General features: G+C 35.4%; 9 protein-coding genes, 1 non-coding gene and 1 pseudogene across 10 annotated transcripts; 6 read left to right on the top strand and 5 right to left on the bottom strand.

Moving 5' to 3' along the window:
* The first annotated feature begins 8,777 nt into the window (after nt 1–8,777).
* On the top strand, nt 8,778–10,409 carry LOC131612989 (uncharacterized). Its single transcript, XM_058884718.1, has 6 exons — nt 8,778–8,974; nt 9,064–9,178; nt 9,311–9,480; nt 9,548–9,827; nt 9,920–10,083; nt 10,174–10,409. The coding sequence occupies exons 1-6, from the start codon at nt 8,908–8,910 to the stop codon at nt 10,332–10,334; spliced, it is 957 nt and encodes a 318-aa protein (XP_058740701.1). The 5' UTR covers nt 8,778–8,907; the 3' UTR covers nt 10,335–10,409.
* Nucleotides 10,410–11,404: 995 nt separating this feature from the next.
* On the bottom strand, nt 11,405–13,860 carry LOC131610848 (phenylalanine ammonia-lyase 1-like). The gene has a single exon (XM_058882900.1). The coding sequence runs from the start codon at nt 13,745–13,747 to the stop codon at nt 11,570–11,572; it is 2,178 nt and encodes a 725-aa protein (XP_058738883.1). The 5' UTR covers nt 13,748–13,860; the 3' UTR covers nt 11,405–11,569.
* Nucleotides 13,861–26,665: 12,805 nt separating this feature from the next.
* On the top strand, nt 26,666–29,094 carry LOC131610847 (phenylalanine ammonia-lyase 1-like). Its single transcript, XM_058882899.1, has one exon. It carries the CDS (start codon nt 26,779–26,781, stop codon nt 28,954–28,956), a length of 2,178 nt encoding a protein of 725 aa, XP_058738882.1. The 5' UTR covers nt 26,666–26,778; the 3' UTR covers nt 28,957–29,094.
* A 5,160-nt stretch (nt 29,095–34,254) lies between these two features.
* On the top strand, nt 34,255–36,741 carry LOC131610846 (phenylalanine ammonia-lyase 1-like). Its single transcript, XM_058882898.1, has one exon. It carries the CDS (start codon nt 34,390–34,392, stop codon nt 36,565–36,567), a length of 2,178 nt encoding a protein of 725 aa, XP_058738881.1. The 5' UTR covers nt 34,255–34,389; the 3' UTR covers nt 36,568–36,741.
* A 3,131-nt stretch (nt 36,742–39,872) lies between these two features.
* Nucleotides 39,873–41,651, bottom strand: LOC131615161 (uncharacterized). Its single transcript, XM_058886651.1, has one exon. The coding sequence runs from the start codon at nt 41,649–41,651 to the stop codon at nt 39,873–39,875; it is 1,779 nt and encodes a 592-aa protein (XP_058742634.1).
* A 5,133-nt stretch (nt 41,652–46,784) lies between these two features.
* Nucleotides 46,785–47,264, bottom strand: LOC131615160 (uncharacterized). The gene has a single exon (XM_058886650.1). It carries the CDS (start codon nt 47,262–47,264, stop codon nt 46,785–46,787), a length of 480 nt encoding a protein of 159 aa, XP_058742633.1.
* A 2,471-nt stretch (nt 47,265–49,735) lies between these two features.
* On the top strand, nt 49,736–52,218 carry LOC131610845 (phenylalanine ammonia-lyase 1-like). The gene has a single exon (XM_058882897.1). It carries the CDS (start codon nt 49,879–49,881, stop codon nt 52,054–52,056), a length of 2,178 nt encoding a protein of 725 aa, XP_058738880.1. The 5' UTR covers nt 49,736–49,878; the 3' UTR covers nt 52,057–52,218.
* Nucleotides 52,219–53,795: 1,577 nt separating this feature from the next.
* Nucleotides 53,796–55,309, bottom strand: LOC131615159 (MATH domain and coiled-coil domain-containing protein At3g58370-like; annotated as a pseudogene).
* A 5,484-nt stretch (nt 55,310–60,793) lies between these two features.
* On the top strand, nt 60,794–60,865 carry TRNAD-GUC (transfer RNA aspartic acid (anticodon GUC)). The gene has a single exon. It is a non-coding gene; the product is annotated as a tRNA-Asp (tRNA).
* Nucleotides 60,866–60,885: 20 nt separating this feature from the next.
* On the top strand, nt 60,886–63,109 carry LOC131610844 (autophagy-related protein 18a-like). The gene is made up of 4 exons (XM_058882896.1): nt 60,886–61,811; nt 61,998–62,211; nt 62,397–62,523; nt 62,773–63,109. Exons 1-4 carry the CDS (start codon nt 60,993–60,995, stop codon nt 62,861–62,863), a joined length of 1,251 nt encoding a protein of 416 aa, XP_058738879.1. The 5' UTR covers nt 60,886–60,992; the 3' UTR covers nt 62,864–63,109.
* Nucleotides 63,110–63,157: 48 nt separating this feature from the next.
* LOC131610843 (pentatricopeptide repeat-containing protein At2g33760-like) lies at nt 63,158–65,865 on the bottom strand. Its single transcript, XM_058882895.1, has one exon. The coding sequence runs from the start codon at nt 65,739–65,741 to the stop codon at nt 64,335–64,337; it is 1,407 nt and encodes a 468-aa protein (XP_058738878.1). The 5' UTR covers nt 65,742–65,865; the 3' UTR covers nt 63,158–64,334.
* Between the last annotated feature and the right edge of the window lie 5,917 nt (nt 65,866–71,782).

The following is a 71,782-nucleotide window of genomic DNA, read 5'->3' as shown; positions in this document are numbered from 1 at the left end:
AGTTGGCTATAATGTTGCTTGAAATGAATGAATTAAATTGTGTTTAACAATCTATTTTTCTGCTATGTTTAACATAATATAAGCTGACCCAAAATTGCTATAAAGTTGCACAAAATGATACATATTGTAAGCTGAAAACAGAGTTGCATAGAAACTGAGTCATAATGTAAGTTGAACACAGTGTAGCATACAAACTCAGTCAAATTGTAAGCTGACCCAAAATTGCAATAAAGTTGCACAAACTGATGCATATTTTAAGCTGAAAACTGAGTTGCATAGAAACTGAGTTGCTATCAAACTGACCCAAAATGATACATAGTGTAAGCTGAACACAGAGTTGCATAGAACACAGAGTTGCTATCAAAGTGACCCAAAATGATACATAGTGTTGCACATAAACTGATACATAGTGGTACACATAAACTGATACATAATGTTGCACACAAGCTGACCCAAAATTACATAAAGTTTAGTCAAAATATTGCACACAGTCTTCATTTTGTCTTCTTCTTTTTGGGAGACTTTTTGTTTTTCTTTTTGGGGGTCTGTGTTGGATTCACTAGCTGTGATGACTGAGTTGCCATCACCTCCTCAGCATTTGCAGTGCTTCCCATGACCTCCTCAGCATTTGCAGTGCTTCCCATGACCTCCTCAGCATTTGCAGTGCTTCCCATGACCTCCTCAGCATTTGCAGTGCTTCCCATGACCTCCTCAGCAGATGCAGTGTTTGCAAATACCTCCTCAGCAGGTGCAGTGCTTGCACTCACCTCCTCAACAGTTGTAATATTGGCTCTATGGACATTTCTTGGTGCTTTTCTCTAGTGAGACACAAATTAATGACAAAACATAATTAGCACCAACCTATATGAACATAATTGACAGAACATACAATAATAACATGACATAATTAGTACATAATTATACTGACCTTCCTCTTTAATGCATCAGGATGTTGTTGAGTACTCTGACATTTTCTTGAGTTATGCCCAATTTTATCACATTTAGTACATCTGTAAGTAACTCCAGGCCTTCTCATCCTAGATCCATTTTCATCAAGCTCTCTAATCCTAAGTTTCCTTGGTCTGCCTGGACCTTTCTTAAATGTTGGTGGAAGCACATCCTCAACTTCAACATTAGGCCACATATCCATTCCATTTGTTGGACTTACACTGAAGGAATAACATTTAGTATATGTTTCCCTGCTATAGCAGCTATCTACAAATGTTTCTGGATCCAAGTTCTGATAACTCATAGCTGCTATAGCATGCCTGCATGGAATACCTACAAGATCCCAAAAAGAACAAGTACAGGTTTTTTTACTAAGGTCAACAATGAATTGATGACCATCAAAAGTATGGTTAACCTGCCATATCATATTTTCACACCAAGTAGGAATCCAATTACCACTAAGTGCAACTTCCTTGTCCATTCTTTTCCTTGGCATAGGCATGGTTTTATGTTTCCATTTGTCTAACTTTGTTAAACTACCAGCTATCCTATTCATGAGATAATTTCTAATCCACTCACACATAGTGATAATTGGTTTATCTCTAGCCTGCAATATGGTACTATTAAAAGACTCACTGATGTTATTCATAAGGACATCGCACTTTGGATAATAGCTGAAGGCATGCTTACACCATAGTTTGGTAGGAACACCAACTAGCCACTCCCAAGCCTTTGGATCAAGGTGCCTTAACTCAGACATCTTTTTCTCCCAAGCCTGTACATAAGTTGCTTTTGCTGCTCCCATCATTAGATCCCTTATTGCACTACCTCCACCAAATTTCTTTTTGAAGTTGGCATACAGATGCCTTAGACATATTCTATGCTCGATTGACTCAAACATCTCTTCAAACACAGCCACTAGTCCCTATAATATTGACATTAAACATTACACAATTACTAAACATAACACAGTTACTATACATAACACAGTTACTAAACATAACACTAGTCCCTAAACATAACACAGTTACTAAATGATAACCAATTTATGCTAGAGGATATGAAAAATACTAACAATAACACAGTTACCTTTTGTTGGTCAGATATAAAAACATATCTCCCTTGTTGTCCAATGTCTTCCATTAGTAGTTGCAAAAACCATCTCCAACTTTCTTTTGACTCTGTCTCCACAACACCAAATGCTAGAGGAAAGTATTGATCATTGGGATCTCTAGCTACAGCAATAAGTAGTTGGCCACCATATTTTGTCTTCAAATGACAACCATCTACACCAATAAATGGTCTGCAACCTTGCAGAAAGCCTTTCTTGCAGCCATCAAAACAAAAGTAGAAGCTCCCAAATCTTGGTGGAAGAGTTGGGATTGGCCTCTCCACATTGATCTTTGCAGTGTTTCCATCATTTTGTTTCTTAAGTTCTGCAGCATATCTATATAACATTGAATATTGCTTACATGAGTCACCTTCAATAATTTCCTCAGCTATGTTTTTTCCTCTCCATGCCCTTCCTTTAGTAATTCCAACTGAGTATTTGCTCCTTAATTCTGCCATTAGATCTGAAACTTTGACTTTGCCACTATACTGCCTCTTTTCTACCACAACCTTAGACACCCACTTAGAATTTGCTGACTTGTTATTCAAAACCCTAGCACATGTATGTGTCCCCACCCAAGTCTTTAATTGAAAAGTTTGCTTGTCACCAACTTTACTACAAAGGGCTAAAAAACCACATTTACCCCTACATTCTACCCTTACCCTATTACTTTCATTTTTCACAAACCTAATCTCTCTACCATTTAAAACAGACCATTCTCTTATGGCATCTTTGAAATCAACAAGAGAGTTAAACTCCATACCTAGTTTGAACTCATAGTCTTTGTTGAGTAAATCTCCCCTAAACTTCTCATATTTGGGCATCTTTTCATCATCACTAGCATCTGGATCAGAACTTCCAAGCTCTTCACTTTCATAATCTCCATCTTCCTCTACAACCCTTTCAGCAATTTTAGAATGAACATGTAACTTCAGTTTTTTGGGAGAACTCAGTGTTGATGTATTCTTCCTAGCTCTCAGCTTGAACCTTAATTTCTTACCACCAATTTCAACCCTATTACCTTCATCAGGTTTATCAACCTCCACGACCACAAATCCTTCTTTAGCATCATTTACTCTTTCTTCCTCACTGTCACCAAAAGTAACTCCATCAGCTTCTTCATCCTCACTCGTTTCCCCACTCAATTCCTCAATAGCAACTTCAGTGATATTTGGATTCTCAACCCTATCTGTGTTTCCTCCAGCAAATTTTTCAAGCCAAATATGTCCCTCTACATTGTTCATAATAGCATGATTTGCTATTTCTGTAACATGTACATCATCAGTAATGTGAAAAAATTTCTCATCTGTACCTTCGATTTTCCTCCACAAGCGGACTCCAGCACAATCAAAACCACAATCCATAACCAAACTCAAAGCTTCATAGTATGACCAAGTATCCGATTCTTGCCCACGAACAAAAGTTTCATCACCTCCTTGGTAAAATACGAAGCTTCCACTTTCACGTACAAATTGACCTCCATGGTGTATGCAGAAGTCGAACAATGGCATGGCGAAAACAGAAATTAGGGTTTTTTGGAGACGAGATTACGGTGTTTCAAACGAGATTACGGTAGATTGAACATGGTGGATTAAAGACGGTGGATTGAAGACGGTGGATTACGGTGGGTTTCAAAATGTTAGGTTTCAGGGGGTGAAAGAGGACTGAGTCTGATGAAAGTGAAATTGCCACATATAATATGTTAAAGAAATGAAAATGACACGTATGCATTATATTCTTTGCCACATCAGCTAAAAATCACATGTCATCCACTAAAATCAACTTAAGGTTTAAAAAGAGGGAATCTGGAAATTACAGGGATGGAATCTAAACTTTTTTTTTTACAGGGTTGTTTTCCGGATTTCCCCCAAATGGCAGGGGGCAAAATAGCGTTTAACCCTTAATTTTATGAAAAGTGAAGTGCGGTATGATGTGTCAAGCATGGTGCGCAGTGCGCACGTGGCCATTTTTTGATAGAATTGAGAATGTCTTTTACTAAGAACCAGTAACAAACCCGTGCGTTCGCACGGGTTCTGGTACGAGACGCGCATTTGTTTCAAATTTATACTTTTTAATAAAAAAATGTCTGATATCCGTAAAAAAATAATAATTGAATGTATAGAAAAATGTTTGGTACCCGTGAAAAAAATAATAATTGAATATATAGAAAAATGTCTGATACCCATGAAAAAATAATAATTGAATGTATAAAAAAATGTCTGATACCCGTAAAAAAAATAATAATTGAATGTATAGAAAAATGTCTGGTACCCGTGAAAAAAATAATAATTGAATATATAAAAAAATGTCTGATACCCGTGAAAAAATAATAATTGAATGTATAAAAAAATGTCTGGCCATTTTTTTATAGAATTGAGAATGTCTTTTACTAAGAACTATATTGGTTTGTTATGAATATTGTTGTTATTTTTTTCATTAGGAATTATAATTGTTAGTTTGATTAATAATGATGCGGATTTTTGATGGAGTTGTGTAGGGTGAAGGTTTGGAGATCTATGATGCGGTTGTGCAAAATGGACTTGAAATCAAATGTTAGTAATCTAACGCTAAGTTATTGAGTGAGTGAAGGAGTATAGTGAATTATGAATAGAATTGCCACTTTAATTGTAAGTGTGGTAGTTTATATACTATGAGTGATACTTGGGCTTGTACAGAATTTGGTTTATGGTCAGTTCAAAATAGCTTCTCCCAAGGTTTATCGTGATGTGATGTACGAAAAGCCTTTCAATTCAAGATATTGGGTCGGGTTTCCTTAGCTGAGATCTTACGTTGGGAAGTGGACAAAACTTAAGGATAGTTGCATTAAATGTTAGCCTCGTCGTTGAGACGTTTTATAGGTTTCCCTCTAGTGTCGTTATATTTTCGAGGTAAAATCAGATCGTTGATTTTCCATCTTTCAATTTTCTTTTACTCTACATCGTTGATTCAACCATCTTGCTTCATTATATAAAGGTTGTATTGGTCTTTCAAATAATTTATACTTCCTCTCCCAACTGACTACCTCAACATTAAATATTCATTAAAAACAACATCTTCTTTTATTACCATATTCTTTTTAATAAGATCCCATAACTTGAACCCCTTCAGACCTTTTTTGTAACCGTTGAAGACACACTTCTTCAACTTTCAATCAAGTTTGGGTCAATCTTTACTTGATATATGCACATAAGTCAGACACCTAAAAATCCTTAAATTTTCAAGATTAATAGGATTATCTAGTCATTCCTCCTATGCAACCTTCCTCTCCAATGAAGCATGTGATGACCTGTTGATAAGATAACACACCATGTTAATTGGCAATGTCAATAAACCTTTTGATAGTCCAATATTTAACAAGAGACATCTAGCTCTTTCAATTAAAGACTCGTTCATTCTCTCCTCCATACCATTTTTTGTGGTGTCTTGCGAGTTAAAAAACATCTTTGAATACCGTGTTTTCACAAAATCTCTTGAATGTTAAATTAGTGTACCATATCCCATTATCCGACCTTAAATACTTTATTTTTCTGCCTGTTTGATTCTCTACTTCAACCTTCTGCAACTTGAATTTGGTAAAGAGTTCAGATTTCCACTACAAGAAATACACCCAAACCCTGTGAGAAAAATCATTTGTGAAAATCACAAAATTCCTATAACAACCCATGGAAACCTCTTTCGCAGTCCCCTATACATATGCGTGCACATAATCTAAATTTCTCTTTGTTTTGTGCTTTCCGATCTTATACTGAACACAACACTATTTCCCATGTATACCACACTTGTACAATTCTAACTTGTAACTACGAACACCCTTCAATAGATTTCTTTTATGAATTTCCATCATCCCACGCTCACTGAGATGACTTAAACGCATATGCTAGAGTTTGGTTGCATCGACTCAACTGATTAAACATCGCCTACAACAATGTTTCCCAATAATTTGTAGATGTTAGCTGCAGTCCTCCTTGCTCTCATCACAATTAATGTCCCTATCTCCAACAAATTTGTAAGAGAAACCATTATCATGTATAGTACATAGAGAAATCTATTTCTTCCTAAATTTTAAAATATAGCCGAATTTGTTCAATGTTCGCACGCCAACACCATCCACTATAGTTTTAATTTGTCTTATTCCAGTGATAGTACATGTTTTACCGACACCTTTCAGTGACAGCTTTCTATTCGGACAATCCATCTTTCAATGCCCAATATGTTTGTAACTATAATTCCCAACTGTTTTTCATTTCCTAGATTTAGACATCTTCTTTCTAGAACCTCCATTACCCTTGTTCCGCCCACAATCTTGACTCCCTTTCACATACAAATCGTCCACCTTTAGTTCCTTACTCTACACTATGCCTCCTTTGAGAATGAGACAAAAGTGTTCTAGTTATCACATTAAGACTGATAGTGTATTTCCTGTAGGTAAGAGTAGTCATCAAGTGATCATAAGAACCTGGTGACAAGTAGAGCAAGATATACTTTGAATTTCTCATCTAGGTTAATTGTCATCATGTGTTAGGGAAGCGAGAAAAGTGTCAATTGCCTAAACGTTCCAAATTCAAGAGACCTTGACACCACCCATCCATCCAAAACTTTAAGATATTAGGTTGTAGCGACAACATAATTTCGTAGGTAAAGGTCGCAAAACCGTGGGTATAGGCCATAAAACCTATACCAACGGACGATTTGTTTTGGTATTTGGTTGTCCTATACCCATGAAAACTTGCGGTTGCAATAGCCTATAGCTATGGAAATTTAAGACCACTGGACAAAATCTCAGTCCTATACCATGGATATTGACACTTCAGTAAATAGGTTGACCCACGCATTTGTTCGATGGTATAGCTTTGGCAAATGTTTTTGAAAATTTTTAATTTTAATAAAAATTACTTTTTTTAAATAGTAATAAAATTTGCCAATATTTTTTGTATACATCCTTCATTATAATTATAAAAGAAAAGGTCAACTACATTAAAAAACTAATATGACATCCAATGTTTACAAACATCTCAAACAATACAAGTACATTAAAATTCCAAAATAATATGACATCCAATGTTTACTTCTAATCATCCTAAAATTACAAATCTAAAAAATAACAACCACCAAAATATGGCATCCATACAGAGCAATAACCTCCAACAACTTACAACTAAATTCAACTAAATCCAACTAGATAATAACAACCACAAACACCAATCAAAGATAAAATCAGCTTCTAATCTTTATCTCTTCGATCTTCGTTAGCGTACGAATTGGAGAATCTGTTTGGTCGGGGGAACAAGAAGTATCTGTAACATTTACAAAATAAAAGAAAAGAAAACAAATTATGAAATCAATGTAAATCTCTTTACGTTTGGGTGATACTCCATTGGTTTTTTTTTTCTAAAACCAAACAATGGATAGAGACGGTTAAACTTGTGTTTTCTTGATTCAATTTAGTATCTCAATATACTATACATGTATCAATGCATGAATTTTGGAAGATTAATATTTATTTCAACAAATAGTTATAATCTTTTGAAAGTTGCTGCAACATTATCATTAATTCACTCATAAAAACTTGGATATAAAACTTTTACTCAAATTAATAATAACAATTTTATATGGGCAGAACTACATGAAATTGGGTGAGAATCCATTAATTATTGATATCACAGTAATCATAAATAGATATTTGAAAAATTACACAGAACCAAAGGCAACACAGAGAATCAATAGACTTAAAATTGAAAAAGAATTAAATCATTTTATTTCTTTTTCTGTTTTCCTATATAAATATATTTTCCATACAAATTGAAAAAGAATAAAATAGAATGGAATAATTTCATTTCTTTTCCCATTTTTCTAAATAATTATATTTTCCATAGAAATTACTAATGACCTACAAAGCAAACAATCCTTAACTATTTCTCTTCCCCTCATACTTGCACCAAGGCTTAAAAATATTCCCATGAAATCCTATACCCACGGAACCCATAAGTTATCATCCTTGCTTTTGCCGAGCATCTTCAGTGTTTTTCTTCGGTTCATGCCGAATTTGAAGCGGCGATTCGTGCTATGGAAATCGCTATTGATAGAGGTCGGTCTAAGCTTTTGGTGGAAACTGACTCTAGTTTGGTTGTCAAAGTTTTCTCTAACCATAACTAATTAGTTCCCTTCATTTATAAAATTCGTTGGTGTTTTTGCGTCCTCCACTCTAATTCTACGTATCTAACTTTCACCCATATTTTTAGAGAAGGTAATTCATGTGCCAATTTTTTGGCGAATTTCGCGCTCGGCATTAGTTCTTACTGTGATTCGATTCCGTTAGATTTTGTAAATAATTTTGTAAAGAATATGCTAGGTATACCTTTCTTTAGGTTCTCTTGATCCTTGGGACTAACTTGTTTCCCTTTTTGTACGGGTTTCTTTTGATATTTATATAACCTTTATTTTAAAAAAAATTATTCTTTTGATATAATTCCTATACCTACAGTAATGAATTTGTGTAGGTATATACCACCTATACCCACGGTTTTATTAGCCAAAGTTTGAGGAAAATATTTAAGATGCATGGAAGAAAAGTATACTTGATTGTGCAACATTCAAATTATTTCTTATAATCGTTTCTGCCGCAACAAGAAAAGGATTGTGTGTCATATGAAATGATCATTTGATTGAAACTATAAAAATTAACTAAGGTGTATATAATGTGCAAATACAACCAAATAAATCACAAACAATCCCTTCCTTTAACAACATATAAAAGTGAATAAATATACAGAAGCAGTGAAGGTTAGAATCTTTAAGAAAACACCAAAATCCAAAAGAATAAAAACCTTCATCCTTAGTTCTTCCCTAAAATGCCTACTACGTCAATCACAGAGAAGAAAATTGTTGATCAGGTGTGGTCTACCACTCCCATGAAAGGTGATTCATGTAACTAACAATTTACATTTGTTTGTTTTGGATTATTTTAATTAACTGATTTATTCATAATCTATATATCTTTTTTACAGGAAGAAAAGCTCCACCAAGTCATTACACTTTCAAAATGCAGTCCTTCTCATTGCTTTCAAAAGCATCCATAGAAAAATGTGTCTCAGAAGAGTTTGAAGCAGGGGGTTATAAATGGTATGCAAATTATTTTTTGCTTTAAGTATATCCCTCCTTTTTAACTCTTGTCGTATAAATCTTAATACACTCATCTCATGCATGGACATTTTATATTGAAAATGTGTTTGGTGTCTGAACATCGTGCGCCAGGAGTCTATCTATTTACCCAACTGGGAATCCAAAAGGAAATGGACAAGGTCACATTTCTATTTATTTGACACTTGTGGATCAAACTTCATTACCTAATGATTGGGAAATCAACGCGATTATAAACTTTTCTGTGTACAATTTTAATGACGACGAGTACCTTACAACACAAGGTAATACAATCAAACTTATCAAAAATATTGAATAAGTTTTAGTCCTCATAAAATACACTTCATGCAGATGCAACTGTTAGGCGTTTTCATGTCATGAAAACAGAATGGGGTATCTCAAAATTCATCAACCTTGAAACATTTCTTGACCCTTCAAATGGATATCTGAATGACGATGATTGTGTTTTTGGAGCTGAAGTTTTCATCGTCAAGACCATGAACAAAGGCAATTGTTTATCAATGATAAAAGAATCTTCCACAGTTTCACATAGCTGGAAATTTAGCAAATTTTCACTTGCAAATTTAGACAAGTATGAGTCTGAATCATTTGTAGGTGGAGACTATAAATGGTACGTAAATAGTAAAATGCTTCTCGTTATCTTAAACCCTAATGATCAGATACATCAACTTTTCATATAATTTATTTGTTTGTTTTTACTAGGAAGCTTCTGCTATACCCTAATGGAAATGTTGAAGGAAAGGGTTTATGTGTTTCATTATTTTTAGCTTTGGACGTTTCAACTGTTCCAGTAAACACTAAACTTGTTGTGTCTGGCACTCTTCGTGCCAAAGACCAAATCACTGGCCAACATGCTCAACGAAAATGTAAGCCTGTGAATATGTTTTCTTAACGATTGTTGCTTCTCTAATAAGTCTTAAGCTTGTTATTTTAACTTAATTTGATTTTTATTGCAGTAAATGTCAAATTCTCCAGCTCAGATTTAGTGTGGGGGTCTAGAACATTCGTGACATTGACTAAATTTAAAAATCCGAATAATGGGTTTTTGGTGGAAGATAATTGTATATTTGAAGTTGAACTTTTAGTTGTTGGATTAGTTAAACCTAGAATTGATTGATGTAATTATTATATATCAATGTCAAAGCAACTCATTTATAAAATCTCATAAATATATTTTAATGTTACTCCAAAACTCTTTCGGAAAACCAAAGTTAATACGATCTAGGCCGGGGACTTTAGTAGCTATCACACGGCAACATTAATGGATAAATGAAAAGATCGCTCAAATAGATAATTTTTTTATAAGGTTAACCCGCAATTTTTCTTTCAAACTTATTAGCAGATTCAACTTTATATATAAACCGTATCCTTAATTACCAAGCAAATAATATGACAATTGTACTTCTTTGGGCCTTTCAAACTAATTCAGAAGATTGATGAAGTTGCCTTAAAGCTGGACCTGTTAGCCACTAGTCGTATTCATCCAGTATTTCATGTCTCAAAACCAAACCCTGTTGTGGCTCAACTACTTCCAGCCTGCAGTTACCACCAAATAACATGCCTGCAGTGAAACCGCTTGTTGTCTTTTATAGATCACAACAGAAATCATGGTCCAATCTTCTAGACAGGAATCATGTATTAATCCTTTTATAAAACTAGCATAAAAGATCTACATAATAATTAGTTTTGGAATAAACAGTCAAATTGATTCAAACCATTTTCTATATGGAATCTTTTAGTGGAACAAGTTCATGTATGCACTAAAACCGGTTTACCCCAACATACTCGCAAATATACATTAAGAAGAAGAAATATTATTCAATAATTAAGATAAAAGTAATCAGACATCCAAAAGCATGACTGATTTTCCAATCCTGCAGCAGAATATCACTACTCATGAATTAGTTACATTTTGCATCCACCTAACTGTGTTTAAACTTATGGTTTTTACATCATGAGTATGCCAAGACAATACAATACTAGTAATAAAGAGATGGATACAAGACATTTTATCTGCAAAAGTCTGTAAATTTTTCATATGCATACTGCTAATCTGTTAATTTGTTACTCTCATCTTAAAAGAAACACATTCTTATTTTTATTGATTAACTATAACCACTGCCTAATTGGCCATAGACTTGTTAATGGATATATTATATAGTTGCGCAAATGGACCAAAAATCCATGTCAAACAAATGAAATTCTATTTATAAAAGTAAATTATAAGTTTCACTTTGAAATTTGAGGAAAGTGAAATGATGCTTTTCATATGTATTTGATAAAGGCATAACAAACCTATAGTTATAATTGCTACACTTGCATATACTACAAAGAAAGAATTTTCAAAATAAGTTAACAAATTGGAAGAGGAGCACCGTTCCACTCTCCCAAGCATTCAAGAAGGGGATCAATGATTCTTCCTTGGCAAATAGCTGTGAATAGTTTGTCACACTCCTCGCCTGGTGAAATGACATTTTCTCCTGTTAGCAAACCAGTTCCCAACTCTTCTCTCACAAACTTGTAAAGTGGATAAGATCTGCATTCATTGATCTTGTTGGAAAATTTAGGATTTCCACTCTCGTATGCAGCCCTTGCACTCTCAACCTCTTTTGGCAATAGGGTCTTCAACTCATCCTCAAAAGTTGCAATCTTTTGGAAGATTGATGTGTTCAAATTCTTCTCGTTTTCTCCATTAACTAATGCATGATCCACTAACACTTGCCTTAGTTTTTGCATCAATGGATAAGTAGCACTACAAGCATCATCAATATAGGCAAACACGTGCTCCCTGTCAACCACTCTCAACAAGTCCTTTTCACAAAACCTTGAAGGATGGAGTTCTCCGTTAATACCGGTTGTAAGGGTTCTTTTAGCAACTTGGCTTACAATGTTCTTGACTGAGTTTTTCAAGTTCTCCTCCAAATGTCTCAAGTCAATTGCTTGGCAAAGTGCAATCAAGAATGTGGAAGACATGAGTTGAAGGATCTCAATAGCCTCATACGTTTTCCTAGAAGAAATCAAACCCAATGAGTTGACATCTTGGTTGTGTTGCTCGGCACTCTGAACATGAGTTGTGACCGGATTTGCAAGGTACTGTAACTCGGAACAGTAAGAAGCCATGGCGATTTCAGATCCTTTGAAACCGTAATCCAAGCTGGGATTTCTACTAGCAGAGAGGTTTGAAGGCAATCCATTGTTGTAAAAATCGTTGACAAGCTCTGAGAATTGAGCAAACATGAGCTTACCGATTGATGCAAGAGCCAAACGTGTGTTGTCCATGGACACTCCAATCGGCGTTCCTTGAAAATTTCCACCATGAATAGCCTTGTTTCTTGAAACATCAATCAAGGGGTTATCATTCACAGAGTTAATTTCCCTCTCAATTGATTTGGTAGAGAACCTAATGACTTCAATGAGAGGACCGAGCCATTGCGGTGAAGTTCTAAGAGCATATCTGTCTTGTTTTGGTTTCTGCAAAGGATCCATCTCATGCAACTTCTTAGCCGCTTTGACATATTCACTTCCATCCAAAATATGTTCCATAATAGCAGCAGCTTCAATTTGACCAGGGTGGTGCTTTAACTTGTGTGTCAAGTGATCAGTAAATTCGGGTTTGCCTTGCATAACTTCGGCAAAAATAGCAGATAGAACCTCGGACAAGACTGCCAAGATGTTAGCTTCAAATAGAACAATAGAAGCTAACCCAGAACCAACAGCAGTTCCATTAACAAGTGCAAGTCCTTCTTTTGGCTGTAACTCAAAGAAATCAGCATCGATTCCAGCCAATTGAAAAGCTTGTTTGGCATTAAGAATTTCTCCAGAAGGTCCATGAGCTTTAGAATTTGGTCTTCCTGTGAGTAAACCAGCAATGTAAGAAAGAGGAACTAAATCTCCCGAAGCTGTGATAGTACCTCGAAGGGGTAAACACGGAGTGATGTTGCTGTTAATGAGCTTGGTTATGGCCTCCAAGATTTCAAATCTAATTCCAGAATAGCCTTGGAGAAGTGTGTTGATCCGCACTAACATGGCGGCTCTTGTTGCTGTGTGTGGCAGTATGTGGTTTGACTCGGTTCCACTTCCAAATATTCCGGCATTCAAAAACCTGATGAGCTCTTTCTGCAGAGCACCGCCTTGTTTGGTTCGGCGATGTGAGGTGGCGCCAAAACCTGTGGTGACACCGTAGCTGTCAGTGCCTTTATTCATACTCTCCATCACCCAGTCACTGCTGGCCTTAACGCCAGCTCTAGCAGATTCCGACAACTCAACTTTCACGCCATGGTCGTGTGAGGCAATGGCAGCCACCTGAGAAATGGTAAGCGTCTCGCCACCAAGACGAACCAGCGGCTTCCGGTACTCCTCCACCATACGTTTGACTTCATCCAAGTGACTACCTTTCATTGATTCCGCCGCGGCACCCCAATTCAAAGGATCAGCGGTATTGACTTTGATATTATTATTTTTGGCATTGGTAAGGCAGAATGAATCATAACCGTTGTTGTTTTTGGTAATGGCTGCAGCTACTGCTTCCATTTTAATACTATTATGTTGTTTTGTTGTGTTTTGGTAGAGGTAGGTAGAGAATATTGAGAGAATGGAAAGTAAAAGTAATGATTATGAAAGAAAGAATAAATGAAAGAGTTGTAGTGAGATATGAAGGAAGAGTGGTGAAGCTTTTATAAAGAGAGATTTGTTTTGGAGGCTACACTCTAATTCATTATGCACGTGTTTTTGTTAGGTAGGAAAAGAAAGAAAAGTGAGTTAGTTGAAAATTAATTATGAGCGTTGATTATCACTGAGTAGTATTGATATTGTGACGTGGCACTCTAAGATCTTGGTATTCTTTCTCACTACTTGGTTGGTAGATTAATCATGAGTTAAAATGAGGTAGTTGGTGAGAAGCAACCAGCAAGAAAGAGTGGGCGCGCGAGTCAATTACATGCATGAATTGACCAAGACTCTTCATCATCTCATTCAACTCTAAACCTCGTCAACCCTCTATAACATCATTTTTATACATTTCTACTTTATACATGTACATACTATTACTAACTATTACTAACTATATGTACATACTAGCTAATCTAACTTTTTTTTACTTTAAGTGCCACATTAGGGAAACCACTTATCCTTTTTTAAGTGTTTGATGAATAAGCTTCTTTGTTCTTCATTGTAAAATGAGATTTCTTCCTAACTCTATACAACGAGGAAGCTTTTAATGTATATAAAAAGTAAACTCTTTTTTATAAATAGGATTAGAAGGAATAATATTTTTATATATGTATTAAATTAAAAACATTAACTAACTCTAATCGACTTCATTATTGAAACTATCTTTCATTAATTTTATTGTTAGCAACTAACCATCATTTATTTATTTTAATTAATAAATTTTTATATTAAACTATTAATATAACTAACACTAATTCAATTATTTTGTAAATTAAAATGTGTTTTTTCATATAATTATCTAAACAAAAAAGATGGGGTTTTGTAAATTAAAATGTGCTTTTTCATATCAATTATCTAAATAAAAAGGATGGGGCGGGGAAGGCCAAAGAAAACGACGTCTCTGCAACTGGAATCGAGTAACGGAGGAAAATCAACCACACAGAAACAAAAAGGAGTGTCAACAGAAAGGGGGGAACAATAGGAGGATACGAAGGAAGGGAGAGATGACATCAATTCAACATTAAATTATGATGAGGGAAACCTTAAAAATGGAGAAACAGGAACACGGCTAATGGAGTGGCGATTCAAAGAACTACGTCTTTATGTGAAATTGTCAATGTAATAATCAAGACTTATGTAAAGAAGAAAAGGTGGATTTTTGAATTGATGCATAATTTTGAATAGGTTTTGAGAGAATACAAAAATAATGACGATGTTGCTTATTTTAAATCAAATTTGTCAGATCCTGTGTTGACAACTCATTTACATCTGATTGAGAGTGATGCTGCTAAAACTTATACAATCGAGATTTTTAAAGAAGTAAAAGAAGAAATTAGAAAGGTTGATGCATTAATTATGAAGGAATGATTATCAGAAGGAGAAACGATAGTTTTTACATTGACAAAATATTGTGAGGCTGGTTTAAAAAGAGAAATCGTATACGTGCTTCAAGTAAAATATTACGGTGTTTTTGTAGATTATTTGATTCTCGCGGACGTCCATGTTCTCACATTTTTTATGTCATAAAGGAAGAGCATATTGATCACATTCCTAATAGTTTGGTTTTGTCGTGTTGGACGAAGGATACCAAAATTGGGTTTTTGAACATGGATTCTAATGAGGAAGTAGATTCGAATATGATTGAGATCATTCATTTTGATGCTTATTATTCTGTTTTTTATAACTTTTTGCAAATAATCTTAAAAAAAGAATGGTGTTTATGGGGGTATAATTGATGACATAATGAATCTATAGAAAAATATTGTAATTCTGACGATCCTATTGGGACCCTAGAGTCATTTGTACATGATCCAAAGATTTGAAGAGCAAAGGTGCTCCATAGAAAGAGAAAAAAAAAGAATGAAACCAAAACAATCAGACACTGTAAATACTATAATAGTACAACTCGTGATGCAAGGAATTGTTCGGTAATACATCTCTTCCTTGTGATCTGAATCTTATTCTTAGTATATATCTTGCATTGAACATTATATTTTAGCTATTTTGGTATATTTTTTAGGACATACAAGACAAAACATCTTAACACAATGTTGAGTTCGAGCCAATATCATTAACTGTTTCTTTAAGCCAAATACAAATGGTATATTTAGGTTTATTAATTATACTGTATTTACATTTGTTTTGAAATATTAATTGATTTTCTATAAACAGAAAAATAAAAGGAAATTCCGACGTAATGTTAGCAGTAGCAAGCCAAATAAAATATTCACAGCCATCACAAAGCCAATGTCTTAATGTTACAACCATGCCACATATGGATGTTACAAGCATACATGTGAGTCCAATGTTTGGACTTTAACCTATGATCCTTGTGGAACAACTTATAATTTATCAAATGCCTATGTAGAACCCATGTATCTAATGTATGGAATTTCCGTTGGAGAAAATTCAAACTCATGCTCCGGTCTGCTACAACATATGATGAAATTTGATGGTCATTAATGTGATTTTTTTACTAGTATCCAATAATCCAACATCTCTAGTGATTTTTATAGACATTCATAATGAATGATTAAGTTTGGGTTGTAATGTGATTTTTTTATATGGCTAACAATGAACACTGTATTATTTTTCAGGTTCTAAGTTTCAAGCATACATGTAAGTCCAATGTTTGGACTTTAACCTATGATCCTTGTGGAACAACTTATAATTCATAAAATGCCTATGTAGAACCCATGTATCTAATGTATGGAATTCCCGTTGGAGAAAATTCAAACTCATGCTCCGGTCTGCTACAACATATGATGAAATTTGATGGTCATTAATGTGATTTTTTTACTAGTATCCAATAATCCAACATCTCTAGTGATTTTTATAGACATTCATAATGAATGATTAAGTTTGGGTTGTAATGTGATTTTTTTATATGGCTAACAATGAACACTGTATTATTTTTCAGGTTCTAAGAAGTTTCAAGCATACATGTAAGTCCAATGTTTGGACTTTAACCTATGATCCTTGTGGAACAACTTATAATTCATAAAATGCCTATGTAGAACCCATGTATCTAATGTATGGAATTCCCGTTGGAGAAAATTCAAACTCATGCTCCGGTCTGCTACAACATATGATGAAATTTGATGGTCATTAATGTGATTTTTTTACTAGTATCCAATAATCCAACATCTCTAGTGATTTTTATAGACATTCATAATGAATGATTAAGTTTGGGTTGTAATTTGATTTTTTTATATGGCTAACAATGAACAGTGTATTATTTTTTCAGTTTCTAAGAATGTTAAAGCACTGATAAATTGTTCATCTTCATATCAATGCATAATAATCCATTAAAGTTTTAGTTGTAGTATATAAAATAAACTCAATTGATCGCGACTTTACGTGTCTATTAGTCGGGATAACTGTAAGTGCACAGTCGTGTCGTGTAGTTTTAAAAGATATCGAATCCACAGGGACTTTAAATCGATCTACCGTTATCTAAAGTTACTATGTAAAGCTAAGGCTAATGATATTTGGGTTGTTTATAAATGGAAACTAAAAATATTAATTCTAAGAAATATAATAATAAGTGGATATCAGTATGTAGTTCATCTAACTTAGGTGGTCCGAAGTTCCATTGGCCAGATTCTAATTAAATCAAAAATCTTTACTAACTATGTTGTTTAAAAGTCCTCCTCTCAAACTCTCGCTCTATTGATTCAGACTACGATCCTAACTCATAATGTACGCTCTCGCCATCCCACCAGATTTAGAAACGCTTTTTGAAAACATCATATTTAATAAAATGCTCGCTTCATGAAGACGTTACCTACTTAAATCTCCTAGTCTCAAACTCTCGCTCTGTTGACTCGGATCATGCTAGTATTCCCTAACGTACGCTCTCGCCATCCCGCGTCGGGTTTAAAAACACTTTTTGAAAGTAAATAAATTCTAATCAGTTTTAATACGCTTTCGCCATCCTTAAAACTAATGTTCTATGTCTACTATCCAGTTAAAGATCTCAAACTCTCGCTCTGTTGCCTTAACCTTTATTAGTTCTAAAACCTCAAACTCTCGCTCTGTTGGTTTTATAACTGTATCAAATTAAATTAGACACAAAACCAGAAACGAGTAATTTTTAATAAAACATATTTAAACCAATTTATTTCGGATCCCTACGGTTAAAATACTTTACATACTGACATCTAAATAAATTAGCCAGACATACTTAAAGAAACAAACATGAAATTATAATTATTAACCATGAACATGTGCGTATTTAGATTTGTAATTATAAAACAATATTATAAGAACAAGAAACTAAAATAATTGCAAATAAATAAACCTGGAAGTAAAGCAGACGAAACAAACTTGAATAAAATTACGAACAAAACAAATCTTGAAACTTGAATGAAGCTTTGAAATAATGCCGACAAGATTGTGATCCAAGAGTACATAAATTGTAGGCCTAAAACTAATGGTGTGGTAGTTCCTCAATGTGAGAAACTACCACTTTTACAAAGTGATAATTTATGCCTAAAAATATGAGCAGCGCTTCCGCGCCTAAAACTTGGATACCTTCAAATGAATGCTCAGACTCTTTTTATAGTGAATGGCAGTGGAAGTTACTTTCAGCATCATGTGAGAAGTAGTGGAGATCATGGCGTGGGAAGTTGAGAAAATATAGGAAGACTTGGAATTGTCCACGAAAATAGTGGAGGAAATGGTTAAGTGGCGGTTCCCCCATCCTTTGGAGACGGGCGTCTCTTTTGGCATGGAGGCGGGAGCCTTTTGTGGAGAAAAAGATGGGAGCGGGCGTCTCAGGCAATGGTGACGTGGCATGGACTGGAGACGTGCGTCTCCCACTTGGTGTGGGCCTTGGAGACGGGCGTCTCCACTATTTTCGTGGGCCTTTTCATTCTTTATTTCTTTTCTTCTTCTTACCTCCCATCTCACTATTTGTACTTTTTGAATCCATTTCTTCTCAATTTCTTCTCCTTTTGTCAAATACTTCTTGCATGAACAAAATACCAAACAATAGAAATACCAGCATAATACCGTAATAAAATAAAATTATAATAAAATAATGAAACAATTTATGTTATAATCGAGCTTAATATACGATATAATTACATGTTATCATCAATCAAGTCCAATTTATCATATTTGATATTCTTATCAAATAGACTCAATTAGGCCCAACTTGTGAAAACAAATGATAGTGGGTTGTAGTATACAAAATAGATCCAATCGGGCCTAGTTGATGTAAAAAATGCAGAATAAAAACGTGAAATTCATTCCTAAGAATGTTGCCAATGCAATTTCAATCTTTTGCAAAAAAAAAAAACTTTAAACAAACACATGTAATACATTTAATTAAAGAGTATATATGACATTCCTAAGAAGAAAAACTTGAAAAAGTGTTGGGTCAAACATGCATATTTTAGCTTTGGGGCGCAAAATCTCCTGAAGCAATTTTTTATATTAATAACATTTGGATATTAATCACACAGTCCAAAAAAACAACATTGATTTTTATACAATAATTAAAATATTAAGACAGAATTGGCTGATCTTGATGAGACGACCAGAGAAGCTTGACTACGTGAATGCATGGACTCCTTGACTAGTGTAAATCGCAATGTATCTAATAGGGGTTTATCATGGTGTTGTAAAGTCAAAACCAGGTTTCAAATGGTCCTATAAAATATGGGCCCAGTAACAACAAACAAAATAAAAATATTATATATAAAGGTAGGGTTGGGTTATTCACTATCGTACCTTTCAATTTTTGTTCTGCGCATTATCTTGAAACAACCACTTATATTTCAATTTCTTCCTTATCTACCGGGTACAATTCATGGTTAGAGGTCTCACATTTTTATGTTACATTAGATAAATTTTGTGTAAGTATGTCATGTTTTGTTTTGGTGTTATAGTTCTTCTAATCTTGACTTGGATGAAATAATGTCAACAATAGTAGAATGAGGAGAGAAGTAGACGATCTTCAAATAGATATAGAAGCAGTAAATGAAGATGTTGAAATCAATCAACCTTAAGAGGTTGTAGTTGAAAATGGTATATAGAGATACAGACATTACTCAAGCAAAAAAACGGAAAAAATGTGTTGGTATGACTTTATTAAAATAATACAGGTTATAGTTGAAGAATTTAATTGGTATGCACTGACAGTGTAAAGCAGTTGTACACCGTCAGTTAATCGTGACCGTTAAATATTTATTTATATTTAAATTTTATTTTAATCATTTATAAAATAATATTTATGAATGATTGTGATGCACTGAATGTGTAAAGAATTTTACACTGACAGTGCATAGTAATTAATCTCATATTTGAAATAATTGTAGGTTTATTCCGATATATGTTTACATGTTGGATATTGTACCTTTTCCACGTACTATTTCAAGGAGATGCTTATATTTGGATCAAGATGAGATGATCAAGATGGGAAAAGGTATGAATGTGAAGTCCATAGAACCAAAATAAAATCTGATGAGATGTTTATTGGGCATGGTGTCGTGGTAGAAAAATTTGAGATTAAGATATTGATTAACTTAACTTAGAAATAAAGCAAGAGTCGTCACCGATCTTTATTGTTTCCAAAGGAATGGGAAAATAGAAAATAAAACCCAAAGAAGTTTTTTTTAAAAACTAATAAAATAAAGAGAAAAGGGAACGGGGGTTGGTTATGCAAGAGGAAGGTATTAGCACCCCTCACATCTATGGTACTCCATGGGAACCTTTTTGAAAATCTATGTTTTAAAAAAAGATTTGTGTGCAAAAGATTGATGGGATGAGAAAAGAAATTTTTGTTGGCTTTTATTTATACTTGGTAAGACATTGCATCTTGTGCCTGCATACCCCTTGAGTGCAATAAGGAAGTAAAAGAATTTATAGTTCTGCTCATAAAGAAAACATGATGGTTTGTTTTAATTAATTTTAAATGAAGAGACACTTTGTCACCTCCAAGGAGAAAACCCAACTAATCAACCATAAGCATGAGAATAGAAGGATTTTTGCATCACAATAAGAGAAGGCCTCCAACTTGAATGGAGATCAACAAGTATGCCACTAGATCTTTCAATTGAAAAAGAATCAACATCGTATCAATCAATATCATGGGGATAGGAGAATTACATTTCAACTATGATGATTACTCATGTCTTATATTTTAGGAAAAGATTTTAAAAAGAGACTTAAATAGTCTTTTGGTCCTTGTAAGTTTGCGTGTTTTTGGTTTTCGTCTCTGTATCTTTTCTTTTCTTGGATTAAATCCTTAAATATTGAATTTCTTTTTGATTAAGTCCCTAAAACTAAAATCTGCAGGAAAATCTGCAGGTTTTCTGCGAATTTTCCTTCCAATTTTTCTGCGAATTTTAACTTTAGGGATTAAAACCAAAAAGATCTTAACGTTGAGGGATCATTCCCAAGAAAAAAAGATACATGGACGAAAATCAAAAACACGTCAACTTACAGGGATCAAATGACTATTTAAGCCTTAAAAAGAAAAGCCAAATGACAAAAGATTTGATTGATGTTTGTGTTTTTGTTAGGAGAATAATCTCAAGTGGTCCCCTTAGGCAAGTGGTACTTGAACATTTCCTCCTTTAATTTTGAAATAGTTTTAATATGCTTAAGTGTCTTAGCATTTATTCAAGAAAAGATTTGACGATCACTTGGCAATGTCTTGATTTATTGCAAAAGAGTTTTAGTTTGAAAACAATAAGATTTTGAAGAGAGGGAGGAGATTTTGAAATTTAAGAAGACAGGCAAGAGATGAAGGGACTATCCTAAAGCATAAAGTAAAAGTTAAGGGATAGAAATATCTTACTAAGAAAAAGTCAAACAAATGTAACACAAAAATTCCCTTTCTTTGGATTAACCTCAAAGCATAACATCAAATGAACCAAAACACTTTAGCAGATGAATAACCAAAGCCATAATTTCAAAATAAAAATCCAATTAAGCATGTATCAAATACAACTTGAACTTGTATCTAATGAATTTGTATCATATGAAATTGTATCAGATGAACTTTCAAAGTTTCAAATCAATAGAACACTTGTACACAGACAAGAAAACCAGACAAAACAACCAACAAATAAAATCCCAAGGTCGTAGATACATTAGTATCAGATGAAAGGCTCCAAGTCAAGGTTCTAATCATAAGTCAAGTTTATAATTGTCAAAATAAGTTTATAATTTGACACATAAAAATGCGTTTTACAATTTTTTTTTCTTAGGTTTAAAGAATGATATACATGAAATTACATTCATAAATTATTATTATACAAAGAATACGATAAAATATATGTTGTCAAAATAGTGTTTATAAATGAATAATATTTTGTTTTTTGATGATATATAAATTAAAATAAATATCCTATAAATAATAAGATAAAATATACACACAATACTAGTTGATTTCTCTAAAAAATAAAAGAAATATATATTAGTTAGTAAGATTTTGTAATATAATGCAGTTTGGTTTGGTTTACAAAATACAAAACCTCAAATCAAACTGAACCGCGCGGTTCTGTTAGAAAATGGCCCAAACACACCCGAATCAAATGGGTTTTTTTGCGATTTCGATTTGGTTCGGTTCATTTTTACGGTTTTCTACTGGACCGGTTCGATTTTCAACACCTCTACAATTTATATAGTACTTTTATAGAACAAGACTCGAACACATTAATCACTACATTTTATTTTGCTCCTAACTTAACCAAGCCATCAAAACAAACACTAGTCTCCTAGAATACATGAGTTATATATACAATTTTTTTAATTTGTCGCACCAAGCTCATCCCTGAGTTGACATGTTAGTTATTTTTTAGTTTAATACAAAAACATATTAATTAAAAATAAACAAAAATAAACAATTGTGATTAGTCAATAATAATAAAATTAATGAAAAGTGAGTTAGTGTTAATAAAATTTACAAAATAATTTTTTGAAAAGAGAAATATAAATTATATTCCAAAAACCGATAAAGTACAAACGACCACTAGGGTCCAGTTTAAAGACACAAAAACAAAACCGAAAGCTATATCATAACAAGCTGAGCAATATGCTCTCTATGCTTCTTTTTCTTCCACAAACGATGTACTATGATATCTATAATTTCTTTCGTTATATTTGTTGTGTCAATTTTATCATGTATTTTAATATTCATGTACCTCCAACAATTATACACCGTCTCCGCAAGAGCTGTTTTAAGGAAACTTATCCTCCAAATCTTACTCATATCTTCTATCCACGCCAACTCTTGCATCCATACATTTGGGTTATGCTCAACCTTTAGCCACTCTAGTACCTTCTTCCAAATACCATACATACACCCACAAACAAACAAAAGATGTTGAATGGATTCAATCTCTTCACATAATACACATTAGACATTATCCACTATACCAAACTTATACAACCCATTTTTAGTGGTCAATCTATTATGACATGCTAGCCATAGAATGAACAAGGCCCTAGGTCGAGCTTCATTATTGAAAAACACTTTCCTCCATGACACCATCGGTTGCAGTTCCAACAACCCATAATAAATCCTACTGATGCAAAATCTCATTGTTTGAAACAAATCATTCCACTGCGACATCTTTTGCACCCTCATTCTCTGTTTTAAAATTCCTTTCAGAATCCAAGAGCACGATACTTTGATCGGTATTGTCATAATGTTTTCCCCTTTAGTGTAATAGGTATGGACCCATTGGATCCAGAAACTATCTTCCTTTTTACAAAGATTCCATAGGAGCTTGATTAAGCACGCCTAATTCCATATTTAGAAATTGATCACATTCAAACCAGCTTGACTTTTGGGTGAGCACACCTTACTCCACGCAACGAGGCTTTTCTTTGTGATACTACTTTTGCCCGTCCAAAGAAAAGACCTGTAGACAAACTCTAATCTTCTAATCACACCCCTAGGAAGTGACTTGCATCCAATAGTTTGTGGTTTCCAAAACGACAATACGTAATAACTGGACCCTGCCAGAATAACTCAACATATGGGTACCTGAATGGTTAATCCGGGACAGAATTTTATCCACAAGTCCCACATAATGTGAGTTGATAAGCTTTCAACTAGTCAGCGGGGTTGCCAAGTATATGAACGGCAATGTCCCTTTCAAAAAACCTGTAATACCAGCTAACTGGTATTCTTCACTCGCATTCATACCACCACAATAAATTTTCCACTTTTGAGGATTGACAAACAAACTTGTGGATTGAGAGAACTCGTTGAACTTTTCCATGACAAGCTTAACTGATATTACATCCCCCCTTGTGAATAACAGAAGATCATCCGCAAAACTCACATCAATAATCTAGATCTTTTCACACTTTCCATGGAAGTTAAAATTGGGAATCTCACTGGGAACCCTTAATTTCCTATGCAAATACTCCATAATGACAACAAATAGAAAAGGGGAAATAGGATCCCCTTGCCTAAGACCTCTTATAGCTGCCATCTCTTTGGTGTATATTCCATTGACATTAAACTGATATGTCACAATTCTTATTGCAGTCATTATCCACCCAACGCATCTTCTAGGAAAACCAACCTCTGAAAGGATAATTTGCAACGAGTTCCAATCAACTGAGTCACACGCCTTCTATATATCCATCTGAATCATGTATCTCGGCGTACCGCCCTTTTAACTGTATCCTTTAATGATCTTGTATGCAAGTAAGATATGATCATGAATTTTTTTCCCGATACAAATGCAGCCTGGCTATTACCAATAATACTGCACAAAACCTTGCTCAACCTATTTTCCAGAACTTTGGATATTATCTTGTACACCGTAGTACATCATGAGATTGGCTTATAGTCTTTCCCTGTGATTTCCTGATCATGTTTTGGTATTAACGTTGCCAAAGTTCTATTGAACTTTGTATCAAAGCCACCATTCCTGAAAAAATCGAGCATAACATTTGTAACATCCCCTTTTATAATACTCCAAGATGCCTTGAAGAATTTTGCACCAAAGCCTTCAACACCAGGTGCCTTTAAGATTCATTATGTCATCCATTATACCCCCATAAACACCATTCTTTTTTTAAGATTATTTGCAAAAAGTTATAAAAAACAGAATAATAAGCATCAAAATGAATGATCTCAATCATATTCGAATCTACTTCCTCATTAGAATCCATGTTCAAAAACCCAATTTTGGTATCCTTCGTCCAACACGACAAAACCAAACTATTAGGAATGTGATCAATATGCTCTTCCTTTATGACATAAAAAATGTGAGAACATGGACGTCCGCGAGAATCAAATAATCTACAAAAACACCGTAATATTTTACTTGAAGCACGTATACGATTTCTCTTTTTAAACCAGCCTCACAATATTTTGTCAATGTAAAAACTATCGTTTCTCCTTCTGATAATCATTCCTTCATAATTAATGCATCAACCTTTCTAATTTCTTCTTTTACTTCTTTAAAAATCTCGATTGTATAAGTTTTAGCAGCATCACTCTCAATCAGATGTAAATGAGTTGTCAACACAGGATCTGACAAATTTGATTTAAAATAAGCAACATCGTCATTATTTTTGTATTCTCTCAAAACCTATTCAAAATTATGCATCAATTCAAAAATCCACCTTTTCTTCTTTACATAAGTCTTGATTATTACATTGACAATTTCACATAAAGACGTAGTTCTTTGAATCGCCACTCCATTAGCCGTGTTCCTGTTTCTCCATTTTTAAGGTTTCCCTCATCATAATTTAATGTTGAATTGATGTCATCTCTCCCTTCCTTCGTATCCTCCTATTGTTCCCCCCTTTCTGTTGACACTCCTTTTTGTTTCTGTGTGGTTGATTTTCCTCCGTTACTCGATTCCAGTTGCAGAGACGTCGTTTTCTTTGGCCTTCCCCGCCCCATCCTTTTTATTTAGATAATTGATATGAAAAAGCACATTTTAATTTACAAAACCCCATCTTTTTTGTTTAGATAATTATATGAAAAAACACATTTTAATTTACAAAATAATTGAATTAGTGTTAGTTATATTAATAGTTTAATATAAAAATTTATTAATTAAAATAAATAAATGATGGTTAGTTGCTAACAATAAAATTAATGAAAGATAGTTTCAATAATGAAGTCGATTAGAGTTAGTTAATGTTTTTAATTTAATACATATATAAAAATATTATTCCTTCTAATCCTATTTATAAAAAAGAGTTTACTTTTTATATACATTAAAAGCTTCCTCGTTGTATAGAGTTAGGAAGAAATCTCATTTTACAATGAAGAACAAAGAAGCTTATTCATCAAACACTTAAAAAAGGATAAGTGGTTTCCCTAATGTGGCACTTAAAGTAAAAAAAAGTTAGATTAGCTAGTATGTACATATAGTTAGTAATAGTTAGTAATAGTATGTACATGTATAAAGTAGAAATGTATAAAAATGATGTTATAGAGGGTTGACGAGGTTTAGAGTTGAATGAGATGATGAAGAGTCTTGGTCAATTCATGCATGTAATTGACTCGCGCGCCCACTCTTTCTTGCTGGTTGCTTCTCACCAACTACCTCATTTTAACTCATGATTAATCTACCAACCAAGTAGTGAGAAAGAATACCAAGATCTTAGAGTGCCACGTCACAATATCAATACTACTCAGTGATAATCAACGCTCATAATTAATTTTCAACTAACTCACTTTTCTTTCTTTTCCTACCTAACAAAAACACGTGCATAATGAATTAGAGTGTAGCCTCCAAAACAAATCTCTCTTTATAAAAGCTTCACCACTCTTCCTTCATATCTCACTACAACTCTTTCATTTATTCTTTCTTTCATAATCATTACTTTTACTTTCCATTCTCTCAATATTCTCTACCTACCTCTACCAAAACACAACAAAACAACATAATAGTATTAAAATGGAAGCAGTAGCTGCAGCCATTACCAAAAACAACAACGGTTATGATTCATTCTGCCTTACCAATGCCAAAAATAATAATATCAAAGTCAATACCGCTGATCCTTTGAATTGGGGTGCCGCGGCGGAATCAATGAAAGGTAGTCACTTGGATGAAGTCAAACGTATGGTGGAGGAGTACCGGAAGCCGCTGGTTCGTCTTGGTGGCGAGACGCTTACCATTTCTCAGGTGGCTGCCATTGCCTCACACGACCATGGCGTGAAAGTTGAGTTGTCGGAATCTGCTAGAGCTGGCGTTAAGGCCAGCAGTGACTGGGTGATGGAGAGTATGAATAAAGGCACTGACAGCTACGGTGTCACCACAGGTTTTGGCGCCACCTCACATCGCCGAACCAAACAAGGCGGTGCTCTGCAGAAAGAGCTCATCAGGTTTTTGAATGCCGGAATATTTGGAAGTGGAACCGAGTCAAACCACATACTGCCACACACAGCAACAAGAGCCGCCATGTTAGTGCGGATCAACACACTTCTCCAAGGCTATTCTGGAATTAGATTTGAAATCTTGGAGGCCATAACCAAGCTCATTAACAGCAACATCACTCCGTGTTTACCCCTTCGAGGTACTATCACAGCTTCGGGAGATTTAGTTCCTCTTTCTTACATTGCTGGTTTACTCACAGGAAGACCAAATTCTAAAGCTCATGGACCTTCTGGAGAAATTCTTAATGCCAAACAAGCTTTTCAATTGGCTGGAATCGATGCTGATTTCTTTGAGTTACAGCCAAAAGAAGGACTTGCACTTGTTAATGGAACTGCTGTTGGTTCTGGGTTAGCTTCTATTGTTCTATTTGAAGCTAACATCTTGGCAGTCTTGTCCGAGGTTCTATCTGCTATTTTTGCCGAAGTTATGCAAGGCAAACCCGAATTTACTGATCACTTGACACACAAGTTAAAGCACCACCCTGGTCAAATTGAAGCTGCTGCTATTATGGAACATATTTTGGATGGAAGTGAATATGTCAAAGCGGCTAAGAAGTTGCATGAGATGGATCCTTTGCAGAAACCAAAACAAGACAGATATGCTCTTAGAACTTCACCGCAATGGCTCGGTCCTCTCATTGAAGTCATTAGGTTCTCTACCAAATCAATTGAGAGGGAAATTAACTCTGTGAATGATAACCCCTTGATTGATGTTTCAAGAAACAAGGCTATTCATGGTGGAAATTTTCAAGGAACGCCGATTGGAGTGTCCATGGACAACACACGTTTGGCTCTTGCATCAATCGGTAAGCTCATGTTTGCTCAATTCTCAGAGCTTGTCAACGATTTTTACAACAATGGATTGCCTTCAAACCTCTCTGCTAGTAGAAATCCCAGCTTGGATTACGGTTTCAAAGGATCTGAAATCGCCATGGCTTCTTACTGTTCCGAGTTACAGTACCTTGCAAATCCGGTCACAACTCATGTTCAGAGTGCCGAGCAACACAACCAAGACGTCAACTCCTTGGGTTTGATTTCTTCTAGGAAAACGTATGAGGCCATTGAGATCCTTCAACTCATGTCTTCCACATTCTTGATTGCGCTTTGCCAAGCAATTGACTTGAGACATTTGGAGGAGAACTTGAAAAACTCAGTCAAGAACATTGTAAGCCAAGTAGCTAAACGGACCCTTACGTTAAGTGCTAATGGAGAACTCCATCCTTCAAGGTTTTGTGAAAAGGACTTGTTGAGAGTGGTTGACAGGGAGCACGTGTTTGCCTATATTGATGATGCTTGTAGTGCTACTTATCCATTGATGCAAAAACTAAGACAAGTGTTAGTGGATCATGCATTAGTAAATGGAGAAAACGAGAAGAATTTGAACACATCAATCTTCCAAAAGATTGCAACTTTTGAGGATGAGTTGAAGACCCTCTTGCCAAAAGAGGTTGAGAGCGCAAGGGCTGCATATGAGAGTGGAAATCCTAGAGTTCCAAACAAGATCAATGAATGCAGATCATATCCACTTTACAAGTTTGTGAGAGAAGAGTTGGGGACTGGTTTGCTAACCGGAGAAAATGTAATTTCACCAGGTGAGGAGTGTGACAAACTATTCACAGCTATTTGCCAAGGAAAAATTATTGATCCCCTTCTCAAATGCTTGGGAGAGTGGAACGGTGCTCCTCTTCCCATTTGTTAGTAACTTTATTTGTATGTTTTCAAAATTCTTTCTTTGTATATGCAAGTGTAAGAATAATTACTAGGCAAGGGTCAAAGTGAAACTTGTAATTTACTTTTATCATAGAATTTCATTTGTTTGACATTGAGTTTTGGTCCATTTGTGCGACTGTATGATATATACGTTAACTAGTCTTTGGCCAAGTAGGCGGTGGTTATAGTTAATCAATAAAAATAAGTATGGGATTGATGGTGAATAAAATGTAAACATTAAGGGAACAACATTTTTTCTATTTCTTTTAAGATGAGACTGAGAGCAACAGATTAATAGATTAACAGTATACAAGTGACAAATTTATACAGACTTTTGCAGATAAAATGGCTGGGTATACTCATGATGTAAAGTCCAAAAGTTTAAACAGTTAAGTGGATGCAAAATGTAACTTATTATAAAGTATAAACTCATGAACTTATTATAAAGTATAAACTAATTCATGAGTAGTGATATTCTGTTGCAAGATTGGAAAATGAGTCGAGCTTTTGGATGTTTGATTACCTTTTTATATTAATTATTGAATCAATTTGAATGTTCAGTTCATAACTAATTATTATGTAGATATTTCATGCTAGTTTTAGAAATGAAAATCTAAAGAAGTATGTGACTAATTATATCTTTGAATTACATTATTTTGCATGTGAGCATGTATGCCTTTTGTTGTAACAGAATATCAAGCAAATCTCAAGTCACGAAGAAGAACGTGATTTGCAATAAGAAGGTATATAACTTGCTCTCATTTTATCTAATGATTTTTTAGTTTAGTCAAAGTCACAAGTTGTCTAGACCCCCACACTAGATTATCAATTCAAAACAACAAACAAGCTTGAATTATTAGTTACATGAATCACCTTTCATGGGTGTAGTAGACAACACCTGATCAACAATTTTCTTCTGTGATTGAAGTAGTAGGCATTTTATGCTGTTAACAAGGAAGGAATTGTTTGTGATTTATTTGATTGAATTTGCACATTATATATACCTTAATTAATCTTTATAGTTTTGATCAAATGATCATTTCATATGCACACAATGCTTTGCTTGTTGCGGCAGAAACGAGATGAAGAAATTATTTGAATGTTGCAGCAGAATGAAAAATTCTTTTCTTCAATGCATTTTAAATATCTTCCTTGAACTTTGGCCATAGTGGGATTGCTTTCCCTCTCGTGTTTTGTTTGATTTATTAATTAAGTTTTATTTACACAGAACTGAATTATATAGATTATTAAAAAAAGACATCTAGGATTGCATCACTTTTGGCATTGACATGATTAGCTTTAGTATGGAAATGTGTAGTGAATCTATAGTGAATTTTTTTTTCCGAATAACCAAGTATCCTTAAGCCATATATAAAACAAAATTCAAAGTCTTAAAAGTCAAACAGTTTTTTTCACTCTCTTTTTGAGGAGGATAGTGTTGGTCTTGCCACCCTTTTTCTTCTCTCTGAGATTGATTGGGCTGTGGCATGGTTTTAATTTCCTTCTTTAAAAATTCTGGTTTATACTTAGGGACGATATTGGCATTATGTTTGAGCAATTCCACCGGTTTGCTTCTCATCCCCATGGATTTTTCTCCTTTTTTGTCACTTTAATCTAGGGGTGTCCGCGGTGCGGTTTGAGCAGTTTTGACGAAAAAAATCATCCAAACCGCAAGAGAAAAAATCGTGCGGTTTGGTTTGGTTCGGTTGGCTTTTAAAAAAAATCTAAACCAAACCAAACCAAACTAATGCGGTTTGGTTCGGTTCGGTTGGTTCGGTTTTTTACAAATATTTTATTGAACCATACATATACATATAGATGACAACATAACTTTATATTTAGGCATTCATACACTATCAAATAACAACAAAACTCGTCATATTTTGACAACAATTTCTATTTAATATGTAAAAATTAAATTAGACAAAAGTGGAATAATAAACATAAAATAATAGTATAAAACAATATAAAAATTATTAGAATGAAACAAAAAAATAGAAGAGATGAGAGATTAATGAAGGTGAAAAAGAAAAAACAAAAGAGTTGAGAGATTAGAGAAGAAAATGTGCGATAAAAACGAAACTAAAATAGAGAACATTTGCATAAAAATGAGAATGTGAAAAAGAAAGAATATAAGAGAGTTGAGATTATAGAAAAAGAGGGAAGAATCAGAAGATGTATGAGGCAAAGAAGGCGCGATAATGCTATTAGAGATTTGAGAAGATCATGACTAAAATCATATGTGTAAGGATGAGAAAATTGCTCCTAATCATAAGGCTAAGATGTAATAGATTTAAGTTTGGGTTGGATGTGAGTTAAGTAAAAGTTAGGTTGTAACATAATGCGGTTTGATTCGGTTTGATTCGGTTTACAAAATACAAACCGCAAACCGAACCGAACCGTGCGGTTTTGTTAAAAGATGACCCAAACTAATCCGAACCAAATGCGGCTTTTTGAGGTTTCGGTTTGGTTTGATTTGGTTTGCGGTTTTCTATTGGGTTGGTTTGGTTTTGAACACCCCTACCTTAATCCCTAAGGTCAACTCTCCTTCTCAGATGGGGGACTTTCAACCTATCTCCTTGGTCGGGTTCTTATATAAACTCTTAGCCAAAGTCTTGCTGGGTAGGCCAGTGTGATGGATAAACTTGTTTCTCCTAATCAGCCAGTTTTTCTTAAAGGTAGACTTTTAGTGGATGGTTGTTATCGTAAATGAGTTGGTGGGCCTTGCTAAGAAGAGTAAGAAAGCGTGTCTCATTTTGAATGTGGATTTTGAGAAAGCTTATGATTCAGTGAATTGGTCCTTTTTGAATGACATGCTTTTTAGATTTGGTTTAAATTATAAGAGACAAAGTTGGGGTTATGCTTATGTCTTTTTGGATAATCTTGCAGTTTTGGTTAATGAGCACTAAGCATTGATGTCCATCCATCTGAATTCCAACCTTAAGACTATGTTTGGGAGTTTGGAGGGGAAGGGAGTGGAGGACTTTGAAAAATAGGAAGAATTGGGTGAAAAGTATAAAAAGATTTTGGGTAGAAAGGTTTTGGAGGGTTTGAGTTTATTCATAACATCAAAAACTCCATAAAATTGAGGAACTCAAAAATTGTATTGAAGGAGGGTTTTGAAGGGCTTATATACATTTTTCAAATATCTTTTAGGTTGTTATAGTATTCGGAAAACTAAAAATTTAGTAATAATTTTTTTTTAGAAATCAAAAAAATTTAGTAATAATAATGACTCTTTTATCCTTCTAAACAAAATCATTTTTTCAAAAAATGTCAAATATTTTCTTATATTTTTTTAAAATTTCGTTTTTGGAAGCCTTCTCCTCTCCTCCAAACTCTCAAACATAGCCTAAAGGTTCTATTGCTAGATAGTGGAGCTTTCAGTATCAATATGTTGTTGACATCAAAAACTTCAGCACTTTATCCTTCATTGCCATTGTGATACCACTGTTGAAAATTTTCCTATTCCATTTACATCAATTGAGTTATGATATGCAAATTTCACTTAGCTCTTGGAAATCATTCTTGTTATGCTCATCTTTAGTTGTGACCATGAGTAACAGTTGCTCCTCTTCTAACTCCTCTCTCTGAGCCATTCTTGCTTCAGCATCCGCTCTGCCATTGCCATTGGCACGATTGAACTTACACTCAGATGCAAAGTGGCAAAAGTTTCTACGATTTAAACATTGTATTTTCTTCTTACCGGCTTTCTTCTTGTTTTTCATGAAATTCTCATCTTGCCTACGAGATTCGTATTTTTTTTAGAAATATGAACTTCAGTCTTGTATGGTTCCCTCATAGTTCTATCCTCTTTCATTTTTCCATTTACATTTTCATTTTCATTTTCTTTGCATGTTCCCTTATCTAGATAACCTTCTGTTTGATTGGGCATGTAGAACTTGATCAAAATTCTCGTCAGTCTCCTTAATCCTTTATTCATGTGCCTCTAAGGAACTCTGTAGTTCCTCAATCTCTAGGGACTCAAGGTCTTTTGAATCCTCCATCGCTGCCACAATATTATCAAATTTGGAAGTTAATGTTTGAAGCAATTTCTCAACCACCAACAGATCTTTCATTGCCACTCTGTATCCCTTCATTTGGTTTGTCAAGGATCGAATCTCAGTAAAGTAATCAGAGATGGTATCACTTTCCTCCATCTGCAAAAGTTTTTATTGCCTTCGCATTGTTTGGAGTTTCACTTTCTTGATCTTCTCGGCTCCTTCATAGCTTTTCTCCAAGCTATCCCAAGCCTCCTTGGAAGCTGATGCACTAGAAATCTTCTCAAAGTTCGCTTTATCAACACATTGATGAATCATGAACAATGCCTTACAATCGTTCTTCTTGGATTCTCTGAAGGTAGATTTCTAGGCTTCGAGCGCATCGTCTTCGACAATTTGATAACCATTATGCATAACTTCATAGACCTCATAGTAACCAAAGATCACCTTCATTTGGATACGCCACATAGCATAGTTATTGTCATTAAGAATAGGTAGTGACATATCAAACTCATTGTTATTGGTCATGATTTCCAGTCAGCACTCCTTTTCTCTCACAGGTTCGGGATCAAGAACCTTGCTCTAGATACCACTGCTGAAATCAGCTCTCCACAATAGAACTAATTACTCACAATCTCACACACACATAGTGATTGAATATATATGAAAGTATAAAGAGAAAACAAAAGTAAGTAGGAAAAATATATGAGCATTTTGTATTATTAAATGAAAAATTTGTAACAACCTTATATAGCTATTATTTTGCAACTAATAATAACAAAACTTATTCTAACAACAAAGCAACGCTAAACCAACAATTACGTAAAACATCAAACTAAAGGCTCCAACATAAAAAGTGAATAAGTATTTCTAACAAGTTTAAATAAAATATGCAAGAAAATTTTTAAGTGATCATTATATATTAGATTTATGTATTAAACACTTATCAGAAATGAGACAAATATAGAAAAATCTAAAAAAGTATATAAAATAGATGCAGAGTCCTGGTCAATACATGCATGTTATTGACTTGTCAACTCTTCTTGCTCGTTGCTTCTCACCAACTACCTCATTTTAGCTCATGATTAATCTACCAACCAAATACTAACAAAGAATACAAAGATCTTAGAGTGTCAAGTAGCAAATCAAACGGTCATGATTAATTTTCAACAAACTCACTTTTTATTTTTTTCCAACTGGTTTCTCCCTACCTAACAAAAACACATGAAATAGAATAATGAAACTATGTAGCCTCCAAAACAAAATGTGTGTATATAAAAGTTCCACCACTCTTCCTTCATATCTCACTACAACTCTTTCATTTATTCTTTCTTTCATAATAATCATTTTTACTTTCCATTCTCTCAATATTCTCTACCTATCTCTACCAAAACACAACAAAACAACATAATAGTATTAAAATGGAAGCAGTAGCTGCAGCCATTACCAAAAACAACAACGGTTATGATTCATTCTGCCTTACCAATGCTAAAAATAATAATATCAAAGTCAATACGGCTGATCCTTTGAATTGGGGTGCCGCGGCGGAAGCCATGAAAGGGAGTCACTTGGATGAAGTCAAACGAATGGTGGAGGAGTACCGGAAGCCGCTGGTTCGTCTTGGTGGCGAGACGCTTACCATTTCTCAGGTGGCTGCCATTGCCTCACACGACCATGGCGTGAAAGTTGAGTTGTCGGAATCTGCTAGAGCTGGCGTTAAGGCCAGCAGTGACTGGGTGATGGAGAGTATGAATAAAGGCACTGACAGCTACGGTGTCACCACAGGTTTTGGCGCCACCTCACATCGCCGAACCAAACAAGGCGGTGCTCTGCAGAAAGAGCTCATCAGGTTTTTGAATGCCGGAATATTTGGAAGTGGAACCGAGTCAAACCACATACTGCCACACACAGCAACAAGAGCCGCCATGTTAGTGCGGATCAACACACTTCTCCAAGGCTATTCTGGAATTAGATTTGAAATCTTGGAGGCCATAACCAAGCTCATTAACAACAACATCACTCCGTGTTTACCGCTTCGAGGTACTATCACTGCTTCGGGAGATTTAGTCCCTCTTTCTTACATTGCTGGTTTACTGACGGGAAGACCCAATTCCAAAGCTCATGGACCTTCTGGAGAAATTCTTAATGCCAAACAAGCTTTTCAATTGGCTGGAATCGATGCTGATTTCTTTGAGTTACAGCCAAAAGAAGGACTTGCACTTGTTAATGGAACTGCTGTTGGTTCTGGTTTAGCTTCTATTGTTCTATTTGAAGCTAACATCTTGGCCGTCTTGTCTGAGGTTCTATCTGCTATTTTTGCCGAAGTTATGCAAGGCAAACCCGAATTTACCGATCACTTGACACACAAGTTAAAGCACCACCCTGGTCAAATTGAAGCTGCTGCTATTATGGAACATATTTTGGATGGAAGTGAATATGTCAAAGCGGCTAAGAAGTTGCATGAGATGGATCCTTTGCAGAAACCTAAACAAGATAGATATGCACTTAGAACTTCACCGCAATGGCTCGGTCCTCTCATTGAAGTCATTCGATTCTCTACCAAATCAATTGAGAGGGAAATTAACTCTGTGAATGATAACCCCTTGATTGATGTTTCAAGAAACAAGGCTATTCATGGTGGAAATTTTCAAGGAACGCCGATTGGAGTGTCCATGGATAACACACGTTTGGCTCTTGCATCAATCGGTAAGCTCATGTTTGCTCAATTCTCAGAGCTTGTCAATGATTTTTACAACAACGGTTTGCCTTCAAATCTCTCTGCTAGTAGAAATCCCAGCTTGGATTACGGTTTCAAAGGATCTGAGATTGCCATGGCTTCTTATTGTTCCGAGTTACAGTACCTTGCAAATCCGGTCACAACTCATGTTCAAAGTGCCGAGCAACACAACCAAGATGTCAACTCATTGGGTTTGATTTCTTCTAGGAAAACATACGAGGCTATTGAGATCCTTCAACTCATGTCTTCCACGTTCTTGATTGCACTTTGCCAAGCAATTGACTTGAGACATTTGGAAGAGAACTTGAAAAACTCAGTCAAGAACATTGTAAGCCAAGTAGCTAAACGGACCCTTACAACCGGTATTAACGGAGAACTCCATCCTTCAAGGTTTTGTGAAAAGGACTTGTTGAGAGTGGTTGACAGGGAGCACGTGTTTGCCTATATTGATGATGCTTGTAGTGCTACTTATCCATTGATGCAAAAACTAAGACAAGTGTTAGTGGATCATGCATTAGTAAATGGAGAAAACGAGAAGAATTTGAACACATCAATCTTCCAAAAGATTGCAACTTTTGAGGATGAGTTGAAGACCCTCTTGCCAAAAGAGGTTGAGAGTGCAAGGGCTGCATATGAGAGTGGAAATCCTAGAGTTCCAAACAAGATCAATGAATGCAGATCTTATCCACTTTACAAGTTTGTGAGAGAAGAGTTGGGAACTGGTTTGCTAACAGGAGAAAATGTCATTTCACCAGGTGAGGAGTGTGACAAACTATTCACAGCTATTTGCCAAGGAAAAATCATTGATCCCCTTCTTGAATGCTTGGGAGAGTGGAACGGTGCTCCTCTTCCCATTTGTTAGTAACTTTATTTGTATGTTTTCAAAATTCTTTCTTTGTATATGCAAATGTAGCAATAATTAATACTAGATTTATTATGCCTTTATCAAATTAATATGAAAAACATCATTTCACTTTCCTCTAATGTCAAAATGAAACTTGTAATTTACTTTTATCATAGAATTTCATTTGTTTGACATAGAGCTTTGGTCCATTTGTGTAACTGTATGATATATACATTAACTTGTCTTTGGCCTAGTAGGCAGTGGTTATTGTTAATCAATAAAAATAAGTATGTGATTGATGGTGAATAAAAAGTTTAAAATTAAGGGAACAACATTTTTTTCTATTTCTTTTAAGATGAGACTGAGTAACAGATTAATAGATTAACAGTATACAAGTGACAAATTTATACAGACTTTTGCAGATAAAATGTCTAGGTATACTCATGATGTAAAGTCCAAAAGTTTAAACAGTTAGGTGGATGCAAAATGTAACTTATTATAAAGTATAAACTCATGAACTTATTATAAAGTATAAACTAATTCATGAGTAGTACTATTCTGTTGCAAGATTGGAAAATGAGTCGAGCTTTTGGATGTTTGATTACCTTTTTATATTAATTATTGAATCAATTTGAATGTTCAGTTCATAACTAATTATTATGTAGATATTTCATGCTAGTTTTTGTGAACACTCAGTTGCATGCATAATATCCATTGATGTGTGCATGAAGAAAAGAGAGAAAAACTGAATGTAGAAGGAGAAGAATATTGTAAGTTTGTATTGATCAATAAGAGTTTACATTGATTACATTGGTAGTTATATAGCTTTCTATATCTCAGCTAACTAACTAACTAACATGCATAACAAACTGTTTTAACCAACTAACTAACTCTTAGAGAGTTAGTTATTCATCACACGTGGCATTAGTCTTCACAGTCCCCCGCAAGCTGGAATGAATGTCAAGCATTCCAAGCTTGGACTTAAGGTGATTAAAAGGACCTGGATGAAGAGATTTGGTGAAGATGTCTGCAACCTGTTCGTGAGAGGTAACCGGCATTAAATGAATCGTACCATCGAGGACACGTTCTCGCACAACATGGCAATCTATCTCAATGTGTTTCGTTCTCTCGTGAAACACAGGATTGGCAGCAATATGCATAGCAGATTTGTTATCACAATTTGCGAGTATCGGGGCATGCCCCCCAGTCTGAATCAGAGAAGCCAGTGAGGCGAAGGGCAGAAGAAGACTTGAATAAGAGACCTTGGCCAGGGTTGAGCTTGAGATACTTAAGCACATGGATGCCAGCAAGCATATGCTTATCTGTAGGATTAGCAAGGAACTGAGAGAGCTTACTTACAGCATAAGCTATCTCAGGTCTAGTATGTGTGAGATACAATAATCTGCCAATGAGACGTCTGAATGTTGAAGGTTCAGAAATGGGAGTGCCAAAAGTCTGATGGAGCTGGATGTGAGGCTGCATAGGTGTGGTGCAAGGTTTTGCACCAAGGAGGCCAGCATCATTGATGATATCAAGGGCATATTTTCTTTGACATATGAAAATTCCTTGAGCACTACGAGTAATTTCTTTGGGGTCAGTGCCTCCAAGTACTAAATCATCAACATAAACTAGGATGACAGTGAAACCAGAAGTGGATTGTTTGGTGAACAATGAGTAATATGCCTTGGACTGTAAGTAACCAGAGGCTAATAGGGTGTCAGACAATTTGGTGTTCCATTGGCGGCTAGCCTGCTTTAATCCATATAGAGATCTTTGCAGCTTGCAAACAAGACCAGGTTGAGGAAGTTCCAGACCTGGAGGAGGCTTCATGTAGACTTCTTCAAGAAGATCTCCATGGAGAAAAGCTGTGTTGACATCCAGTTGATAGAGAGGCCAATTGGATGCTGCAGCAATTGCAAGGAGAACACGAATGGTAGTCATTTTGACCACAGGACTGAAAGTATCTGTATAGTCAAGACCTTCAGTTTGTGTGAAGCCTTTGGCAACTAGCCTAGCTTTGTATCTCTCAACAGTCCCATTTGCATGAAGTTTGACTTTAAACACCCATTTGCATCCAATTGATTTCTTCTGTGGAGGCAAAGGCACAAGCAGCCATGTATTGGTTTTAATCAGAGCAGATAACTCAGCTTCAATGGCCTTTTTCCAATTGACATCAAGCATAGCAGTCTCATAGGAATGTGGTTCATGAATGGAGGATAGATTTAGAACAAAATGTTTGTGGTCAGGAGACAAAAAACAATAATTGAGTACATCAGAAAGGGGATACTTACAGGATGATGTGGACTGAGCTGAATCAAGCTTGGGGATTGTATCAGATAATAAAGCACAATGGTAATCTTTAAGATATGAGGGTGGCTGAATATGTCTGGTAGATTTTCTGACAGGATTAGGAGGTGGATTAGGGTTAGGGGCTGAAGATGTGCTGACATTAGGAGTAACATTAGGAGCGGATGAGCTGGGATTAGGGGCTGAAGATGTGCTGACATTAGGAGTAACATTAGGAGCAGATGAACTGGTGGAGGGTATATGAGGAGAGGAGAGTGACTCAGTCATGAAAAAATGATCAAACATGTCATCTGAGGATGAAATTGACTGTTGTGTAGGAATGCTAGACTGAGAATGAGGTTTGTAGGGAAAAACTGTCTCAAAGAATGTGACATCCCTAGATAAGAAGAGTTCCTTGCATTGAAGGTCAAATAAGAGATGACCCTTGACACCTGGTTTATATCCTAAGTATATGCATTTCCTAGACCTGGTATCAAGTTTCTTTCTATTAGTTTTAAGTGTAGTTGCATAGCATAAAGAGACAAATACTCTCAAATGGGACATGTCTGGAAGTGTATTATGAAGGACTTGGTAGGGTGACTTGTGTTTCAAGAAAAGGGTTGGCAATCTATTAATGATGTGAATGGAGTGACTTACAGCATGAGCCCAGAAAATGTGTGGGAGATTGGCTTGAAATAAAAGGGCTCTAGAAATGCCAAGTATGTGTTGATGTTTCCTCTCAACAATGCCATTTTGTTGAGGGGTACCAACACATGATGTTTGATGTGTGATGCCATGGGACTGATAAAAATCAGAGAGTTTGAATTCATGACCATTGTCAGATCTAATGCATTTAACTTGGCAATTAAACTGTGTCTTAACCATGGCTATGAAAGATTGGACAAGTTTTGAAGTTTCAGATTTCTGTCTCATTAGAAAGATCCAAGTGAATCTACTCTTATCATCTACAATGGTAAGAAAATACCTAAAACCCATCATGGAGGGAGTGGCTAAAGGCCCCCATATGTCCATGTGTATCAAATCAAAAACAGCCTGTGATATATTAGTGCTATGAGAGAAGGGCAATCTCTTTTGTTTGGCATAAAACACACATCACAAGGTAAATTAGAATTGATAGGTTTGATAAAAGGGAAAGTTTTATTGAGTTCCACCAGTTTAGAGAAAGAAGTATGACCAAGCCTTAGATGCCATAGGCTACAATTGGAAGAGCTATTTACAGGAATATGTACACTTGAATTAACAAAATGATTAGGTGGATTAGGGTACAAGGAAACAGATGGAGACTTGAGAAGATACAATCCACCATGCAGTTCAGCTGTGCCAATCATCATCTTGGATGATAAATCCTGTATGACACAATTAACATCAGTAAACATAAGTTGGCAATTGAGGGTTTTGGTCAACTTGGGAACAGAGATAAGATTGAAAGAAAACTCAGGCATATATAAAACATCAGTGATGTAAAAAGAATCAGTAAATTTAATGGTGCCTGAAAACTTAGTGGTAACAAGACTACCATTAGGAAGTTTGATTGTGATGGGTTTGATTTGCTTAAGACACTGAAAATAATTTTGAGTGAAGCAAACATGATCAGTTGCCCCTGTGTCAAGGACAAAGGTTTCAGGGTGAAAAGAATTTGGAATAGCACAAATGATACCTGAACTGGGATTGGTTTGGGAGGTGAGGTGATTAATGCTATGAGACTGTAAGTTTGATGCATCTTGGAGTAAAGCCAACAAAGCCTTGTGCTGCTCAGGAGTAAAAGCCAATCCAGAGTTTACCTGTGCATTAGCTTCAGAATCATCACTTGAATGAGTATCAGATTTGTCATGTGCAGTGGTGTAATTGTTGACTGCACCATCTGGTTTCCAATTGGGAGGATAGCCATGCTTTTTGAAGCATGTATCCACTGTATGATTAGTCATTCCACAGTGAGTACAAACACGATTACCTCTACCTCTGCCACCTAGGGATCTACCACCACGAAAACTACCTCTGCCTCGAGAATTACTTCTGGATTGTGGATCACGATTGGTGTTAGGAGTGGCTAACACTTTTGGTTCATCAAGGGGAATGCAAGATTGTCTTTCTTGTTGAACAAGTAAAGAGTAAACCTTGCATATGTTGGGCAGTGGATCCATCAACATAATTTGAGAACGAATGGCTGCATACTGATCATTCAAACCTTTCAGAAATCGAATAACTTGATCACTATCTCTGTAGGTGCGTATCTTGGTGATAGCACAACATGTAGGATCACAGTCACACGTAGGTATTGGACGAAAATTATCTAACTCTTGCCATAAGATTTTCAGCTTAGTGTAGTAGGAAGAAATAGATGTGTCACCTTGCTTTAAGGTGCAGATTTCTTCTTGTAGATCAGAGATACGAAATACATCACCATGATAGAATCTTTCCTTCAGTTCGATCCACATGTCAGCTGCATTTTCAATCCAAAGAATGCTTTGAGCAATTTCATGTTCTACAGAGTTCTTGATCCATGACATGATCATGGTGTTGCACCTGTCCCAAGCAATAGAATTGAAATCGAGATCCGAGGGACGAGGTAAAGCGCCATTGATGAAGTGAAGTTTGTTCTTGGAACGTAACGCCATTGTCATGGAACGAGACCAAGAGTGATAATTGTTGCTTGATAGGAGAGGAGTAACGAGAACCAACGCTGGATTTTCGTTTGGATGCATGAAGTATGGATTGAGAGTATCATTTTGATACCCTTTTTGCTGATTGCGAAGAATGGTTTCACCATGAACACTGCCTTCAGAAGTTGCAGACATGGTGAGAACGAAGCAGTGGATTCAAAGAACGAAGATGAAGAAGATATGGAGATTGAGGACTTGCAAAGCGTAGCGGAAAAAGGATCACAGGTCGATGATACCATGTGAACACTCAGTTGCATGCATAATATCCATTGATGTGTGCATGAAGAAAAGAGAGAAAAACTGAATGTAGAAGGAGAAGAATATTGCAAGTTTGTATTGATCAATCTCAAGAGTTTACATTGATTACATTGGTAGTTATATAGCTTTCTATATCTCAGCTAACTAACTAACTAACATGCATAACAAACTGTTTTAACCAACTAACTAACTCTTAGAGAGTTAGTTATTCATCACACGTGGCATTAGTCTTCACAGTTTTAGAAATGAAAATCTAAAGAAGTATGTGACTAATTATATCTTTGAATTACATTATTTTGCATGTGAGCATGTATGCCTTTTGTTGTAACAGAATATCAAGCAAATCTCAAGTCACGAAGAAGAACGTGATTTGCAATAAGAAGGTATATAACTTGCTCTCATTTTATCTAATGATTTTTTAGTTTAGTCAAAGTCACAAGTTGTCTAGACCCCCACACTAGATTATCAATTCAAAACAACAAACAAGCTCGAATTATTAGTTACATGAATCACCTTTCATGGGAGTGGTAGACAACACCTGATCAACAATTTTCTTCTCTGTGATTGACATAGTAGGCATTCTAGGGAAGGACTAAGGATGAAGGTTTTTATTCTGGATTTTGGTGTTTTCTTAAAGATTCTAATTTATGCAGTTTTATGTTATTAACAAGGAAGGAGTTGTTTGTGATTTATTTGATTGAATTTGCACATTATATATACCTTAATTAATCTTTATAGTTTTGATCAAATGATCATTTCATATGCACACAATGCTTTGCTTGTTGCGGCAGAAACGAGATGAAGAAATTATTTGAATGTTGCAGCAGAATGAAAAATTCTTTTCTTCAATGCATTTTAAATATCTTCCTTGAACTTTGGCCATAGTGGGATTGCTTCCACTCGTGTTTTGTTTGATTTATTAAGTTTTATTTACACAGAACTGAATTATATAGATTATTAAAAAAAGACATCTAGGATTGCATCATGTTCTTCAAATTCCCTGATACAAGACATCACTTTTGGCATTGACATGATTAGCTTTAATTTTTCCTTCTTTAAAAAGTTCTGGTATATACTTAGGGACGAAATTGGCATTATGTTTGAGCAATTCCAGCAGTTTGCTTCTCATCCCCATGAATTTTTCTCCTTTTTTGTCACCTTAATCCCTAAGGTCAACTCTCCTTCTCAGATGGGGGACTTTCAACCTATCTCCTGTCAAAAATTATTGGCTTAATACTTTTCTCATTATTATTTCTTGTATATATATATATATATATATATATATATATATATATATATATATATATATATATATATATATATATATATATATATATAGAGGTTACAGGGCTATACCGGTAATTACACTAACTTATTACATTTAATGAGAACAAATCAATTTCTAATTTGTTTCCCTTATTCTAGGAACAAACTAATTCTTATTCACATCCCCCCTCAAATTGATGCTGCTTGTCAATGAGCATCAATTTGCTAACAAGAAACTGATGACGTAGACACGGAACAGCCTTGGTAAGAATATCTGCAATCTGCAACTGGGTACTGACATGAGGAAGTGATATTATTCGGTCATCATAAGCGTCACGGATCGAGTGACAATCAACTTCAATATGTTTGGTGCGTTCATGAAAAACAGGATTCGCAACAATTTGGATGGCACTTGTATTGTCAGCATAAAGTGAAGTTGGCTCTATTTGAGGAAATCCAAGTTCAGCCAAAAGACCACGAAGCCAAATTATTTCAGAACAAGCAGCAGACATGGCACGATACTCAGATTCAGTAGAAGATTTATAGACTCTCGCTTGTTTCTTACTTTTCCATGAGATCAATGAAGAGCCGAGAAACATGCACCAACCTGTGACCGATCGTCGAGTATCAGGACACCCTGCCCAATCGGCATCACTATAAGCACTCAATTAAGGAGTAACTCCAGTAGGAAAGAATAAACCACGATGAGAGCTTCCCTTCAAGTAACGAATTATACGACGAACTGCTGCCAAGTGAAGGTGGCAAGGAGAGTGCATGAATTGACTTACTTGTTGAACAGCAAACGATATGTCAGGGCGAGTAATAGTCAAGTAATTAAGGCTACCCACGAGTTGATGATACAAGAAGGGATCGGGCAACAGATCACCATCATCACGATGATATTTAACATTAACCTCAAGAGGAGTATCCACTGGATTAGCCGATTGGAGACCAGCCATAGAAATTAAACTGTGGCATACTTGTGTTGATGAAGGAATATACCTTTGGATGTAGAATGAACCTCAAGACCAAAAAAATAATGCAAATTACCAAGATCTTTCATATGAAATGATGCTTGTAATTGCTGTTTAAGGCGTTGAATCGAAGCATTATCCGAACCAGTAATAATCATATCATCAACATACAAAAGAAGTAGGACAATTCCAGTAGATGTTCGATGAATAAATAGAGAAGAATCATACTGACTCTGAGTAAAGGAGAAACCAAGTAGAGTGGAGCGGAATTTTTCATACCATGCTCTAGGCGCTTGTTTCAAACCGTATAAGGAGCGTTTGAGCTTGCACACTCCTTTAGATGACGAGAATAAGCCTTGAGGAGGAGTCATATAGATATCTTTCGTCAGGTCACCATGAAGAAAGGCATTTTTCACATCCATTTGATGAAGAGACCATCCATTAGAAGTGACTATAGAGAGTACCGTACGAACCGATGTCATTTTGGCAACCGGTGCAAATGTCTCATCATAATCAATTCCATATTCCTGCTTATTTCCTAAGGCAACCAATCGAGCCTTGAAATGATTGAGAGACCCATAAGAATTCAGTTTCACAGAATACACCCATTTGCATCCGATGGGTTTGATATCAGGGGGACAAGAGACAATATCCCATGTAAAATTCTCTTGAAGGGCCTGAAGTTCCTCATTCATTGCTTTTATCCAGCGCAAGTCTTTAACAGCCTGTGCATAACAAGTAGGAATAGATATGCTAGACAGTGAGGCAGTCAGAGAAGTATGTGAGGAGTCATACCTGTCTGGTGAATATCTATCCGGTGCTTTAGATATTCGACCAGAACGCCGTGGTTCGACCGGTTCAGGATCAGGTGGCGGATCTGTGTCGGGAGGGGCAGTGGGAACCTGTTTTTTGCGTTGTCTGGCATATGTGATTCCTGGTTTGTAACGTTCTATAGATCGAGACATAACCGAAAAATTAGGAAGAATAGCAATATCATTTGTGGCAGGAGAAATAGAATGAAACATATATTGATTATCAAAAAATGTAGCATTCCGAGAAACTCAAAAACGGTGATTAGAAACATCATAATACACAAAACCTTTATGAGAGTTGCTATACCCCATAAATGCACATTGAATAGATTGTGCTCCAAGCTTATTCCGTTCAAACGGAGGTAAGTGAAGAAAACACACACACCCAAAAGTATGTAAATCACTATAATTAGGCTGAATTTTAAAAAGGCGAAAAAAAAGGAGAATCGAAATCAATAACCGTAGAAGGAAGACGATTGATCAAGAATACAGCTGTGGAAAGAGCCTCTACCCAAAATCGGGATGGCACGGAAGTTGAAGAAGTAAGGTGCGTGTTACATCAAGCAAATGACGATTCTTTCGCTCCGCCATCCTGTTTTGTTGGGGGTATTGGGACAAGACCGTTGAGACAAGATCCCTTTTTGTTGCAGGTATCCCTGAAATTCATGAGACATATACTCACCTCCCGAGTCAGATCAAAAAATTTTAACACTTGCTTGAAATTGATTTTCAACATATGTCAAAAACTTTTGAAACATAGAAAACACTTCAGACTTAGATCTGAGAAAATATATCCAAGTAAAGCGACTGTAATCATCAATAAATGTGACAAGATATTTATAGTTAGCATGAGATGCTGCAGGAGACATTCCCCACACATCACTATGAATCATCTCAAAACAAGTAGAAGCACGATGGGCACCAGACGGAAAAGGAAGTGTTTTACTTTTAGCCAGTTTGCAAACAGAACATAAAATAGAAGCAGGACGATCATGTTTATTTCCTAACAAACCAGTTTTAAATAAATGAGACAAAACAACAGAATTTGGATGGCCCAATTTTCTATGCCAATCCTCATAAGAGTTCAAAACAGTATCACACGTAAAAGATAAATGACTAGAACTAAACTGGAGCGGAAACATTCTTCCCACTTTAGGCCCCTTCACGATCACCTTCCCCGACACCTGCTCCTGCACAAGACAACCAACACGAGAAAAATTAACATTACAATTGTTATCCACCAATTGACCAACCGACAGTAAGTTAGAAGCAAGTCCGGGTGATACAAGCACGTCACGAAAGTTAGAGTTTATGTCACCAACATCAGTGATAGAAATTTTATTACCATCAGCGATTTGAATTTGTTGATTACCATTATACGAATGTAAATTTTGCAAGTATTCAGAGGAACCCGTCATGTGATTGGATGCACCAGAATCAAGAAACCATGGTTGAGGAGCATTAAAAGACTTACCCTGAATTCCCAAGGCCGAAAGAGCAGAAAGTACTATTTGTTGAATCATTTTAGGTTGTAGAACACCACTAGGAGATGCACCATTACTAAGAGAACCAAATGCAGAGTTGGTAGTGGCCTAAAATGCTTGAGCTGGACGTTGTGCAGGTCGGGGAGGACGTGTGGGACAATCAGAGATGATATGACCCTGTTGTTTGCAATAGTTGCAAAACTTCTTACTACAGCTGCGAGCAACATGTCCAAATTGTTTGCAAGAAAAACATTGGACTTGTCGCATATCACGACCCTTTCCTCTACTTTGAGCAACATATGCAATTGCCACAGGTTCGGAACTGACAACATCATGAGACATACTTCCTTGAGTAAGTAGACGTTGTTCCTCCCTTAGAAGTTCACCGACACAAGTATCTAAAGAAGGAACAAGATTCCTATTGAGCAAAGCACCTCTGACAACCTCAAATTCTGGACGGAGTTTCATGAGAAATTAATCTCGCCTACTAGTGTTGTAGACCTCTTGAACAGCCGCGAGAGAGGTTTTGGGAACATTAGCATGTATAATAGCAGAGTGTTCTGTCCAGAGATTCAAAAAACCAGAATAATATTGTTGAATAGACAAATCACCTTGTTTATAGTTGGTTATGTCAAGCTCCAACTGAAAACGTTTTGCCGAATTGTCCTGGTTGTAAATGCGCTTCAGATAATTCCATATTTCTTGAGCAGTGGAGAATGAGCACAAATTATTTATCATCTGAGGATCAATGCTGTTAAGAATCCAAGTGATGATTTGAGCATCTTGAGTTTCCCATGCATCTAAAGCAGTTTTATCTGTCGGAGCCTTAGAAACATTGTCTAAGTGACTCCACCCCTTTCCTTTAACATACATCTTGAACTGAAATTCCCATGCCGAATAATTTTTGCCGGTAAAACGAACACAAAAATTATCTCTTTCTTTTTCGGAAGCCATCTGAATTATTATGCAGCAAAGGTTCAACCCCACTAATTAATAGATTATTATAATAATTATTATTATAATTATGATTATTATAATAATAACAATTCACCGTCAGCAAGAGCAAACAATTCACAGTCAAACAGTAGAACACTTTTACAATTCACCGTCAACAACAGAACAAACCTAGATAATAGCAATTCACCGTCGGCAAGATACCTAAGAGAAGTCTACTAACAGAACACTCTACAACCCACGAACAATGCAACAGCAAGCAAACAAACCAAAATAACCAAGAAAATTTAAGATAATCCACGAAGAAGACAATCCACAACCAAACGCGATTTGGAAGGAGAAGATAATCACGATCCAAAATCTCAAACCAAGAACATACAAGACCAAAAAAATCAAAATTGCAACTGAGAAAGAAACCAAACACGACCGAGAATAACGTTTCCGGAAGGAATCGCAAAACAGACTGAAACTCTAACCTCAGAATTACGATGGCATATGTTTGATCGACGAGGCTGATACCATGTCAAAAATTCTTGGCTTAATACTTTTCTCATTATTATTTCTTGTATATATATATATATATATATATATATATATATATATATATATATATATATATATAGGTTACAGGGCTATACCGGTAATTACACTAACTAATTACATTTAATGAGAACAAATCAATTTCTAATTTGTTTCCCTTATTCTAGGAACAAACTCTTATTGTAGGAACAAACTAATTCTTATTCGCATCTCCTTGGTCGGGTTCTTATATAAACTCTTAGCCAAAGTCTTCTTGGGTAGGCCAGTGTGATGGATAAACTTGTTTCTCCTAATCAACCAATTTTTCTTAAAGGTAGGCTTTTAGTGGATGGTTATTATCGTAAATGAGTTGGTGGGCCTTGCTAAGAAGAGTAAGAAAGCGTGTCTCATTTTAAATGTGGATTTTGAGAAAGCTTATGATTCGGTGAATTGGTCCTTATTGGATTACATGCTCTCTAGATTTGGTTTTAATGATAAGTGAAAAAGTTGGGGTTATGCTTGTGTCTTTTTGGATAATCTTGCAGTTTTGGTTAATGGGCCTGTAGAGCTTGATCAGAATTCTCGTCAGGATTCCTCTCCTTAATCCTCTATTCATGGGCCTCTAAGGAACTCTGTAGTTCCTCAATCTTTAGGGACTCAAGGTCTTTTGAACCCTTTATTGCGGCCACAATATTATCAAATTTGGAAGTTAATGTTTGAAGCAATTTCTCAACCACCAACAGATCTTTCATTGCCACTCTGTATCCCTTCATTTGGTTTGTCAAGGATTGAATCTCAGTAAAGTAATGAAAGATGGTATCACTTTCCTCCATCTGCAAAAGTTTTTATTGCCTTCGCATTGTCTGGAGTTTGACTTTCTTGATCTTCTCGGCTCCTTCATAGCTTTTCTCCAAGCTATCCCAAGCCTCCTTGGAAGTTGATGCACTAGAAATCTTCTCAAAGTTCGCTTTATCAACACATTGATGAATCATGAACAATGTCTTACAATCGTTATTCTTAGATTCTCTGAAGGTAGATTTCTAGGCTTCGAGCGCAACGTCTTTGACAATTTGATAACCATTATGCATAACTTCATAGACCTCCTAGTAACCAAAGATCACCTTCATTTGGATACGCCACATATCATAGTTATTGTCGTTAAGAACAAGTAGTGACATATCAAACTCATTGTTATTGGTCATGATTTCCAGTCAGCACTCCTTTTCTCTCACAGGTTCGGGATCAAGAACCTTGCTCTAGATACCACTGCTGAAATCAGCTCTCCACAATAGAACTAATTACTCACAATCTCACACACACATAGTGATTGAATATATATGAAAGTATAAAGAGAAAACAAAAGTAAGTAGGAAAAATATATGAGCATTTTGTATTATTAAATGAAAAATTTGTAACAACCTTATATAGCTATTATTTTGCAACTAATAATAACAAAACTTATTCTAACAACAAAGCAACGCTAAACCAACAATTACGTAAAACATCAAACTAAAGGCTCCAACATAAAAAGTGAATAAGTATTTCTAACAAGTTTAAATAAAATATGCAAGAAAATTTTTAAGTGATCATTATATATTAGATTTATGTATTAAACACTTATCAGAAATGAGACAAATATAGAAAAATCTAAAAAAGTATATAAAATAGATGCAGAGTCCTGGTCAATACATGCATGTTATTGACTTGTCAACTCTTCTTGCTCGTTGCTTCTCACCAACTACCTCATTTTAGCTCATGATTAATCTACCAACCAAATACTAACAAAGAATACAAAGATCTTAGAGTGTCAAGTAGCAAATCAAACGGTCATGATTAATTTTCAACAAACTCACTTTTTATTTTTTTCCAACTGGTTTCTCCCTACCTAACAAAAACACATGAAATAGAATAATGAAACTATGTAGCCTCCAAAACAAAATGTGTGTATATAAAAGTTCCACCACTCTTCCTTCATATCTCACTACAACTCTTTCATTTATTCTTTCTTTCATAATAATCATTTTTACTTTCCATTCTCTCAATATTCTCTACCTATCTCTACCAAAACACAACAAAACAACATAATAGTATTAAAATGGAAGCAGTAGCTGCAGCCATTACCAAAAACAACAACGGTTATGATTCATTCTGCCTTACCAATGCTAAAAATAATAATATCAAAGTCAATACGGCTGATCCTTTGAATTGGGGTGCCGCGGCGGAAGCCATGAAAGGGAGTCACTTGGATGAAGTCAAACGAATGGTGGAGGAGTACCGGAAGCCGCTGGTTCGTCTTGGTGGCGAGACGCTTACCATTTCTCAGGTGGCTGCCATTGCCTCACACGACCATGGCGTGAAAGTTGAGTTGTCGGAATCTGCTAGAGCTGGCGTTAAGGCCAGCAGTGACTGGGTGATGGAGAGTATGAATAAAGGCACTGACAGCTACGGTGTCACCACAGGTTTTGGCGCCACCTCACATCGCCGAACCAAACAAGGCGGTGCTCTGCAGAAAGAGCTCATCAGGTTTTTGAATGCCGGAATATTTGGAAGTGGAACCGAGTCAAACCACATACTGCCACACACAGCAACAAGAGCCGCCATGTTAGTGCGGATCAACACACTTCTCCAAGGCTATTCTGGAATTAGATTTGAAATCTTGGAGGCCATAACCAAGCTCATTAACAACAACATCACTCCGTGTTTACCGCTTCGAGGTACTATCACTGCTTCGGGAGATTTAGTCCCTCTTTCTTACATTGCTGGTTTACTGACGGGAAGACCCAATTCCAAAGCTCATGGACCTTCTGGAGAAATTCTTAATGCCAAACAAGCTTTTCAATTGGCTGGAATCGATGCTGATTTCTTTGAGTTACAGCCAAAAGAAGGACTTGCACTTGTTAATGGAACTGCTGTTGGTTCTGGTTTAGCTTCTATTGTTCTATTTGAAGCTAACATCTTGGCAGTCTTGTCTGAAGTCCTATCAGCTATTTTTGCCGAAGTTATGCAAGGCAAACCCGAATTTACTGATCACTTGACGCACAAGTTAAAGCACCATCCTGGTCAAATTGAAGCTGCTGCTATTATGGAACATATTTTGGATGGAAGTGCATATGTCAAAGCTGCTAAGAAGTTGCATGAGATGGATCCTTTGCAGAAACCAAAACAAGATAGATATGCACTTAGAACTTCACCACAGTGGCTCGGTCCTCTCATTGAAGTCATTAGGTTCTCTACCAAATCAATTGAGAGGGAAATTAACTCTGTTAATGATAACCCTTTGATTGATGTTTCAAGAAACAAGGCTATTCATGGTGGGAATTTTCAAGGAACGCCGATTGGAGTATCCATGGACAACACACGTTTGGCTCTTGCATCCGTTGGCAAGCTCATGTTTGCTCAATTCTCAGAGCTTGTCAATGATTTTTACAACAACGGTTTGCCTTCAAATCTCTCTGCTAGTAGAAATCCCAGCTTGGATTATGGTTTCAAAGGATCTGAAATTGCCATGGCTTCTTATTGTTCCGAGCTGCAATACCTTGCAAATCCGGTTACAACTCATGTTCAAAGTGCCGAGCAACACAACCAAGACGTCAACTCCTTGGGTTTGATTTCTTCTAGGAAAACATATGAGGCTATTGAGATCCTTCAACTCATGTCTTCCACGTTCTTGATTGCACTTTGCCAAGCAATTGACTTGAGACATTTGGAGGAGAACTTGAAAAACTCAGTCAAAAACATTGTAAGCCAAGTTGCAAAACGGACCCTTACAACAGGTGTGAATGGAAAACTCCATCCTTCAAGGTTTTGTGAAAAGGACTTGTTGAGAGTGGTTGATAGGGAGCACGTGTTTGCCTATATTGATGATGCTTGTAGTGCTACATATCCATTGATGCAAAAACTAAGGCAAGTGTTAGTGGATCATGCATTAGTAAATGGAGAAAACGAGAAGAATTTGAACACCTCAATCTTCCAAAAGATTGCAACTTTTGAGGATGAGTTGAAGAACCTCTTGCCAAAGGAGGTTGAAAGTGCAAGGGCTGCATATGAGAGTGGAAATCCTAAATTTTCCAACAAGATCAATGAATGTAGATCTTATCCACTTTACAAGTTTGTGAGAGAAGAGTTGGGGACTGGTTTGCTAACAGGAGAAAATGTCATTTCACCAGGTGAGGAGTGTGACAAACTATTCACAGCTATTTGCCAAGGAAGAATCATTGATCCCCTTCTTGAATGCTTGGGAGAGTGGAACGGTGCTCCTCTTCCAATTTGTTAACTTATTTTGAAAATTCTTTCTTTGTAGTATATGCAAGTGTAGCAATTATTACTATAGGTTTGTTATCACTTATTACTATGAAAAGTGTCACTTCAGTTTCCTCCAATGTCAAAGTGAAACTTGTAATTTACTGTTATCATAGAATTTCATTTGTTTGACATATAGAGCTTTGGTCCATTTGTGCAACTATATAATATATCCATTAACTAGTATGTGTTAGATGGTGAATATAAAGTCTATAATTAAGGGAACATATGATGGACATTTTTTATATATTTTTAAGATAAGAGTTACAGATTAACAGAATAACAGAATACATGTGAAAAATTTATACAGGCTTTTGTAGCATTGTACTGTCTTGGTATACATGATGTATAAACCAAAAGTTTAAATAGTTTGGTGGATGCAAAATGTAACTTATTATGAAGTATAAACTAATTCATGAGTAGTGATATTTTGTTGCAGGATTGGAAAATAGGCCAAGCTTTTGGATGTTGATATTAATTATTGAACAATATTTCTTCTTTTTCATGTATATTTGTGTGTATGTTGGGGTAAACCGGTTTTAGCGCATACATGAACTTGTTCCACTAAAAGATTTCATATAGAAAATGATTTGAATCAATTTGAATGTTAGCTTATAACTAATTATTATGTAGATCTTTCGTGCTAGTTTTAGAGATGAAATGACTAATCATCTGAAGATCCCTTAAAATATTTAGGAGTTTGAGAAAATTATGTGCAACATATTCAAAGACAAGCATGCCTCAACAATGTCAAGTAACCCGCAATCAGAATTTCGAACAGTTTCTTGAAGCAAGAAAATGAAATCAACTTCTCCCATCATATTATCATAGATATAAAAATCAACTAAAATGACTAACATGTTGAAATACACTGCTAATAAAAGGTAGCAGCCTAGCAGGAGATGATTTGAGGACGTATTAATGCCAGTATTGCACGCATCTAGGTCAACAATAATTTGAAAGGTAGTATAATTTTGAAAAAATTGAAATTTTTGTTGCACTAAAAACAGGATCTAGTACATATTTGCAGATGGTTCATCATGGACATTAAAAGTACTATTAGCATTACCCGTTTTGAAGAAAGCATACGGAGACTGCATGCATATATTTTCTGGTTTTTGAGTTTAGCTACAAATTAGCTGTGAGTTTTCTACATATTTTGAAGGTAGGGTCTTATGGTAAGTCTGTCGTATATCACATCGGGTGAATGGCCGATGTGAAAAACTGTAGTTCACCTCAATTAAGTTATAGCATACTACCAGAATGATAACTCTGGTTTTCACCTCGTGCTTACAGTGTAGGCGAAGTGATAACCCAGCTTTTCACCTCGAACCTACAATCAAGCCGATCAGTGATAACCGTACTTTTCACCTCAATCATGCAGATTAGGCGAACTGATAACTATAATTTTCATCTCGGGTCATGAGTGTAACATAATGATTTAAGCTCATTCACTCTGTGACATCGCCTTAGGCTCTTGGGGCGTGGACATTCTGAGCTCATTTCCTCTGGCGTATGGACAGTTGAATTTTTTACTGAAGGAGACGACAACCTTATAAAAAAATTATCTTTATGAGCGATCTTTTCCATTTGTGTTGTCATGTTATAGTTAGTTACAAAACTCCTCGGCTTAGATCTTGTTAACTTTGGTTTTCCAAAAGAGTTTTGGAGTAACAGTAAAATATATTTATGAGATTTTATAAATGAGTTACTTTGAAGATATATAATAATTACATTAATCAATTCTAGGTGTAACTAATCCAACAACTAAAAGTTCAACTTCAAATATACAATTATCTTCCACCAAAAACCCATTATTCGGATTTTTTAGTTTAGTCAATGTCACAAGTTGTCTAGACCCCCACACTAACTTTGAGCTGGAGAATTTGCAATTTACTGCAATAAAAATCAGATTAAGTTAAAATAACAAGCTTAAGACTTGATTAGAGAAGCAACAATCGTTAAGAAAACATATACAGGTTTACATTTTTCTTGAGCATGTTGGCCAGTGATTTGGTCTTTGGCACGAAGAGTGCCATCCACAACAAGTTTAGTGTTTGCTGGAACAGTTGAAATGTCCAAAACTAAAAATAACGAAACACATAAACCCTTTCCTTCAACTACTCCATTAGGGTATAGCCGAAGCTTCCTAGTAAAAACAAACAAATAAATTATATGAAAAGTTGATGTATCTGATCATTAGGGTTTATGTTAACGAGAAGCATTTTACTATATACGTACCATTTATAGTCTCCACCTACAAATGATTCAGACTCATACTTGTCTAAATTTGCAAGTGAAAATTTGCTAAATTTCCAGCTATGTGAAACTGTGGAAGATTCTTTTATCATTGATAAACAATTGCCTTTGTTCATGGTCTTGACGATGAAAACTTCAGCTCCAAAATCACAATCATTGTCATTCACATATCCATTTGAAGGGTCAAGAAATGTTTCAAGGTTGATGAATTTTGAGATACCCTATTCTGTTTTCATGACATGAAAACGCCTAACAGTTGCATCTGCATGCAGTGTATTTTATGAGGACTAAAAAATACTCAACTCTGAAAATTTTAGTGTAATATGTTTGATAAGTTTAATCGTATATTACCTTGTGTTGTAAGATACTGATCATCGATATAATTGTATGCAGAAAAGTTTATAATCGCGTTGATTTCCCAATCATTAGGTAATGAAGTTTGGTCCATTAGCGTCAAATAAATAGAAATGTGACCTTGTCCATTTTCTTTTGGATTCCCAGTTGGGTAAATAGATAGACTCCTGGCGCGATATTCATAATATTCAGACAGACATATTTTCAATATAAAGTATTTGATGCGTATTTTAAGGCCGAAAATAATTAGCATACCATTTATAACCTCCTGCTTCAAACTCTTCTGAGACACATTTTTCAATGGATGCCTTTGAAAGCAATGAGAAGGACAGAATTTTGAATGTGTAATGACTTGGTGGAGCTTTTCTTCCTATAAGAAAGTATATAGTTATCAATTCAAAACAACAAACAAGCGTAAATTGTTAGTTACATGAATCACCTTTCATGGGAGTGGTAGACAACACCTGATCAACAATTTTCTTCTCGGTGATTGACATAGTAGGCCTTTTAGGGAAGAACTAAGGATAAAGGTTTTTATTCTGGATTTTGGTGTTTTCTTAAAGATTCTAACCTTCACTGCTTTTGTATATTTATTCACTTTTATATGTTGTTAAAGGAAGGGATTGTTTGTGGTTTATTTGGTTGTATTTGCACATTATATATACCTTAGTTAATCTTTATAGTTTCAATCAAATGATCATTTCATATGACACACAATCCTTTGCTTGTTGGGGCAGAAACGATTGTAAGAAATAATCTGAATGTTGCATCAGAATCAAGTATACTTTTCTTCCATGCATTTTAAATATTTTCCTCTAACTTTGGCCATAATTGGATATGCTTTCACTCTTTGTGTTTTTGTTTGATTTATTAAGCTGTATTTACTCATAAATGAATTATATTAGATTATCTTATTTAGACAATCCTTAACTATGAATGAGTATTTTTTTTAAAAGTTATGTGAGTTGAACTTCTTCAAATTAGAACAGTAGAACAATGACAATTAGAATTCTTAGTTCTGATACATATGACACATTTTCTTATGGTGTTAAATTGTATTATGAACAGTGAATAAGACATGTGTGTATATACTACTTTGGTGTGAGATTTATACTTTATTATATTGTTTTCATGAATAACATCATATTGAGTTAAAAGTTTGGCTAAAAGTGGTCTGTCATGTTAGGTAATAATACATGTTTGAGATTAATTTGATTCCAGTTTACATCTGTACAGAACTTACTTGAATGATGAGTAAACTCTAGTTTACAAGTATTTATGATTTGTAGTTAAGATTTAATACTTCTGGCCAAAAACCTTGATACTCTGTGTGAGTATTTATGATGAGTTATTATCATAATCTGTTATTTACTTGAGTTTATTGAAGTATTGTACATGAGCAATTAACATGTGCTAAGAATAAGCTTTGGTGTAAATTATGATGACACTATTTTGTGTGCAAAGTTGCATTCTATTGTTATGACTTTTTTTTTTTTTTTAGAGTTTAAGGTTTCACATACTGTTACGGTCGGTCAGACGGTGAACCGAAAGGTAAAGCAGTCTCATAAGGTCATCGAATCATTGTTACAATTGATTCTGTAAGAATCGATGTGACTCAGCCGATTTACTGGTCAGATAAGTGGACCGGTGGATTTCTTAAACCGACAGATTGATCTGTTTATGTTTATTTTTTTAACTTAATTATAATTTCGATCTCTATTTTCTTTTTTCTTAAGTTTCGGTGCCATTATTTTAAAATTTAATTTTATTAATATTTATAAGGATTAAATATATTTCTAGTTCCTATAAATATTGCACTTTTTAAGTTTAGTTCTTCTAAATATTTCCTTTAATGAACCGTCCTTTTAAAATTTTTCAACCATAGCATTAGTCATTGACGTCAAATAGAGCTAACCGCAGTACTACACGTGGAATATAATTTCATTTAACATTATGTTTTATGGGCTAATGTATACTTATTGAATTCATACATGACATATGTGTTAATAAATAAAAAGTTTTTCCCCAATAAAATTTTATTGACCTAATTTTGTTCCTAAGTCTCTCACCTCCGCCTGGTTTTCTTCTTTTTCAATTACCTCATCCTCTTCCCCCTTCATCTTTTTTTTCTTGTATTCCATGGGGATTTTAAAGTCAAGCTATACAATAAGCAATTCGTATGCATCTAAGCATCTTCTTCGATGAAGAATCGAGTTGGCCGTTTATGTGGTTGCAATGGTCGGATGGTCTCCTACCAATGCAAGAAGGGAGCCAATAAAGGGAGATTATTTTGGAGATGTTCGTTCTGGAATAGTGCTGAACCTTGTGATTTGTTTATCTGGGATAATATTAAATTAAAAATATAAATAAATAATTTTATTAAAAAATGTATGATTGTCATAAGGATATTTTTTTAACTTTATAAAATATAAAAAAATTAGAATATTTAAAAATAAAATAATTATTAAAATTTTAAAGATATGAATACTAATTTTATTTTTTATCAAATTAAATATATATTCTTAAAAGGATAATTTTGTCATATATATATATATATATATATATATATATATATATATATATATATATATATATATATATATATATATATATATATATATATATATATATATATATATATATATATATATAATTTGGTATCATGTGTGAACCAAACACATGATAGAATAAGTCTTATCTTGTATGTATCATATCTTATTCTTATCCTGCTTGATATCCTATCATGTTTCTATAATATCCTGCGCACTAAATATGCCCTTAAGATTATAATTTTATCAAATACACCATAAATCTCTTTAATGTTTAATTTGGTAAAAAAGAATAGAGTTATATATTCTAGAATTACAACATTTCTCTCTCATGCAAATCTCATTAAACTTATTTATTATTAATCATATATTTAAATAATATAATAAATTCAAAAAACTTTAAAATTATTTAAATAATATAATAATACTATAAATTAACAAGATTTTTGAAAAAAATTCATGTTAACAAATGAAAATAAAATCATATTTTTGCATTATTAAAAGTCATATAGTCCAACCAGTGACCCACTAGTTTGATTAGTAACTCAATGACCCAATAATTTGACTAAATTGATGGCTGGACCAGATTTTAAAACATTGGTTTCATGTGATGTGATAATGATGGAGGTGTTAAAGATATATGCGAATTTTCTGTATTATTATATTTTTAAAAATTTTAATTAAGGGATGTATAGATGAAGAAGCTTTTCATCTAATTGGTGGAAGGATATTCTAGATTTAGACAAACTTGCACCTGTGAATCTTTTCACCCATGGTTGTCGTATGCGCGTGGGTAAAGGTTTCGAAATGTCTTTTTGACACGCTTGGTGGACGGAGGAGGGAATTCTAAAAGATTTATTTCCTATTCTTTTCTCTTTTTCTGTTTTACAGGATGTCTCTGTGGCTGCCATGGGAGGGTGGAATTCTAACGTTTGGAACTGGTCTGATTTCGGGATTCCTCTTAGCATTCACACGGTTCAGAATTTGGAGCCTTCGTTTTCCAGGCTGAACGATCTTCTGCAACAGTACTGTCCTACTAAAGCAGTTTCAGTCGCTGTTCCAGGACCAGTATTGGGCACTTCGCACCTGTTTGTTTATAATGGAAGTAATGGCATTGGTATGCAGTCGGCAACAGTTGCAGTTTCCACATCTGTTATCGCTAATACTGTGTCGTATTCTTTTTCTCCTTGTGGCGTTGATAGGCCTTTTTGGATTCATGATAGTGAAAGCATTTTTTCGGTTTCCAGCTGCCATAAAATCATTAGCTTGGCGCATATTCCACTTGGCCCAGCGGAAAGATTTGATTGCGCGTTCAAAATAGTTGGAAAATGGACGCTCCTTTGAAGATAAAGGCGTTCATTTGGAGGTGTTTTATTAATATCATTCCGACTCGTGATTCTCTTCTAAGTAGAGGTATCATCTCTAACTCTTCTTCTCTGTGTTGTTTCTGTGGTGCTCATCCGGAATCGATCAATCATCTCTTTTTGGATTGTGTGGTTGTGTCTTTGGTTTGGAAAGAGATGACGGAATGGCTGGGTTGGAAGATAGATAAGTTTCATAGCCTGAAAGAAAGTTTCATGAAGTAGTACGGCTATAGTAAATATAGGAAAGTTATAAAAGGTAAAGAAGGGGTTGTTTGGATGGCAGTTTGCTGGAATATTTGGTTGACTAGAAACAGCATTATGTTTAGAAACGATTCGTGGAATGTCAACGATATCGTTTGGGGCTCGAAGATCATGTCAAGCATATCGAAGAATATGGACGTCATGCACCTTTGAAATGTTGAAAGGGCATTGCATAATCTGAACGACATCCTTCTGTAGGAAAATATATCATAAGGGGGTGAATGTTTTCTTCTATTCATCTTCTATTTGTGGTACTATGTGACTGTACTTAGAGTATCCATCTAAGAAACAATAGTAAGCATATCTGACTAATGTTTCTAACATCTGGTCGATGAAGGGAACAAGAAAATGATCCTTTCTAGCAGTAGTGTTGAGTCTCTGGAAATCAATATAGACTCTTTGGTAACTTTTCTAAATTGTTTTCATGTTCACGATCATAATCATTCCCCTTTCTTTGCTACAACATGTACATGACTTACCTATAAATTGTCACATATAAGATAGATAAGGCTAACATCTAACAATTTCATCACTTCTTTTCTTACCACTTCTTTCATAGTATGATTGAGTCTTTGTTGTGGTTGTATTATCGATTCTTGTCCATCTTTAATGAGAATCTTGTGCATATATAGTGTTGAACTAATACCTATTAGGTATTTAATGGACTGTCACATAACACCCTGGTATTGTTGGAGTCTTTAATAGTTTTTCTTCTTCACATGTTTTTAGGTTTGCATAAATTATTGTGGGGCATTAGTTATCCTATGTTAAAAACATCTACTTCAGATGGGATGACAATTGTTTAAGCTCTATCATTTTTTCCTTGGATTACTCTTTTACCTCTTCATTTACCTGGGTTACCAAGTCTTCCCACAGGGCGGGCATGTGTGTATGGATTTCATCATACCTATTGTGTTACTAAGTCTTTCCACAAGGCGAGCATGTGTGTATGGATTTCATCATTGATAAAGCTTTACTTTATCTTTGGTCTCTACTTTCTTTTACAATTTCAGATGTCAAACTTAATACTTTTTCAAGAGGATATATGAGCACTTGATTTTCTATAGTTTCTTGAATGATAGAGTTCAGGACGTCAACATTGTACCAGGTCTCTTTGTCTTGTGTTTCATTATGACTTGATGGTGCCATTATCCCCTAGTTGCGATCATCAATCAATGCGATCAGACTATCGTATTTGTTGTGCGCATTCAAATCATCTCTTCGTTCAACCAAAATCTTCATGTTTTGAATTGTTTGAAACTTAACAACATGAAAGTTACTTCAAAACTTGATTGCCGTAGTTGAAGAATTATACCTTGATTTAGACCTCTTGCAAAGGAGGAGTTCCTTTTTCTCCTTTTGCTTTGGTGCCATATGAAATTCAAATTAAAATAATTTAAGCAAAAGAGTTTAATACAATTGATATTCAATTTATTGTCTTTTTAACTTTACATTTCACATTTACACAACATTGATGCATTCACGAATTTCATCCATGAACAATTAACATAAAAAAATTTGTAACCATTTTTAGCATTATAAAAAAATATTTGTACAAAAAATTTATTATATGACAAAATTTTCATAATATCGGTTATTTTGTCACATTTTTCTATATCGCATAATTAAACGTGGTATATATAATATCTTTCTTTATGCCAAATGTTGATATAAAATTTATGTCAAATATACATGTTAAAACTTAGGTGTCAAATTTATGTATATTTTTTATATAAAATTTATATGTTAAACTTAAAACTGTGCTAACTTTTTGAGAGAAAAAATTATTTACAATTACCCAATGACATGTCTTATACGTGTCAGTATCAGATGATAACGATGGAAGCTCTAAGGTAAAGCTTAGGGTAAAGCTTGCCAGAAGTATATGTGTCATTATTGAAACAACTTACCACTATAACAACAAGTCGTTGTAGTATAGTGGTAAGTATTCCCGCCTGTCACGCGGGTGACCCGGGTTCGATCCCCGGCAACGGCGAAAATTTTGTTTTTTTTTTTTCCTTATTAAATCTTCTTCTTTATGCTAACTGAACAGAAAAACTCACATAGTATTATTGTTTCTTCCTTAGCGGGAGAACGAAGCTTCGAATCAATTTTCCACTTCAATGGCCACTCTTCCTGCTTCCCCTTCACCCCCTTGGCCAAACCCTAACACTAACCCTAATCTCAATTCAATCCCAAACCCTAATTTCCATCCTGATCAATCTCAAACCCTTGACTTCGATTCCCTAATGTCCCCCCAATCTCACCACGCTTCCACCGATTCACCACCGGAGTCTCCTCCCGCCACACCACCGTCGCTTCTTCATCTCTCCTTTAACCAGGACCACGCCTGCTTCGCCGCCGCCACTGATAACGGCTTCCGCATATACAACTGCGACCCTTTCCGCGAGCTTTTTCGACGGGAGTTCGGTGGAGGCGGAATCGGCCATGTTGAGATGCTTTTCCGATGTAATATATTAGCACTTGTCGGCGGTGGGTCTCATCCTCAGTATCCTCCCACCAAAGTCATGATCTGGGATGATCATCAAGGGACGTGCATCGGGGAGCTCTCGTTTCGTTCTCCGGTTAGCGGTGTTCGGCTGCGGCGGGATCGGATAATTGTTGTGGTGGAGCAGAAGATATTTGTGTATAATTTTGCTGACTTGAAGCTGTTGCATCAGATTGAAACCATTGCGAACCCTAAGGGGCTTTGTGAAGTTTCGCACTTGACTGATTCGCTTGTTCTCGCTTGCCCTGGTTTACATAAAGGGCAGATTCGCATTGAGCATTTTTCGCAGAAGAGGACTAAGTTTATTTCTGCTCATGATTCCAGAATAGCTTGCTTCGCTCTCACGCTTGATGGACAGTTTATCGCCACTGCCAGCACCAAGGGTACCCTGATTCGGATTTATGATGCCGAACTTGGCACACTACTTCAGGAAGTATGGTGATTTTTTGTTTTGATTAATCATGTTTCTTTAATTGGATTAGATACAATTAATGTCTAATGTATATGTTTGTTACTTTATTAATGTTCTGTGCTTTGAAGATTTGAATTTGATATGTGGGCTATTGAGATTTGAGACATTTTGGTTGTGTTGTTTAAGATTATTGGATGTTGATTTTAGGTAAGAAGAGGTGCAAATGCAGCAGAGATATTTAGTTTGGCGTTTTCTTCCACTGCTCAGTGGTTAGCAGTTTCCAGTGACAAGGGTACTGTCCATGTTTTTGGCCTTAAGGTTAATCCCAATGTCCCTGAGAATGAAAACTCCCCTGGGTCGTCGAGTTCAGATGCCGCCATTGCCCCAGCTAGCTCGTCTCGCTCCTTCATTAAATTTAAAGGTAAATTTTCTTGCTGTTTTATTTTTATCAACTTAAGTAATTCTTTCTATGTGCTTATGGAGAATGTGTTGGAGATACTGATCATGTTTTAGTTTTATGATCTATTTTTTTTCTGTTACAATGAAATAGTTGTTAATTCAATTATATGTTGTTCTTGTGGGTCAAATGTTACTATGCATTTGCAGGAGTGTTGCCCAAGTATTTCAATTCAGAATGGTCAGTTGCTCGGTTTCACTTACACGAGGGCACTCAGTACACAGTTGCATTTGGTATCGAGAAGAATACAGTCATAATTCTTGGCATGGATGGAAGGTATGATATGAGGAAGTGACAAATAATATATCTTGTCTATAAGTTTTAGATGCTACTAAAAATAGTTGATAATGTTATTCCTTTCGAGTATTTGAAGAAAGACTGATATTTGTTATGTTTGCCCCACTGTCATACTTTCTAATTTTAAGAGTAATGTAATATGGAAAAAGTTGATCAGAAAGTGTTCCCAAAAAAGGTGAACTTTATGTTATGTGATGTTAATAATTTGCAATTGGTTGTTCTGTGCAGCTTCTATAAATGCCAATTCGATCCAGCGCAAGGAGGTGAAATGACCCAGCTTGAATTTCATAATATTTTAATGTCTGAAACAGCCTTGTGAGAAGAAATGAAATCCTGTAGCGTTTGACACTTATCTTTTAGTCAGGGTTGTTCTACAGGAATTCTCACCTTGGAATAATAGTAAAAATAGATGAGGAGTGTAATTAGTAATAGATGGGAGGTTGAAGTAACGCAGACATTGTAAACTTTGGTTTGATCTTGTTGCATCAATTGTAATATTGTAATTATATACACTAATTTTTATATATTGAAAGCTGTGGTATAGCGCATGCACACACTTTCCTTATGGCTTGTCATTCCTTTCAATTTACAGTTTTTTTTTTATGTCATTATCAAACATGGCTAGATGCTTATCCTGCAACTCACAGTACTTTCTTTTTCAAATATATAAGAAATTTTAGGAAAAAATATCAAATGATTGACATCTTCAATAGATGAACAACAAACCTCTAGCAGGTCGAAAAGCCCTTATAGTTATAGGCCGTCTAAGTCCTATAAAATGCTGTTTAATGAAAAACTTTTTTTTCATTACAAATTCTTGGATGTCTACATATTTCACACAACCATATGCTTTTACATTGGATGCATCTTCCCAAACATGGAGACGTATCAAAAGCATGATTTGCAATTGCACTCAAATATAAGAAGTATTTCCCCATTTACAAAATTCTCGTAAGGTATTGTAATCAAAACAAAATCTGAGAGAATGTATGCAATATGAATTCCATCAAAATATATCCAATGTTGAGTGGGAAAACGTGTAGAATACCCAAGCTCAAATGATCCACAAGTCAAGCTATGGTTGTCATCTGATCAAAGACACAGCAGTATATGGACTATCATCCCAACTGTTAAATTCTATATCATGTAGCATATGAAGCAGCATATCTTTCATCATTCCCCTTACTCTATCTTTCATCTTCCCTCTTCTGCATATAAATTTGCCAGCTGAACATAATAAGCAGTGTTATCGGGCTCCATCTCAACTAGTTTCCTAGCTGTAAACTCGCTAAATTCAAAGTCGCCCTGAGATTTGTAACAAACCAACAACCTCACATAGCTTTCGTCGGCTCAAAAGGCATGCATCTAATGATCTCAAAAACCTCTTGCAATCAACCGGCATGTACCAAGAGATCAAACATAAAAGCAAAGTGTTTGACATTAGGACAAAATCTATACTTTCCATCAACCTACGAATACCTCAAAATACTGATGCTCTGCAGGAATACTGACTTGCACATGGTCTACTTTCTAAGTAAATGTTGGCAAACTAAATCATCAAGAGGCTTTTGAAAACAAAATTACCCAAATAATAATCAGTCGTACCATTCTTCAATATCACTAGACATATATAACCACCAATATCCATCAAGAAATAGACATTGTAGCCCAGAAGCCCCCTAGCAGAAGTAACGGTTAACTTGGTGGTGTTCCTTGAACACCAACTTTAGAGGGAGAGACAAGCATTCCATCTCAGCTTACAAGTTTCATGAAAATGCTAGGAGAGTGAGTTAAAGTGCCAAGACTTCACTGGCAGGCCTTTGATGTTCAAATTCCACAGAACTACAACCCAAGTCCTTAGTCAGTTCTCTCTCTTTCATCATTCCCCTTACTCTCTCAACATCGTTCCATCTTTCCGCCTCTGCATACAGATTCGACAGCTGAACATAATAGGCAGTGTTATCCGGCTCCATCTCAACTAGTTTCCTAGCTACAAACTCACTGAATTCAAAGTTCCCTTGAGATTTTGAACCACTCAACAACGATCCCCACATAGTTTTTGTCGGCTCAAAAGGCATACATCTCATGATCTCAAAAGCCTCTTGCAACAGACCAGCACGCACCAAGAGATCAACCATACAAGCATAATGTTTCACATTAGGACAAAACCCATACTTTCCATCAACCAACATACTAAATATCAATCGACCCTTATCCACCAAACCCGAATGACTGCACGCTGAAAGAATCGCAACCAAAGTCACTTCATCTGCCTTAACTCCATCAAACTCCATCCTATTAAACCACAAAACAGCCTCGTCGCCACTCTTAGCCAAAGCTAGCCCTTTAATAACAGCATTCCAAGTAAACACATTATTCTCCTTCATACAACTAAAAACCCTCAACCCATCTTCCACTCTCCCACATTTCACATACATATCAATCAACGCCGTCCCCAAAACCACATCCAGTTCCCACCCATTCCTCATTATCATATCATGTATCCAAATCCCCATTTCAATAGCACCAGAGCTAGCACAAGCAGCCAAAGCATTCACCATCGTAACCCGATTCGGCACCACACCCGCATACTGCATCTGCTCAAACACAAGCAATGCATCATCAAACATCCCACCAAACCGATAACCCATAATCAAAACAGTCCAAGACACAACATCTCTGTGCGGCATTTCATCAAACAGTTGTCGACAAAGTTCAACATAACCACACGACGCATACACATCAAGAAGCGAGTTACTAACATAAACATCGTTTCCATAACCAAGTTTCACAACATGAGTGTAGACACACTGGGACTGAACGAAGCTGCGGGTGTCAGAAAGTGACTTGAAGAGGAAAGGGAACGTGAAATTGTTGGGGTGGATGGAGTTTTTGTGCATGTGAGAGTATAGGGAGAGAGGGGTGTTGGGGATGTGGGAATGGGAGAAAGCTCTGATGAGAGAGTTGAAGATGAAAAGATGGGGTTTTGGAATGAGGAGAGTGAAGAGAGGTAGAACTGAGATGAGAAGATTGTGAGATTGAGACGCGGTTATGAAGTTGTATGCGATTGTGGTGTTTGATTGAAGGTTGTGGACTATGATTTGCGCTTGAATTTGTTTGACGTGAGTTTGAGAACGGCAAAAAGTTTTCAGCAGTGTTACGACTCTCTTTGCAAAGACACTCATGCCATTCATCATAATCTTCTCTTCATTTCATACAATTGAACTATGAAATGGAGGAAAATGAATCAATCACTATGTAACTATTTTTATGACGGAGCATAAAAAATGTTGAAGCCAATTCTACAAAATGAAATTAACTAGGCTGTCTCCAAGCTTAAAACCAAATGTTTTAAGAATATCACTTTATATAATACAAGAAAATTGCAAAATAAAGATCAAAGGAGTTGAAAAAAATTTCAATCAATGATATATATAAGCAGTTTTTGTGTGATTTAAAAATACAAAATCCTAGGTTAGAGTTATGTTCTAATGTAAAGTTTTTTTAATATATATATATATATATATATATATATATATATATATATATATATATATATATATATATATATATATATATATATATATATATATATATATATATATATACGATCATATTGATTCTCGGTCGACCACTCTATAAAAATCACTATCCTTATAGTACCTTCTCAGCGCACAAGAACTGTCATGCAGTCAAGAAGAGGGGATTTAGTCTCACGATGCATTTAATGGTTCTCCACAAGTCACAACCCTTTTGACAAATATCAAGTTTATTATTTCATCTCTACAATATATATGTAGTACACGCCTATTCAGCTATTCAAAATCAAATTCAATTTTAATTCACTATTCTCCCTCACGTACTAACTTCAGAGTTGCAGTGCTAACTCTGCAGTTCAGTTTTCTCTCTATCGCACCAAAATCTCAGATCCGCAAACATTTATAATCCTCATTCCTTTTCTGGAAAAAGAATTATGATTCCCGCGTTTTTCACTATTTCACATCCGCTCTTTGATTCCTCAGTTTGAAACCTTCTCAGGTCATTGAATCAATAGCACTCAAAATTGAACACGAAGATTCGTCATGTTTGATCCAATCAAGAATCATTTTAACTTTGATTTTATGATTTTCCATATCTCTGATTCATCTGCTTCAAAGTAATGGCTAGGTTCAAAGCTACTTGCTCTACCGCACTACGAGAAGCCGCTACCGCTATTGCAACTCAAGTAATAGTTAATCAACCACCTCCACCTCCTCTACAAGGCATTATAAATCCGGGATAAGAGGTTTTGTTGCATCTAAATCTAGTATAGGCTACTTAGATGGATTTGTCCTAATGCCTTCGATTCGACCTTCAATTCCACCTCCAGTTTCGCAACCTAGAGCCTTCCTAGTTTCCAGCTACTGCGGACAAACCTTGAATTGCAAGGCGCTAACGAGTTGTTGAATAGTATGAATGCGCAAGAAATAAAGGAAAGGTTATTTCGCCTCAATGAGAGCCTTCATAATGCTCCTCCTCGAGAAAACACTATTAAAGAGGCTATATTCAAGAGAACTCAATATGTTGTTCCTGAGCCGACCGCGGCGAAGAAAGATGAAGCTCCTAAGTCGAAGAATCATCAAACGAGAAAGAAATATCAAAGTCCTCCCGAAAGCCCCAAGGGAGACCAAGGCAGCCACGTCCCTCCCTGGATAAAGCAGATATCGAAGAATCAAGAGAAGCATCCTCTATGAACAGCAAAATACAAAAAATCCATGAAAGAGACACCCAAGTTTGTAAGTATGATGGAAAGGGAGATGTGGACGAGTACATACAACTCGTCAGTGATCGATTGAACTACTTCAGCATTAATGAATCATGTAAATGCAAGTTATTCGAAATAACTCTAGTTGGGTCACCGAGGATATGGTTCAACGATATTCTAAACGAGAATATTGAATCCTGGACTGATTTTTATGAAAGATTCACCATTAACTTTATCACCCGGAAAGGACAATCGGTGACTGTAACTGCTTTGAATGGAATTATTTAAGGGAAGAAGGAAAGCATACAGTCTTATATTGACTGATTTACACAAGTTTCTATTGAAGTAGAGATAGCCTAAGAAAACCTTAACTGCTTAATCTTAAGAATGAGATGGAGGAAAATGAATCAATCACTATGTAATCATTTTTTGGACGGAGCATAAAAAATGTTGAAGCCAATTCTACAAAATGAAATTAACTATGCCGTCTCCAAGCTTAAAACCAAATGTTTTAAGAATATCACTTTATATAATACAAGAAAATTGCAAAATAAAGATCAAAGGAGTTGAAAAAAATTTCAATCAATGATATATAAGCAGTTTTTGTGTGATTTAAAAATACAAAATCCTAGGTTAGAGTTAGGTTCTAATGTAAAGTTTTTTTAATATATATATATATATATATATATATATATATATATATATATATATATATATATATATATATATATATATATATATATATATATATATCCGATCGTGTTATCGACCACTCTAAAAGAGTCATTATCCTTATAGTACCTTCTTAGCGCAAGAGCTGCCATGCAGTCAAGAAGAGGGGATTTAGTCTCACAATGCATTTAATGGTTCTCCACAACCTATTTCTGAAAAATATCAAGATTATTATTTCATCTATATAATATATATGTAGTGCACGCCTATTCAGCTATTTAGAATCAAATTCAATCTGAACTCACTATTCTTCCTCACGTACTAACTTGAGCGTTGGAGTGTTAATCTTGCAGTTTAATCATCTCTCTATTGCACCAAAAGCTCTGATATGCAAACATCTCTAATCCTCATTCCTTTTCTAGAAAAAGACTTTTGATTCCTGTGTTTTTCACTATTTCACATCCGTTCTTCGATTCGTCAATTTAAAACCTTCTCAGGTCATTGAATCAATAGCACTCAAAATTGAACACGAAGATTCATCACGTTCAATCCAATAAAGAATCCTTTTAAATTTGATTTTTTGAATTTCCAGATCTCTGATTCATCTGCTTCAAAGTAATGGCTATGCCCAAAGCTACTTGCTTTACCGCACTACGAGAAGCTGCTGCCGATATTGAAACTCAAGTAAAGGTTAATCAACCACCTCCACCTCCTCTATAAGGCATTGTAAATCCAAGATAAGAGATTATGTTTCATCTGAATCTAGTCCAGGCTCCTCAGATAATTGGATATGTCCTAATTCCTCCAATTCCACCTTCAATTCCACCTCCAGTTTCGCAAACTAGAGCCTTACCTAGTTTCCAACTACCGCAGACAAACCTTGGATTGCAAGGCTAACGAGTTTTTAAATAGTATGAATGCACAAGCAATAGAGGAAAGGTTGTTTCGCCTCAAGGAGGGCTTTCATAATGTTCCTCCTCGAGGAAACACCGTTAAATAGGCTATATTCAAGAAAACTCAAGTCGTTGTTCCTAAGCCGACCGCGCGATGAAAGATGAAGCTCATAAGTCGAAGAATCATTAGAGGAGAAAGAAATGTCAAATTCATCCCCAAAGCCCCGAGGGAGACCAAGGAAGCCACACTCCTCCCCTGGATCAAGCAGATATCGAAGAATCAAGAGAAGCATCCTTTATGGACAGCAAAATACAAAAATCCATGTAGGAGCCACCCAAGTTCGGTGAGTATGATGGAAAGGGAGATGTGGACGAGCACATACAACTCGCCAGTGATCGATTGAACTACTTCAGCGTTAATGAAGCCTGTAAATGCAAGTTGTTCGAAATAACTCTAGTTGGGTCGCTAAGGCTATGGTTCAACGATCTTCTAGACGAGAATATTGAATCCTAGACTGGTTTTTATGAAAGATTCACCATTAACTTTATCGCCCGGAAAGGACAATTGGTGACTGTAACTACTTTGAATGGAATCATTTAAGGGAAAAAGGAAAGCATACAGTCTTATATCGACTGATTTACATAAGTTGCTATTGAAACTAAGAAAGCTTTAAGTGCTTGATCTTCAAAAATGGCCTTCTATAGGACCATCCTTTCAGGATGAAGGTATGAAGGAAAATAGTACTAGCCACTTAGAAAATGCATTATCAGTCCTACATGATCCAGAAACTGAACACACGTTTTAACAATCTCGCTTCCAATGACACCAAATCTAGATGCTCGACTTGGAAGGAGTTCTAGCGTCAGAAGGACGAGCCCGATCGGAGAATTCATGGAAGGTACGATAAGTACACGCCACAGAAGGCATCTTGTGAGAATATCTCCCAAGATTATGTCAACACATAATTATGAAAAGGAGGTGATGACCTCTCGACAAGTGTATCGATAATGTCGAAGTAATAATTAAAAGGAAAAATACTCTTTTTGGTCTCATATGTTAACCTCGAGGTTTATTTTGGTTCCTTAACTTCAAAAGTTTCCATATTGGTCACTTAAATCTTTAAAACGTATCATGTTGGTCATTTCCGTCTAATTAGCGGCGGAAAAACTCAAAAATTGGTCGTTAATATGTTAAAAAGGACTAAAATGTAAGGGACCAATATGGAACTTTTTGAAGTTAAAGGACCATAATAAACTCCGAGGTTAACACACAGGACCAAAAAGAGTATTTTGTCTAACTAAAAAGATCGTCTCCACGAAGATTGTAATTTAACAAAGTAGTTATGTGCGAATTGAAATGATAACAATTGTGGGTTTTTATTTTATTTTATTGGAGGCTTAGATTCCTGATGCAGAGAAAAATAATAAGGATATGGAGAAAGAAGTCTGACATCCATGAAAGTCTTGAAGAATTTTGAGAATATATGTTAGACGAAGATCAAAATGATGAGATACCAGATGTAAATGACAATCTCACTAACAATGTTGAAGATATAGTTTCAGTTGTTACCGGAGCTAAAACCTCAAAAATGACTCCAAAAAGGTCCAAAAGGACAACTGAAAAGAAAAAAAAATGCATTGAAGCCTAAGAAAACTACCACCAAGAAGTCTATCACTCCAAGTAAGAAGAAAATAATTTCAAAGAAAAAGGATGATGTTTTAAAGAAAAAGAAGTTTAATGGGCAGGAAAGAAAACCGCGATCAAGGAGAGTATTGTTTTAAAAAGGAAGAAGGTCCCTAAAAGGGAAGTTGTTGAAAAGGACATCACTAACAATCTTGAGTATTGTTCACTTGATCGAACTCAAGATTAAGGGAAGAGAAAAAGTTAAGATCAACAACAAATATATGGTTTGTAGGGTTGGATGGCTACATCTCTCTCGTAAACAAATTTTGCCAAGTAAGATTGATTGTCTCATTTCCGTTTGGAATTGGGGGGCAGACGTAACCCTAGTGAGAACGATTAATGAAGTGTCTAAACAAGTCCTTGTGCTCTCTCTCTCTCTCTCTTTCTCTCTCTCTCTCTCTCTCTCTCTCTCTCTCTCCACCTCTCTATATATATATATATATCATTTACTTTCAATAGAAAATTATTTAATTTGGTAGTATTTTAAAACCGGACCGGTCATCAAACTGGTGAGGGTACTAGTTCACTAGTTCATTGGTTGAACCACTGGGTCACTGGAGGAACAACATGACTAAATCGAATTAAACCGTATAACTCGGTTGAATAAACCAGTCTCTATTGTAATACTATATATTTATTAAATCGGTTGAACTGGATGACTCAGTCTCTAAAAAATATCACAACACCTACAAAATTTTAAATTTTTAAAATATCATAATTTCACATGTTTATTCTTCACATTCAAATTCTAAATATAATCAGTAGTCACAACAAAATAATACAAAATATAAATTTAAATAAATTTTAAACCAGATCTAATTGCAAACAGGGAAAAAGTTGTTCCAAATAAGGTTTGAATAAAGTCTAATTATATTTTAAATAATTTTTATAAAAAAAATCATAAAAACAACGTCGTTTTGAGCGGAAAAAATAACATGCATTTGAACCGCCGATTTTCTAAAATTGTCGGTTCACCAGTTTTTTTCGGTTTGGCCGGTTCTACCGGTTCAATAGCATATCTGGTCTAACAATTAGACCAGACCAGTGACCACTCCGGTTCCTGGTCCGAACGGTCGGTTCTGTCTGGTTTTTAAAACTATGGAATTTGATAATTGTGCAATCAATACAATTAGATAAATTATTTATCATTTCAAAATTGTTTTGTTGAGTTGATTACAATCATTGTGATTCAAATCATCAAAATTATAAGAAAATTCTGATTAAAATTGACTCCACCACAAATGT

Source organism: Vicia villosa, linkage group LG6, assembly GCF_029867415.1.
Source record: "Vicia villosa cultivar HV-30 ecotype Madison, WI linkage group LG6, Vvil1.0, whole genome shotgun sequence".
NCBI lineage: Eukaryota > Viridiplantae > Streptophyta > Magnoliopsida > Fabales > Fabaceae > Vicia > Vicia villosa.
The sequence above is the reverse complement of the archived record's forward strand: the minus strand, read 5'-3'. Positions and strand labels throughout refer to the sequence as shown.

What these genes read in the sequence shown, in the direction of transcription:
- LOC131610844 (XM_058882896.1), top strand. Translation starts at nt 60,993, where the DNA reads ATGGCCACTCTTCCTGCTTCCCCTTCACCCCCTTGGCCAAACCCTAAC. An exon ending in TTGGCACACTACTTCAGGAA is followed by an intron (nt 61,812 to 61,997) that starts GTATGGTGATTT and finishes TGTTGATTTTAG; the next exon opens with GTAAGAAGAGGTGCAAATGC. An exon ending in ATTCTTGGCATGGATGGAAG is followed by an intron (nt 62,524 to 62,772) that starts GTATGATATGAG and finishes TGTTCTGTGCAG; the next exon opens with CTTCTATAAATGCCAATTCG.
- LOC131610845 (XM_058882897.1), top strand. Translation starts at nt 49,879, where the DNA reads ATGGAAGCAGTAGCTGCAGCCATTACCAAAAACAACAACGGTTATGAT.
- LOC131612989 (XM_058884718.1), top strand. Translation starts at nt 8,908, where the DNA reads ATGCCTACTACGTCAATCACAGAGAAGAAAATTGTTGATCAGGTGTGG. An exon ending in CGAGTACCTTACAACACAAG is followed by an intron (nt 9,481 to 9,547) that starts GTAATACAATCA and finishes CACTTCATGCAG; the next exon opens with ATGCAACTGTTAGGCGTTTT. An exon ending in CCAACATGCTCAACGAAAAT is followed by an intron (nt 10,084 to 10,173) that starts GTAAGCCTGTGA and finishes TTTTTATTGCAG; the next exon opens with TAAATGTCAAATTCTCCAGC.
- LOC131610847 (XM_058882899.1), top strand. Translation starts at nt 26,779, where the DNA reads ATGGAAGCAGTAGCTGCAGCCATTACCAAAAACAACAACGGTTATGAT.
- LOC131610846 (XM_058882898.1), top strand. Translation starts at nt 34,390, where the DNA reads ATGGAAGCAGTAGCTGCAGCCATTACCAAAAACAACAACGGTTATGAT.
- LOC131615161 (XM_058886651.1), bottom strand. Translation starts at nt 41,651, where the DNA reads ATGTCTGCAACTTCTGAAGGCAGTGTTCATGGTGAAACCATTCTTCGC.
- LOC131610843 (XM_058882895.1), bottom strand. Translation starts at nt 65,741, where the DNA reads ATGATGAATGGCATGAGTGTCTTTGCAAAGAGAGTCGTAACACTGCTG.
- LOC131615160 (XM_058886650.1), bottom strand. Translation starts at nt 47,264, where the DNA reads ATGGCTTCCGAAAAAGAAAGAGATAATTTTTGTGTTCGTTTTACCGGC.
- LOC131610848 (XM_058882900.1), bottom strand. Translation starts at nt 13,747, where the DNA reads ATGGAAGCAGTAGCTGCAGCCATTACCAAAAACAACAACGGTTATGAT.